Source organism: Pinus tabuliformis, chromosome 4_1 (assembly GCF_031772625.1).
Source record: "Pinus tabuliformis cultivar Carrire ecotype Pingquan chromosome 4_1, CPIR1, whole genome shotgun sequence".
Classification (NCBI taxonomy): domain Eukaryota; kingdom Viridiplantae; phylum Streptophyta; class Pinopsida; order Pinales; family Pinaceae; genus Pinus; species Pinus tabuliformis.
In genome coordinates, this window is record NC_142303.1 from 510,459,661 (window position 1) to 510,531,749 (window position 72,089).

The window sequence follows — 72,089 nt, forward strand, 5'->3', positions numbered from 1 at the left end:
AATGAATCAGGTAGATAGTAGGTTATATAGGAAAGTAGATTTAGCGAGGAAAGTTCCTTTTACTGTGTCAACCTCGTTAAAAAATGAATCAGTCTGTTCGAGGACAGTTCCTTTTCCTGTGCCAACCTCGTTAAAAAATGAAACAGGCTAGTATGAGGATAGTTCTTTTACTGAGTCAACCTCATTAAAAAATGAATCAGCTAGATTTTAGGATACGTAGATAGATGTAGAAAGTAGGGTTCCGAGGAAAGTTCCTTTTACTGTGTCAACCTCGTTAAAAAATGAATCAGTTCCGAGGAAAGTTCCTTTTACTGTGTCAACCTCGTTAAAAAATGAATCAGTTGATGAGGATAGTTCTTTTACTGAGTCAACCTCATTAAAAAATGAATCAGGTATGAGGATAGTTCTTTTCTTGTGTCAACCTCCTTAAAAATGAAACAACCCCCTTTTCAAGTTAAATATTGAAAGTAAACCTTCATTTCATCCAGCCGGTTGAATGCAATGAAGCTTGGGGGGCATGTACCTCTCTTTGCGTCATTATGCTGGGGGCATGCGAACTTTTTGAGCATAGTTCCTTGTCTTGTGTCAAGCTCGTTAAAAATGAAACAAGGGTAGGTTAAGTAGGTAGATTGTAGAGAGTAGTCATGAGCATAGTTCTTTGTCTTGTGTCAAGCTCGTTAAAAAATGAAACAAGGATTTTAGAGCATAGTTCCTTGTCTTGTGTCAAGCTCATTAAAAAATGAATCAAGGTTTTTAGAGCACAGTTCCTTGTCTTGTGTCAAGCTCGTTAAAAAATGAATCAAGGTTTTTAGAGCACAGTTCCTTGTCTTGTGTCAAGCTCGTTAAAAAATGAATCAAGGTTTTTAGAGTTAAGTTTTTGTTAGGTAGATTGTAGAGAGTAGTTATGAGCATAGTTCCTTGTCTTGTGTCAAGCTCACTAAAAAATGAAACAACTCCCACAAGTCTTTCCAAGATTTTGAAAGTAAAGCTTCATTCCATCCACCTCATTGAATGCAATGAAGCTTGGGGGGCATGTACCTTTATTTGCGTCATTATGCTGGGGGCATGTGGACTTATAACAAGCATAGTTTTTCGTTTCAAGCTTGCATAAACATGAAACCGAATCCGAGCATAGTTCTTTTCCTGTGTCAAGCTCGTTAAAAAATGAAACAAATCCTCCTCTACTTGAGTCGAGAGATTGACTAGATCTCATAAATGTTAAGTATTTAGGTTAGTTATTTCAGTGTTTTGCATAATTTTCTTATAGTTTTAGGTTGAGTCTTTCAAACGATCTCGTTCATGAAACTTCATTCCATCCAGGTTGTACTTAGTTGAATGAAATGAAGTTGGGGGGGCATGCGCTCTAGCAGTTACGCTTAGGGGGCATCAAGCACAGTTTTCTCTCTGTTTCGAGCTTGTGTAAAAATGAAACTACTTTGAAGCATAGTTTTTATCTGTTTCAAGCTTTTGTAAAAATGAAACCTATCTCAAGTCAATTTTGGTTATTTTCAAGACTTGTTAAACTCATGAAAATACCGAGATTATTTTGTTATCTTTCATTCTCGTAAAACAAATGAAAATACCGAGTTCTTTCCGTCTTTTCCTGCTCGTAAATTAAATTGAAAGTCGGCCACATGAGTACATTTTTATCATTTTTTCGAACTCGTTAAAACTTACGAAAAAGTGAAAACCATGAGTACATTTTTATCCCTTTTTCGAACTCGTTAAAACTTACGAAAAAGTGAAACCTTGGAGTTCTCTTTTAAGCCCTTTTCAGACTCTTAAAACATGAAAAGATTGCCGAGCGTTTCTTTTACACTCGTTAAAACGGAATTAAAAGACGGTCCCCTTTTAGCTCTTTTCTGACCGCAAAATCAGGAAAAGATTGCCGGGTTTTTGTCGTTTCAAACTCGATAAGGAAATAAAACGACGTGTCCTTGATCGCTTTTTACTTTTCAGGTCAACGACACTATTATGAAAGTACTCCTTGGTCGCAAGATCAAGCGGTTCCCCCAGGTATTATTTTATACTTTTTCGGGCTTGAGGGACACAAATATACGAAAAAGTTCAACGTGGAGTCTCCTTTAGTTTTTCAGACTCTCTAAAATTGAAAAACGCCGAGTTTCTCCTATACTGGGCTCGTTAAACTTTTACAGTAGAGGACCTGTTCAATTACAAACAGGAACGAACCACTCCTTCCTAGGGTTCGAATTTAAACTAGGTTGGACTCGTCCGAAGGATGAGCTTATAATCAAGCATATGTTATCCTCCTCAAGCTTGTTAAAAATAAAGAGGTACTTGCCAGAAATGGTGGGGGAAAAGAGAGAAGAATGAACCTGTTTGTCACCTTTAGTCTCGGAAGAAACTTTATTACCACTCTTGAACACGACACTTTTCATTCACCTGGGTTGGGAAATCTTTTACCTCACAGTTGACCAAATCACTTTGAAAGTCTTTAACCGGGTTCCAGGGGTTAACTTTGAGTTATACGTCACCAAGCCATCTGTTGTGTCGTTATGTGTTCAAGAGGTCTGCAAGCAAAAACTTTCATCTGCAAAATACTTGTCATCCATTTGACCATCCCTGAGTCAGTCCTTACAGCAACATTTCTTCAACTTGAACAATGATTTCGTGTTGCGGGCTTGCCTGCAACGGGTCGCTTTCTATCGACATCGACACATTATCTAGAAAGATGACTTAGGAATCGACAGTACCTTGAAGTCTGCATGCATCAATGGCAGGTTTCTCGCCTTTGACGTCAGTTTACATCATTGACTTTCGATCAGAGGATTCCGTGAAGTGTTCGACACCAAAACATCTATTCACATTTCACGGGTTGTGCTTGGTACTTTGAGAACCATTGACATTACTGGTGGTTTCTCTCATGCTTGTTAACAGTTTACATCATTGACTGGTAATCAAGTGGTTTCTACCATGTTCGACATTGAATCATTTAATCACATGGCTAGAATCGTGCCAATTCGGGAAGTAGAAGTGAAGACCCTGGATCTAGTTTCTACCATCCAGGCTGCGAGGAGTTTTGTATTCATTATCTATGTAGACTAATCATAAACAGATGGCTGCGTCCATACTGTGTCTACAAAAGTCTATAAAAATGATGTACTGCAAGATCATTCCTGTATCAGAATAGTTAGTCCATTAGTTAAAGTTTTGAATCTGAGTATGGGAATGCCTACCTCAGTGATGATATAATCTTATCCATGTATTTTGTGTTGAAAATTGCAGGTTCCAACCAGGCCATCCACAAGGCAATCCTTGAAATGATAAAGCGCTTCACCCTTCCTAGAATTACAAAACCCTATTCTATTCCAGGCTTCGCACTTTAGGGGGCAATCTGTTACACTAAAAAATGTCACCTTGACTACTTACAGTTAGTATGGCTCAAATCAACAGTCATGCTACCCTCTTAGGCAAGTCTCATGCCTCTGTTATCCATCTCAAACTCAAAGAAGAGAGAAAGTCTTGTAAAAACTATGTTTATCTCTGGGGTCGCAGGTTCTCTCTAGCCTTACCTGCGGGGACGCTGACCATGTTCACAAAATCTGCGTCCATGGACGCTCTGTATGTTAAGGGACAGGTGCGTCCCTCTGTAAAAGGCAAAATGCGCGAGTTTTATCTTGAAAAAGTTACTTGTGGTTACTTCTAGAACATTCTAGAGGTCGGTTTGATGAAATGGATGCGCCTCCAGTTGGTTCATGTATCTCTATTAAGGGGGAACTTATCCCATCAATAAGGGAGCTATCCCACCCATAGAGGGGGATGATCCCATTGATAGTGGACCTGAATAACCTCTTTACAGCACTATAAATAAAGGCATTGAGCCAGAAGGAGAGGAGGTTGGAGCTATACATTTTCTTTGGGTAAATGCTGCAGGATTTAGGTCTTCCATTAGAGCCTTTGTGAGGAGAGATTGTCTTCACTTGATTCTACTTGGGAGAGGGTGAGCTTTGTCAAAGTAGAGGAAAACCCTTGATGGACCCTGGGAGGAACTTGCACAACACCAAGGCCAGGTTGTAAGAGTTTCTTTGTTTCGTTATTAATACAAACTGGTTTATTTTTCTCAATAGCTTGTGTTAATGAGTTATTTCATGTGTTCCTTGGTCTGCATGTTGAATATATGCTTTATTATATGAAATGCAAGTGCTTGGTAATTGTTTGATTGTTTGTGGTTGCAGGAATTGACTTGAAGGAGGAGCTCATCCGGATCGTCAAGAACAGACTTCAACAACAGCGTTTTGGAATAAGGTAAGCCTAAACACTTGTAGTTTTCATGTTGTAAAAGGTGTATTTAGAGAAAGATCACTCCATTTTGTCTTCTTTGTCATTAGAACGTCTTAGACTTCTAGGAAGGTCAGTCGTGTCCGCACCCTTGACCAATTCCGTGTGACAACAATCAGATCCAAATTAGACTTGAAGACAAGGAAAAGACCAATTTCACATGTCCATTGGGGACGTTTTCTATATGGTCCTTCCTTCTGGCTTGTGTAATGAACCTGCTACCTTCCAAAGGGCACTATTGAGTGCTTTTGTTGATCTTGTTCATGACTCAGTTGAAATTTATATGGATGACTTCACTGTTTATGGGGATGCTTTGTAGGAAGATCTATCTAACTTGTGTAAATTATTCAAAAGATTCATTGAAATTAATCTCTCTTTAAGTCTAGAAAAATATGATTTTTTTATGAATGCATGGATTGTTCTAGGCCACCTCCTCTCTAAGGAAGGGATTCAAGTTGACCCTAACAAGATTTCAATTATCAGAAGGGTCTATGTTCTACATAAACAAAAGGACGTTAGAAGATTCCTAGGACTAGTTAGATATTATAGAAGGTTTATATGCGATTTTATTAAAATGGTCTCACCATGTTTGGTTTGCTAACAAAAGATTAATATTTTTTTTGTATAGACCGATGTCAAGAAGAATTTGAAGAGCTCAAGGATAAGTTCAGAACTACACTAGTTCTCAGGGGTCGAAATTGGGTCTTGCCTTTTCATATTCACACAGATGCATCCAACAAAGTTGTAGGGACAGCCTTAGGATAGTTGGAAGGTAGGTTTCCTTATTTTATCTATTTCATCAAGTAGAATTTTTCCAAGGCTAAACTCATTTGTATAGTCACTGAAAAAGATCTCTTATTTTTTGTACATTCCTTGAATAAATTTCAACATTTACAGTACAAGGTACCAAGTTTTTCTCCACATTGATCATGTAGCCATCAAGTATTAGATGAAAAAACATCGTTTAAATTCTAGGATTATTAGATGGTTATTTCTATTGCAATAGTTTAAGCTAACCATTGTTGACAAGCCAAGGAAGGAGATTGTGGTTGTAGATTTCTTATCTAGACTAACCCTACCTACAGAGAATGAATAGATTATATATGATCAGCTCCTAAATGAGCACCTCTTTGGCATATCATTGTTTTCACCTTGGTTTTCTTACATAGCAAAATTCTTGGTTGTTGTATAATTTCCTCGCAATCTCTCCTCCAAGGAAAAGGGAAAAATTGTCAGGAAGAACGCCCCTTACACATGGATTGGGGGACACCTTTATAGATTAGGACTAAATTATATTTTTAGGAGATGTGTAAATGAAGGTGAATTCTTTAATATCCTCTTAACATTCCATGATGAATCTTGGGGGGTAAATTTTTCTTCCAAGAGGACAATCTTCAAGATTATCCAACCAAGATATTATTGGTTTACCTTACATCAAGATGTCATGGGGTACGCTACTCGATGTGATGAGTTCTAGAGAATGGGTAAGCCCAAACAAAAAGATGGAATGCCACTACAACCATAAGTGGCTCTTGAGCCATTTGAGAAGTGGGGCATGAATTTTATTTGTTCTATTGACCATCCATATGGATAGAAGAGGTATCTTATTGTATAAATAAATTATCTATTAAAGTGGGTTCAAGGGAAGGTAGTCAAAGCAACAAAGAAACAAAAGGTGGTATAATTATTAAGAGAGAGCATCTTTTACATATTTGGTTTCCCAAGCGAACTAGTCACTAGCCAAGGAGCTCAATTCACATCTAATTTGGCAAAGGTGATAATGAGTCAACATCCAATTAGGCATAGGATTTCCACTGCAGATCAGCCTCAAGAAAATGGGAAAATGGAGGTGACCAAAAAAACATTAGAAGTCATCTTGACAAAGGTTGTTGGAAAAAACAGGAAGGATTAGGCAACGAGGATTGTGTAGGCCACTTGGGCCTAGAATACTAAATGGAATAACACCACTGGATTCAACCCGTTCATGCTAGTTTATGCTAAGAAGGCATTGTTATCCATTTAATTTGAATATAACACCTTGAGAATGGAAGCAAAAATTAATATAGGCATCACAAGATCTTAGGAAGAGAGTCTGTAGTAATTGAATTCCCTTGATGAAATCAGTTCATAGGAACTTTTGCATACTGAAGTGGTTCAATTGCAGAGAAAGGTTTGGAATTACAAGCACATTAGAGAGAAGACATTCCAAAAAGGTGATTGGGTCCTATTATATGAATCCATATTCAAGGAATTGAAAGGGAAACTTATAACAAGATGGTTGGGTCCAACCTGGTTGAAAAGTTCCAAGACAATGGCTTTGTTCAGATTTGAAGAATTGATGAGGAGAAGGTACCACTTCTCGTCAATTTTAATAGTTTGAAACTCTACAAGAATCCCCTATCAAAAGAGGAATTTACTAGTTCAATACGTAGAGAACTGAATGTGATTGTGAGCCTCAAAGTTCCCAATCCACTCATCTCTTGATGAAAAGAAAAAAAGGAAAAATAAAAAGGAAACAAAAAAGGAAGAAGAGAAATCCCTAGGTCAAAACCTCCATGAGTCATTTGAGGCAAGCTCTTGGGCTAAAAACCTCCATGAGGCAGCCAAAGAGTCTTAAAGAAAAAAGAGGAAAAGGGGATAAAAATATTCCCAAGCAAAAACATCCTTAGAGGCACGTGGGGCAATCCTAGTAGGTTGAAAACCTCCTTTGGGGCAGCCTATAAGTCAAAAAAAGAAAGAGAGAAAAAGAAAAAGAAGAAAAAGAAAATTGAAACAAAACATCTACCTTATCCATTCTAACATTTCTACTGGTACAATAGAGTTCCAATGATAGTCAAAGGAGGTCGACAGAGTTAGAGAATAAGTATCAAAATTTACCTTCGCACACTGCCACCCATCTCTTTGTGTCCACTCCATTAATCCCTTGACCATTCCCAAGCTTTCTATTTAATTCCCCAGCCCCTCTCACTCATTTCTATCAATTTCCTGAAATGTACACAGAAGTCCCTGTATTGTTGCAGGAAACTGATCAACATAGAAAGAAGAATCATGTTGGAAGTTTTTCACTTAGGAATAAGGGAGGACACCCATGAGAGCCCTATCATCCATCCACTCATTTAGCTACCACCTTTTCTTCCATTATTCAACTCAACATCCATCAAAAATCTAATCCTTCGTCTCTTTTCAACCCACTTTCATCACAAAAAATCTCCCTATTCACAATCAACAACCTTGTAATGAATTATCAATATTTTTTACAAGAATAATTTATAGAAAATTGTGATCCTAAGGGGTATATGTGACAATTATAGGATGACACACAATCTTGTAGTAGTCTGGATAAACCCTAAAGGATCACATTTGAAGCACCAAACTCATAATTTTGAATATTATGAAGCTTCAAGAGGTCCCAACACTAGTTCTCAATAGTTACAGGATCCCCTGTAGACTACCACAAGATCCTAGATCATTATCAACAATAAGAGTTGATCAATGGAGGCACTTGTTCTCTGATCGCAAAAATCATGGAACTTCAATTAGAAATGATTCTTTTCAATCAAATGGAAGGATAAATGAAGGCAATAGATTTCACTTCAGAGGGAACTCAAATGACCTCATCAATGCTCCAATATCCTCACGCAAGCATCAATTGGTCAAAATGTCAACTACAACACCTCCAACATGAGCATCATTAGGTAAGGCTTGGTTATGAAATGTCCTTACTCTTCCTTACTAGTGCATATTAGTTTAAAAATTGTTATCAGTGCACAAAAGAAGAGGTTTTATAAGCTAAGGTCCGTTTAGTAGTCTTGCCACCTTCAACAGTGAATTGCAACCATCTTCTTCACCTGTCACACGTGTAGAGAGAGAAAAAAAGGGTGACAGCTCCAAAAAGTGGATCAACATTCCTACTCATCATATGGTTGGTATGCGAAGATGGTAGCTGGGGGCTAGTTCACACAACACACTAAGTCCAACCACTCAACCACCGATAGCATAAGTTGATTGCCCAAGCCTCATTTGGAATAAAAATTGTGTTTTAAAGAAAAGGGAGGCCGACCACTATTGTTGAAGGACAAGAAACCTATTTCATCACTTTTATAGACCGTTATAGAAGAAGCTAGAGGACCTATAGGTTGTTGTTACATCATAGACAAATAGTGTTATAGGATAGACACATAGTGCTATAGGATAGTTTTCGGGTTCTGCAAGAAAGTACATAAAGCTAAATGGGGCTCAATTCTAAGAAATTTTGTCACTCAAACCCTATAATTCAAGGAGAAGAGGTAGATGGAGGGTAAGTATGAAATTTACTTAGCACCTTTTGATGAAAAATCCTACAAAACCCTTCAATTTTGCAGAAGTAAATCCTATAGGAATTTCAAATATAAATTTGGGCATGAAAAAGAAATGAAGTATAGGTGTTTTTGAATTGAGAATAATAAGAAAATAAAATTCAATTGCTTTGAGTTGTATTATGAGATCTTCCCTCTTCTAAGTAGTGTAAGCAAACTCTCTCTTTTATCACTACCTCAATAACCCTAAATGCACTTAAATCCCTAAAACCTATAATAGAGGAAGGGAATTGCTTATCCAAATTTGAAAAATTGTATTGAAGACTATGGGGGTGGATTCAATAGTAGGGAGCCCATATATCCATCTATAATTCACCAACATTTTGATGTCAAGGATATCTTTTCCAATCATCAATGGCCAGGCTTTGAAAAAATCAGGGGTTTTAATGATGTGATGACTCAAGAATTCGCTCTAGGCATCTAGCCACAAGGATAAAATGATTCCATCATGATAGTAAGGGGACTCATTATCCACTTACATGAATAATTAATCAACAAAGTAAACACACTTCCCCTAGGAGTGTGATGGATCAAAGAGGAAAAGACAAAGGTTATCACAACAAAGAACTTTTTCCTTATAGAAGAACATCCCATTAAGGAAAAAAATGGAGTTTGAAGATAAATTTTACCCTGTCCCTAGGATGAGGTAGCATACCATATCTTGAAGTACATATATTGTGAAGCAAGGGTTAGTATGTCTATATATACCAGTTTAGTATGCTCCATGAGGTGATGTTTCAAGTGAATTTTCCTACCTAAGAAATTGAGCATTCCTCACTTTATCCTCCAGTCAATCAAGGAGATGACCCAAAAAGTTAAAGGAGGAAAAAATCAATACATAACACACCATGGGCCCATACTATTTTTAATTATGGATACTCTAGAGGATCCTCAAAACCTTATAGCTTGGTTTGATGTTGTGGACTTGGATAGGGATACCTTCATAGAAACCCAAGCACAAGCCCAATTGGAACTTGGAGGGGCTGCAAAGGAGGAAGGATTTGTTAAACAAGTAGAAGAATAAGAGCCAAAAGAATAACTAGAAAGTGAAGTGGAGAAATAAGAAGAAGCAAAGGCATAAATTGAATTAGAAAAACAAATACGAGAGTTCCTAAGGAAGACTCGATCAAGCTTGTTGTGACACAAATAGAAAAACAGATGACCTCAGAGGGAATTGGGACATCATCTGGGCCATAAAAGGGAAGGAGAAGGGAGTAGATAGAAAGCACTTCATAAGGAAACATGGAAGAGGAAGTTGTTACCACCTTGGCAGCATTATGTACCCCATATAAACCAAAAGGAAGGAGTCCAAGGCAACCCCCTATGTACTTAAAGAGAAAAAATGGCAAGAGAATAAGGAAAGGTAATCCTTAACCCCATTCTCCAACCCTATCTCTTTTGAAGAGTCAGCCAACCAACAAGGGGAGAAGTGGAAAGAAGTAAGAAGAAGTTAGAGGAGCTAATATCCATCAAAACTAAGGTGAAACAACCACAAACCCCACAAAAGAGGCGAAGCACCAAGGGAACCAAAATACCTAAGCAAACCATCATGCTACAAGATAAATTTACAGTGTTATAGGAAGGCACAATAGTGCTACATGAAAGCACATAAAGGCTACACAAAGGCACTGCACAATTACAGGAATAGGCAGCACAACTACAGGAAGGGGTTGTGGGATACAAGAGAAAATATAGACCTACAAAAGCCAAATCCCCAACCAAACCTTGGATCCTACTATAAATAGTTTGAAGAAGGAAAGATACTCCCTACCTATTTTTCAATTCTGCTATTCTTTGAGGTAGAGAAGGAAAGCGGTAGGACCCACAAGTGGATTCAAATTGAAAAATCTAAGCGAGTTGAACATGTAGGAATAATGGAGGAGAAGATGAAAAGGATGGGTAAGGAAATTGTTGATCTGATACTCAAGAAAGAAAATGTAAGGAACCAACCACAAACAAAAAATAGATGGCTAAAATCCTAGCTACAGGAGGAGTAGTTTTCTACCATGGAAATTTTGGCCATAGAAGCCATCCAGTGCAAGAATCCATTGAAGACCTATTCATTTCCCATAAAGGAACAATGGAACCAATTCAAGATTAAAACCTTGGCCAAACAAGGTTCTCTCCCCTTCGAAGACTACAAAAATTTCACTGAGTTTTCTCATAAGAGCAATGTTAAAGATACAGCTCAAATGTCTGAAATTTATATGCACAATTTAAGACTGACTGGCATGAGAATTTGGGACCCCAAATCAAGAATGGGAGATCTACAATTGATGACCTTGGGCTCCTAGCTTACCCATGACGAGGCCAGATATGAAGAAATCAAAAGATTCATGCATAATGAGGTAAATGAATCCTTATGAATTATAGTAGAATTAAGAGGCCCTTGCCTTGTCACCAATAACCATTGGATCATTGTTCGAGATCATAGGTTGGCACAAACTTACATAGCGAAATGGGAGCAGGAAATAATACACTTTGAAGATACCTTCATATTATTTGCAAATGAAAGATTGCAAGATTTTCAGAGAAGGTGGCACACCCTAACACACAACTTGAGAATGAAGGAGTATCACTCACCAGAAAGGCTAAGGAATGCTTTTGATAAAACCCCTTTGTACAAAAGGATACTCTAGATATTTGGGATCAATTGGATTAGAATCAAGTTTAGTCATCCTCTACTATTGGGCTCACAAGAAAATAACGAATAGGTAGAGGAACAAAGAGAATTGGTAGAGATTGAAAAGAATGTAGGTTTCCATCCCGAAGAAGGAATTCCTTCTGAGGTAGCTTGGGATGTTAAGGAGGCCACTAGAGCCATGAATGAGGCACAAGTAAGTGACTAAGTTTCTTAGAGATTGAGAAACACTTTTAGTAGGAGGGTATGAAGGGCCTTCCAAATAGGTAAGGTCCATTTGACCATCCTTAAGATCATTTTAACCTCTCTTTTTGCATTTGATAAAATATCATTTGAGCAATAATGTGTTCACTAGGAAGGTTAGGGAATATTTGTTATATCTTGTAGCCTAATTCATTTAATGTGCAAGACAAAGAGGATTTAGTGGTAGATGATCCAAATTTAAATAGGAATGCAACAAATTATAGATATAACAATAAATACAAAGATGCAGTAGAAATAAAACATCATTTCATTAATATCAAATACTAAAATATGCTTAAAAACATGATGGAAATAAGACTAGTTCGGGCGATGATAGCTTATCTCTGAGAAGAGATGTGGCTACTACATGTTGCTGAACTATGTTACAATGAGGCTCAAAGGAATATTTATTGTTGAGGAAAAATGGAAAGCACTAAACATCCAAAAACCTAACCCTAGGAGATGAAGCACCAAACTATGCGCCTTGTCTAGGTAAATTGGTACATCAGCTTCCCAGGGTCGTAACTTTTGCAGACGATCTCTCTTTGATGCAAACAATACCTCATTAGAAAGATCTATTCGAGGAATACAACTTTCGAGTGACCAACATGTCTCAAAAAATCATGTTGGCTCTGGTTTTCCCAAAAAATGTCATTTAGGGCCTCAAAATAGCTCTCGAAGTTCAAGACACGAAAAATTTCCAAAAAAAAGTAAATTGTGCTACAAATAATTAAACTGAAAAACTGAATGAGATAGTGGTGGGGGCCCAAGTGGAATAGGCAGTTGGCCATCAACATCCACCTGGATCATTCCTCCACCCTTAAGAAGCAATGGTCCCCATTGCGTTGAGCGCCTCCATGAGATGGGGAAACTTCTGGTAAACTTGGTCCTTGGTGAGCCACTTGCCTTGGTACAAGAGTTGGCCCGCATTAAAAACATGATATAGTTGGATCTTCTGCCGGTGAGTGCTCTTGATAGTGTGTCCATAATCCAATCAGTTGTGGTCTGTTCCGTGCAGTCTGGGTTTAACTTTGCTGGTGTGAATTGTTCTGCATTGTTTGATGTGTTGAGTAATGGTGGGAAGTATGGTCGAAGGTGAACCACATTGAACATTGGGTGCAGGCCAAGGAATGGGGGAATTCTTAGCTCAAAATAATTGTCTCTCATAGCCTTGGTAATGGTGTAAGGACCATATCAAAGTGGTATGAGCTTCCGATGGGGTCTAGTAAGGCGTTCCTTCTACAAATGCAACCTAACTTTTTCGCCACTTGAAATTTGTGTGGCACCCAATGTTGATCATGTCAATGCTTGTACTTGGCATTTGATTTCTCCACGATGTCTTGAACCTACTAGCGGATGTGTTGGATGCATTCAACTAATTTGGTCACTTTATCAGCCTCGGACAATACATGTGTGGATTTTTTCTGTGTAGTTGAGTGAGGCATGGCAACATTAATCAGACACAATGGTTGAAATCCTAGACCCAATCAAAAGGGTTTCTGGCCAGTCAAGCTATGGAGAACTCTATTATAATTGTGTTGCACATATGGAGGACTCTCATCCTATGTTCAACAATGATTAGAGTTGTACATGTGGAGTATGTGCACTATCATCCTATTGACGACCTCTGTCTGGCCATTAGCTTGGGGATGGAAGGCAATCAACTTGGTGAGCTTGGTGTCCAATAGTGTGTAGATTCTTGATGAGAATGTTCTCAGGAACCTACTATCCCCATCTAATATAATGGTCTGCAAGATCCCAAAATGTACCGATACTTATTAAACAAAGAGTTTGGCAATGTCCTCTGCGATGATACTCTTCTTGCAGGCCGCCAATATAGCCATCTTAGAAAATATTTCCATGACCATAAATATAAAGTCATTAGCATGTTTGGTAGAAGGGAGGCCAGACATATAGTCCATGGAGATGGATTCCCACAACTGACTGGGAGTAGGCAGAGAAGTGTACACGCCTTGCTTCTTAATGGATGGCTTGGCAATGGCATAGGCAGTGCAGGATCTAATATATTTACAAACATCCAGTCGGAGTTTGGGCCAATAGAAGTACTTTTGTAGTTCAACCATAGTTTTCTCCAACCCAAAGTGTCCTGCGATCTGACTATAGTGCGCCTCCCAAATCTGTTTGATGCGCTCACTTGAAGGAACACAAATGTGGACCAGGTAGCATAATAATGTATCTTGGAGGTGGAAATCAAGAACTTGCTTCACATCTTCTAGCATCCGGTATGTGGAGGCGAACTCTGGATCATTTTTGTATAGTTACGACCATCTAGAGATCTCATAACCACGAGAGTTTAGAACAAAATTCAGTGCTACAACCGGGGGCCGAATGAGGTAGTCTGCAACGTCATTGGTGCTTACCTTTCTGTATTTAATGTTCAAATGGAATTTTTGTATATATGTATACAACTTATGTTGGCAACCATTTTACAACTTCCCCTATGTCTGTATAAACTGAAGAGGTTGGTGATCTGTGTGGATGACCGTCTCCTTCTCAAGATGTAGTGCTTCCATTGTTGGTAAGCCTGCATGATGGGATACATTTATTCATCATAGGTGGGTTACTTTTGAATTGTATCGGAAATTGTCTCACTATGATAGGCCACTGGATTTCCGTACTGGGTGAGGACTGTATCAATAACATAGTCTGAGGCATCTGTCTCGATTTAAAATGGATGATGTAGGTCTGGCAGTATGAGTATCGGTGCAGAGCAAAGGCGACACTTCAACTCAATGAACACCTTTTGTTGGGACTAATACCAGGAAAATTTTTCTTTCACCCCGCCCTTAGTAATCTGACTCAAAGGCCAAGTGATATGGGAGAATCCTAACATGAACCTCCAATAAAAATTTTCAAGGCCCAAAAAGCTGCGAACCTCCATTACAGTGGTCGAGGTTGGCTAATCCCGAATGAATTGGATCTTGGTCGGGTCCACATCCGTGCCACACTCATCTATGATACACCCCAAGTATTGGACCTGGCTCATGCCAAAGGTGCATTTCTCCAAGTTGGCACATACTTTGTGCTATCGAAGTGTTTGAAAGACCTATCGAATGTGTTGCAAGTGTTATCCCCAACTCTTGCTGAAGAAGAGGATGTCGTCCAAATAAACCACCATCAACGTGTTGGTGAAGCGCTGCAAGATGTCATCCATTAGCCTCATAAAAGTAGTGTGGGAATTTGTCAAACTGAAGTGCATAACCAACCATTCAAAAAGGCCTTCCTTGAATTTAAAGGGAATCTTCCATACCTCTGTGGGCTTTATTAGAACTTGGTGATAACCAAAATTTAGATTGATCTTGCTGAAATACCTGGCCCCCTTGAGTTGCTCCAACAAGTCATAAATCCATGGGATTGGATACCTATTCCTAATAGTGATTTTGTTTAATGCCTAATAATAAATGTAGGGCCTCTAGGTTCCATTCTTCTTCTATACCAGTACAATGGGGATCCCACAAGGTGAGGAACTTAGTTAGATGTGCCCTTTTTGCAGCAATTCTTGCATTTTCTGCTTGATATCTTCATTCTCTAGAATGGAGTAGTGATATATCAACATGTTGGCAAGAGGTGCTCTAGGAGTCAAATCGATTAAATGCTTGACCTGACAATGCAAGGGTACCCCTATGGGTGAGGAGAAGATGTCCCTGTATTCTTCCATGACTGCATCCACCTGCTTCTTCTGCTTGGAGGAACCCTTCTCGAGGGCCATAAACATGGCTATGACCTTCCCCTTAACTTGAGTGCGAATAAAAAAGAAAAATATTTTCCATTCTGGGAGATGACCTTACTGCATTGCTTAACAGAGATCAAGGAGATGTCGGTAGGTGTGGCCACCTCTGGTATCTTGTATAACTTAGCACCCAAAGAAATAATAATAGAGCAAGGTCTAGACTCATATATAGTATGTTGCTTCAATAAGTATGGTTGTCCTAATAATACATGACAAACTTCAAGAGGAGAAAAATCACACGTTACCTCATCTGTTAAGGGCTTGATGTTGTAGGGAAGGCGACACTACTAGCTGACGCAAAGATCTCATCCCTGGTGAAGCTACCTAATGGTGTACAAATGTGGATGTGTTGTAGTCGGTAGGCCTAGCTGATTCACAACCTCTACTGAAATGAGGTTATTTTGGCTCCCTTTATCGAAAATGAATTGCATTGGAGAACCCTTCACCCACATTTGTGAGTGGAATCGGTGCTCCCCCTCTTTTGGATCTTAAGGCTCAATATTTTGGATCTTAGTTATGGCCACCGTCGCATTGGGTTCTGCACCAATGATCTGCTTCCCTTTTTCATTCCCCTTGTCGGGTTCTGACTCAGAGTTGAGCATGTGTCAGACTCAGAAGCCTCCAACTCAGCCACTAATAACTGCTTGGCCCAACACTCACTTGTGTTGTGAGTGGAGATCTTATGGAACTCACACCAGTTTCTCGTGTCCTTCTTTCTCTTTGTGGTGTCATTCTTTTCTTGTGTCTTTGGGAAGTTATCCTGGGTCACCTGCCTTGGCTTTGCCCTTCTTGTTGTGGTTTGGGGCGCCTTTCCCTTGCTTCGGATTCGCAGATCCAAAGTCTCTCTTTTTTTGTTTAATATTCTACTCAATCTTGGCAGTGTATCAGTATGTCATACTGAGGGAGGAGATCCCTAGGAACTCGCTCTCATCCTGGATGTACTTATGTAGGTAGTGGGTAGTACTTGACTACAAATGTTTCTCAAAATCCTTCATACCCAACTTCATGTAAAGGGTATGAAAATAATTGGTAAACTCAATAAGTCTTGGTCCATTCCCTGTCATAATGTGGTCCACTTTATGTATTTATCCTCATAGCTCTTGACAGGGTAATACTTCTCCTTGATGGTGTCCCAGAACGAATCCCAAGTGGTTGCGGCCAAAAATAGTGAGGGCATACTTTCATCCTTCTACTCGCAGTAGGTTTCCCACTAGTCCTTGAAGTGCAGGGTAGCTTCAAGAAGAGAAAAACTATTCTTTTCCTGGCTAGAAAGATCATGAACAAAAAAATATCCTTCTAGCAGATTTAACCATTTGTCTATGACGTCGACATCTATCTGACCCTCAAATATGGGAATGTCAAAGTTAACTTATACCTTAAAAGGTGTGGCGCTTCCAGAGTAGCTTCTAGAAGTAGATGGATTGCCCCTAGGTAGTTGTTGAAGGATTTGGGCGAAGTTGTCCATCGTCACGTTCCTTTGTCGCTCGATGGCTTCTTCGAGCAATATTTTGAAAGGATCTCCTACCCCATTGTCTACCTTTCCTTCTGCCATGGGAAGTCATCGAGATTTGCGACACTGGTCTTGCAAAGGTTCGACCAGTTCAAGCCCTGACTTCTTATCTCCTGACCTCATTGGGGACATGTAAAGAAAAATAGAGAAAGGGAAGAACGCTCTGATACCATTGATCAAAATTTAAACAAGAACACAAAAAATTACAGATATAACCATAAATGCAAAGAAAAAACAAAAATAACACTTCATTTCATTAATATCAAATACTAAAATATTCTTACAAACATAATGGAAATAAGACTAGCTCGAGCGATGGTAGCTTATCTCTGAGAAGAGATGTGGCCACTACATGCCTCTCAATTGTGTTACAATGAGGCTCAAAGATCTATTTATTGTTAAGAAACAATGGAAAACCCTAAACAACTAAAAACCTAACCCTAGGAGATGAAGCGCCAAAGTTTGGGCCCCATTTGGGTAAATTGGTACATCAAATTCTCGAGGTCGTAACTTTGGCATATGATCTCTATTTGATGTGCACAATACCTCATTATAAATATATATCTGAGGACTACAACTTTTGAGTCACAAAATATTCAATGTTGGCCTTGGTTTTCCCAAAAACGTCATTTAGGGCCTCAAAACAGCTCTAGAAGTTCACAACTCAAAAAACTACCAAAAATAATAAATTGTGCTACAAATAAGGAAACTGAAAAATTGAAAGAGACAATGGTGGGGGTCCAAGTGGAATAGGAAGGTGGCCGCCAACATCCACCTGGATCAGTAGAACACGTTGGAGACCAGCAAGAGAATATTTAGGAGGCTCATTCCTTAGATCAACCCATCAACACGTCAACTAGCTTATGGGTAGTTACTAACCCTCAGAGATTATGAGAACCACGAGAGATCATATCCATTTTTGTAGGAATTTTGGAGGGAAGCAATGCTCCCTTCAATGAGGATGCCGCTCAATCGTTTTTGTACAAATAAAGGAGCTTAATAGCTTAGTGGGATTTGACTTTGAGAGGAAGATAGTCACTATGAGAGAAAAAGACTACTACCTATTATATTCGTTGTCATGTTACGTATTTGAACGATTTATGAGGTTAATGAAAAACATCATTTTACCTCTAGTACAAGTTTGCTTTAAGGGAGTTGGGTTTCCTTGGGTGAGGGCCCAACCCAAAGCACTCAATTCCCTCTTTTGTATGTTTCTGTTATGTATTTATTTTTCTGCACTTGTTCTAGTTGTGTTTCTTTCTACAAATTTTTTTATGAGAAAAATAGACTATCTATATAGGTTGATAAGTAATATCTCTTGAGAAGCTTGGGTGTGTAACTTGTGTGGAAAAGCACCAAAAAAGCAAAAACATCCTTTATGTAGAAATCAAATGCTATTTTAAATTCAACTCATCCTTTCACCTGCATTTTGTTTTTTGTAATTAGTATTTTAACATTCCTTTAATAACTTTTTCTTTGTTAGTTGAATGGTCATTTTGCGTGTATGTGAGATCTATTGGTTCATAGGGTAGAGTAGCATCATTTTCCATGTACCAACACCATTTCCTTCAACACTCCTTTTATTTTCATTCATTCCATCAAACTATCTATGCACAAAAAATTACGCTACTAATCTACATGAGACTGTTAGTCTTGCTTTTCCTTTGAGAAAGTTGAGAAATTGAGTAGATCTAAGTTTGGAAAGGTCCCTTGTACTCTTTCACAATTTCCTACCACCTTCTCCCACCTTTAGACCACTCCTATAACCCTTAGATCAGTCTTGGATGCAATCTTGTAGCAATACAAGTCATCTTGCAAAAATCTTGTAGCAATCCTATAACATGTCACATAACTCATTAAAACATGCCCAAATTTTACTCTAAAGCTTATTTTGTGCTCATCACGAAACCCCTATTTCCTCTAAGCCTTGGAATCAAACTTGAGAAAACCAAAGACCCCTTTGTACATCTTCCCTCTGTTGCTATAGTTTTAATTTTGCAACAAGGATTTATTATTTTCGTTATGAGTTAAGTAGCATACGATAGTTTGCATTGATCCCTTGTGAGCATTTGATGGTTTCTGCAAATAAAGTAGAGTTTACCTTGATTGCAATAGTATAGATTTGATTTCTTACAACAATGATTAGAGTCACTACTTTCATGCAACTAACTTAGCTTTAATTTCTTGTTATTTATCTTCTATAAAATAGATTAGGATTTATTTTCCAACATTTATTTCCATGAAAATAGATTAGTGTCTAATTTATGCAATACCACAAGTATTGCTTTAATTGTCTCTTTTCTTGAAAAGTTAAGTTCAATAGTTTTCCTTCTTTAGAATTTTGCAAAATGGTCTCTATACATTTTAATTCAATTTGTGAGCAACTTAGGTAGAATCTTGCTTACTGTGCATATAACACAGTCACCTCTTAAGTTTGTATGGACTCTAGATTGATAAATTAAGATTACTAGCCCTCGAAGATGCAGCATTCTTGTTGTAATACCAAGACTCATCACCACTCTTTATATTTTTAAAATTTTGAAGATTTAGGACATTATTTCATTTTTACATTTTTTATGAAGGATTTATTTTATATACAATTTTAAATAAAAGTACATTTCTTTTAGTAGTTTTTCATCTTTAAAAAATTAATGAACATGTGCCTTTCCAAATGAAATTAAGACTCATCCTTCAAATTTGATCACTAATTGGGTTATCAAAATAGTATAAAATATCATTATTAAAATTTTGATACAAAATATTATACCAATGATATGTTAAACTATTTTTTTAGAAACTATAATTATATAAAATATATATAATTATGTAAATAAAAATGTAGCACAAAGTTCATGAATTTATATAATTTTGATAAATGTTGCTACTAAATCTTAATGTTGTATTTTAAAAATATAATCATTTTATTTAAAATAAAAATATTATTATTGATATTAACTATGATATGAAATTGTTTATTATTCATACATAACTAAATATATGATATTATTAATTTTTATATTTAACATAAAATATCAAAAAAGAATATTTAAATATAATATTAAATTTTTTTATGGGCTTAGAATAGATGGTGATGGGGTGTACTCTTAAGGCATTTCATAATGTGAAGGTCAATTGTTCGAAACTACATGGGCAAAAATTCAGTGATGTTAAGGGCTAGTGTGGCCCAAGTCAGGCTGCGATCTCCATGTGATTTTGTTGTCTTAGATGCTCATATGTCATGGTTTCTCAAGCCAAATGTTAAGCCTGCAATCATCTTAGGACTCAAACAACTTAACAAATAAACAAACAAAAAAATTATAATATTATGTTTTCAGTAGTCTATGAAATAGCTTAATTTGTGATGATAGTCTTACGAAGTGTTATGTAAACCATAAAATTCAAGGTTCAACACCTTGTGATTCAAACACTAGAACCAGTGAATCAAGCGTTGCTTCCCAAGGCCACCACTATAACCCCTACATTACTAAAAACACCCCGTATGCTCCATCCAGCTGATTTGGACCTCAAATCTCTTGGTACATAACACTTCATAACCCTTGACAATTAATCATATAACACTTTATTTTAATGAGACTTCCAATTACACTCCCCATAAACTTATAAACATTTAATTAAATAAATGAATTTATCTCTATTTATAAATATCTAAATCTTAATTAAAAAAATAAATAAAATTATATTGTACTTTCTCAGTAAGAAATGTATAAATTCTTATTTTCTATTTATATATGATGTAATTAACATAAATTTATTATATTTTTAAATTTTAATATATTGGAAAAAAACGTTTAGAATTAAAAACATAGACACACGAGTGATATTGGAAAGCTTTAATTCCTATATATATATATATATATAAATAAAAATTAAACCTATACTAATAAAATAGTTTATATTTTTTTATTTTTAAATATTAATAATTAAATAAGGATATTTTTTCACAATATATTAAATTTAACCGAGTTGTTTTTAATTAGACTTTTTAGAATTTTTTTTGGTAATTTCTCTAAAATCCATATATATAATAAAAAAACCAATTTAAATAACACAAATCAAAATTTCATTTCAAATATTTCCACTTCACATGGGAAAGCCAAAAAATCACTCTAAAAACAAATACAAACTTAACTTATAATAAAAATATTTTCATATTTGAAAAAAAATATTCACATGTTTTTTTTTCATGAATCTATATATATAATTAAAAACAAATTTAAATAACACAAATCAAAATTTTAGCTACTCATTAAAAAATCTAAAAAATCACTCTAAAAACTATTCCAAACCTAAATTGAAAAAAAATATTCACATGTTTTTCTATTATTATCATAAAAGATATAATACAGAAGTACCTTGCCCCACCCCAAGTCTTAGCTTCTAAGAAATAATGAATTTAAAATTTAATGTCGAAATTCATCATTAAATTTGAACCATATGTTCAATTTATTCAAAATGTTATCTACAGATTAAGATAAGTGGTGCCCAGTGGAAAGCTTCACAGGATGACGAAGATTGCACTGCCGTACATCCCTTCGCTTTGTCCAGATACATTTATGGTTGCATGGTGTAGTCCTGATTTTAAGCAAAATCATATTTATCCTCTACCTTGTCCTATCATCTTAAAAATACAATTGTTAATGTTTAACATGTGCTTTGACAAAAAGCGGAGCATAGTTTATCTGGAAAGCAATGTTCTTTTCCTTTTCCTCAAGATAAAAGTTCAAGATTTACTCAAAGCTTAAATTCTCTCTGATCGAGATTCACTCAAAGATTCAATTCTCTGAGATTATATAGTTATTAATGTTATTATTCATAATATTAATGTTAATATTATTAGTGTGATTATTATTATTAATATTAATATTAATGTTGACGTTATATGTTAGTATTTATGTTAATTTGAAATATAATATTATAGAATAATATTAATATAATAACCATAAATACATAAATATACAACTAATATATAATAAATAATTGTGATTATAATTATTTATATAATTATTAATTATGGGAAATATTTAGTCTTTAATAAAATATATTTAATTTAATAAGATATATTTAATAATTATTAGTGTAGTAAATATTTGTTTATCTAGATCTATTAACCACATTTATTAATGTGGTTGTAGATGTACTTCAACTCTATCAGCTTATATAAACCAATTTGATTTTGCTAATTTTAAATATTTTAAAAAATAAATTACCTTGCTACCGTTCTCAACGTTACATGATCTTGTTTGGCTAGGATTGCATAGTTACATTTTAACGGTCAAACTCGGACAAAAAAAACATGTCGGATATATAGCACTTGATTAGTCCGCCGGGGCGGCATGTTGGGAATTTCTGATAATTCCAAAAAAAAAGAACAGAAAAAAAATGCTATGTTTTTAACAAAGGAAACAGAGTATTACACACAAAAGGAAGCTTGTATTCATTCATAAGATTGCTGTTATAAAATTCTTCCTTTCACAGAGAGATTTCACCAAGAACTCTTCAGATCCAGTTCCAAATTTTTTTTACTCTGTCTCTGCTTAAAAATTAACACTGCTGAAACACTACTGTGTCTCCACTGCTATGCATTACAAAATAATACTCTGTCTCATCTTCAAAATTAACCCACTACTGTGTGTAAAAAAAAATCTTTACATACGGGTTGTTGCGTGTCTCTCATTTGCATTACATATTTTTAACAAAAAACAACATTACATTCACGCTCCTGCGTTTTTACGTTTCATTACATGTTTTTTAACAACAAAACAAAAACATGATATTTACCTTTTAGTTGTCCCATACTCCCGTGAATTAAAAAAAATAAAATTAAAAATTTTACCTACATTTACCAACCATAATTACTTCACATTAATTAATTTAGCATGGCGATATGTTTTTTTTATTAACCGTGGATTTTACTCCACGTTAATCCTACGGCTGTCAGCAATATTGCACGACCCTTTCTGACTAAATTTTACCTGCTGGGGAGAGTCGCTTTTACAAAACCACTCAGGCACGTGGCAACTATTGAATGTGCTCGCTGCCCCCTCGAGAAATACCACCGTTCTGTAAAAGGTGGTGCAGGGAAGGAACTGGCGGTTTTCCAAAAGTAAACACTGCAGTTGAAATTAGTATTTCAACACTCCCCTTTAATTTCAACTACTCGGTTATGAGTCATACCCAGAAATTTCCTCAAAAACTCAACTTTTCTATCCCAATGGTTTGGTCAAAATATCTACAAGCTGCTCCTAAGTTCTGCAGTGTTGTAAAACAATTTCTCCATTGTTTACCAATTCCCTGATGTAATGAAACTTTGTGTCAATGTGTTTCATTCTCTTATGAAACACAACATTCTTGGATAATGCAATAGCTGAGCTATTGTCACAAAAAATCACAGTTCCTTTTGCTTGTTCTTGGCATAAGCTCCTTAACATCCTTCTCATCCAAATTGCTTGACACGTTGCTACTGTAGCTACCACATATTCTGCCTCTGCTGTAGACAATGCTACAATAGGCTGTCTTTTAGAAGCCCATGAAATGGCTCATGAACCCATGTGAAAAACATAACCGGATGTGCTTTTTCGATCATCTACACTTCCAGCCCAATCACTATCAGTATATCCAATTAAATTTGAACATTCTAAAGCAGTATATAAAATGCCAAACTTTTTAGTACCTTTAACATACCTCATAATTCTTTTTGCTGCCTGTCAATGTGCTTCTTTTGGCCTCTCCATGAATTGGAAATTAAACTAATAGCATACATTATATCCGGCCTAGTTGCAGTCAAATACATGAGGCTGCCAACTATGCTCTTGTACAAACTAGGATCAAAATCCTTGTTGTTGTCCTCTTTGCTGAGTTTTAATCCCATCACTGTGGGAGTGATTGCTGCTTTGCTCTCCTGCATATTAAATCTTCCCAACACTTCATTAACATATTTCGTTTGTGAGATAAAAATCCCATTTCCATTTTGTTCTACTTCTATTCCTAAGAAGTATCTCAGCAAATCCATGTCAGTCATTTCAAATTCTTCTTTCATGACTATTTTGAAATTTTCAATAAGATAATCATCATTACATGTGAAAATAATATCATCAACATATAACACAACAATTAGTATTTTACCATCCTTTTCTTTGATGTAGAGGGTGGGTTCTCCCTCACACTTTTCAAGTCCATTTTCCAGTAGATAGGAATCTATCCTACTGTACCACGCTCTTGGTGCTTGCTTCAGTGCATAAAGAGCTTTCTTCAATCTGCACACTTTGTGCTCTTGGCCTTTCTTTTCATAGCCTATAGGTTGTTCAATGTAAACCTTTTCCATTAACACTCCATTTAGGAATGTTGATTTCACGTCCATTTGGTAAACTTTCCACTTGTTTTGTGCTACTATGGACAACACTGTTCTCACGGTTTCCATTCTAGCAACCGGTGCGAAAGTTTCCTCATAGTCTCTCCCATACCGCTGCTTGTATCTTTTGACAACCAGTCTTGCCTTGTGTCTTTCTATTTTGCATTCAGCATTACTCTTGGTCTTGTAGACCCATTTAACTCCAATGACTTCTTTTCCTTTTGGTAGTTCAACTAAATCCCATGTCTTGTTTCTTTCTATGGCATTGATATCCTCATCCATAGCTTCTATCCATTTCCTATCCTTAATTGCTTCTTTGAAATGAACAGGGTCATCAACATGACAATATAAAGCAAACAAAGAGTTCATACCTTCATTTGTTGCCTCTTGTTCATAAATGTTAATTAAATTTTTGAACTTCTTACCTCTTTCATTTGGTGTATAAGTGCTTGAAGAAGCACTTGAATTTCCTCCTTGTGGTGTGCTTGGAGAAGCACTTTCATTTCTCCTCAAGGGTGTCTCTTGCAGCCCTTGTGTTGGTGCCGTTGTTTGGGGATGTATTTCAACCATCTCCTCATCATCTTCATTATGAGACAAATAGTTTTTAACATTCACTGTTTTCTCTATCCTTCCATTCCAAGCTTCCTCCTCAATGAAATGAACATCTCTACTCACAATAAGCTTCTTGGTGAATGGGTTATACAACCTGTAAGCTTTGGATTCCTCACTGTATCCAATGAAAATACATTTCTCCCCTTTGTTGTCCAACTTCTTCCTTAGTTGATCTGGAATGTCTGCATAAGCCACACATCCAAAAACTTTCATATGGGTGACTCCTTGCTTTGTCCCACTCCATGCTTCTTCCGGCACTCTGTTCATGACTGCTTTTGTATGGCATCTATTCAAACTGTACGCTTCACAGTGTACAGTTTCAGCCCAATAATCATTTGACAAATGCTTTGCCTTTAACATACTCCTCGCCATATCCATGATTGTCTTATTTTTCCTTTCAGCAACTCCATTTTGTTGTAGAGTGTACCTAGTGGTAAATTGCTTATGAATTCCATTTTCTCTACAAAAACGTAGAAATTCTTTGGAGATATACTCACCTACTTTATCAGTTCTTAGCACTTTGATATTTAGCTTGCTTTGGTTCTCTACAAGTGCTTTGAAATTGCAAAATCTTTCAAACACTTCACTTTTGTTCTTCAGGAAATAAACCCAAGTTTTTCTAGTAAAATCATTAATAAATGTTAGTATATAATGGCTGCCTACAAATGATGGAGTTTGCATCGGTCCACATAAATCTGAGTGGACAATCTCTAAGGGTGCTTTTTCCCTTATGCTTTTCCCAAATGGAAAACTTTTTCTGTGTTGTTTCCCCAAGATACATCTTTCACAAAGGCTGTCTAGTTTCTCTATCAATGGTAATCATCTTACCATTCCTTTTCTATTCAACAAGTTAAGACCTCCAAAGTTGAGATGTCCAAATCTCAAGTGCCACAACTAATTTTCATCTTTTAGTTCACTTTGGAAAGCCTCTTGTGTCACTGTTGCTATTTCTTCTCCATTTTTTAAATCTGCTTTCGTTCTGAGATGGAACATCGTGTTTCCTGTCATCTTCACTTCAGCAATACATTGTTTGCTGGGTATTTTATCCATGATGTTGCATACATCATCCACAAATAAAACATTGTACCCCTTTTGAACAAGCTATCCAATACTTAAGAGGTTATATTTCATTCCAAGAACATAATAAACATTTGCTATGGTTTTCTTTTCACCTTTCTTTGTTAAAACATTTACTTCTCCTTTTCCCATAACAAAAACTTTATTATCAGTCCCCAGTGTGACTTGTGACTTCACACTTTGATCTAACATAAAAAAAGGGCTATGTTTCTTGTCATATGGTTATTGCAACCAGAGTCTAGAAACCATACATCTTCACTCTTTTCTTCATTCATATTATAGGCTAAAAACAAATTATCTTGGCTAATATTTTCTCTAGTGAAATTTGCACTAGCTCTATTACTCATATCATGTTGTTTCTTCCTACATTCATTTGCATAATGCCCATATTTTTTACAATAGTGACATTGGACATTGGATTTATCATACCTTTGTCCTCGAGCATGATGTTGTCCACTTTGTTGGCTGCTGCCTTGGCCTTGGTTCTTATTTGGATTACTGCCTCTTCCTTGAGCATTTGCTGTACTGTTTCCTCCACCTCTGTTTTGGCTTCTGTCTCTTCCTCTCTTGTTTCCTCTGCCTTGATCTCTTCCTTTTCCAAAGAACATCTGGGTCTTAAAGGCATGTTCTAGAGATGAGTTTTCATTTCTACTCAATCTCTGCTCGTGATATCAGTGATGCATGTAGTTCATTAACTGAGAATTTTGTGCGATCCTTTGTCTTTTCTATGGTGGTGACAATCAAATCGAACCTTGAGGGTAGGATCCTCAATAGTTTCTCCACAATTCTCCTTTCTTCAAGAATCTTTCCATGAGACCTTATCTGTGTGACCAGACCAATCACATGTGTGAATAATGAGTCAATATTATCTAACTTCTTCATGCAGAGAGTCTCAAAATCTCTCCTCAGCAACTGTAGTTTTGCTGTCTTCACTTTCTCCATGCCTTGATAGGCTATCTTGAGAGTTGCTTATTTGGATCTCTTAATTGTTGCTATCCTTGGAAACACACTCTCATGCACTACTCGATACAAAAAGTAGAGGGCTTTAAAATCATTCTTCTTATTGCTCTTCAACAGATCTTTCTCTGCCTAAGTTAAATTATTAAACTCATTTTCATCTGCTAGTTCTTCAAAACCATTCTCAACAAATTTTCATAAGCCTTGGGAAGCAAGCAAAGCTCTCATAGTTATGGGTATGGGCAATAAGAGTATGGGTATGGCCATTAAATTGTGGGAGCTGAGTATTACAGATACCCATGCTAGTGCTGGCTCCAGCCATTCTCACACTCTTAACTATGTTTCAAAATATTTCACTGTGTATTTAAAATAACTGACCATCCTCAACAGTAACACAAAAACTAACTTGAGAAATACCTTGAATTCTTCCCTGACTGAGTCTTCACTCTGCTGCAGAAGCTGCTGCAGCAAGAAATCATTCCTTCAGCTTCTTTGACACCTTCAAAGAGCCTGGACAAGCCTTGATACCATGTTCGAAATTTCTGATAATTCCAAACAAAAAGAATAGAGAAAAAAATGCTCTGTTTTTAACACAGGGAACATAGTTTTACACACAAAAGGAAACTTGTATTCATTAATAAGATTGCTGTTACAAAATTCTTCCTCTCACAGAGGGATTTCACCAAGAACTTTTCAGATCCAGTTCCAAATTTTTTTTACTCTGTCTCTGCTTAAAAATTAACACTGTTGAAACACTGCTGTGTCTGCTGTGCATTACAAAATAATACTATGTCTCATCTTGAAAATTAACTCACTACTATGTGTAAAAAAAATTCATTACAAAATAATACTCTATCTCATCTTGAAAATTAACTCACTGCTATGTGTAAAAAAAATTCTTTACATACACGCTGTTGCGTCTCTCATTTGCTTTACATATTTTTAACAAAAAACAACATTACATTCACGCTGCTGCGTTTTTGTGTTTTATTACATGTTTTTTAAAAACAAAACAAAAACATGATATTTACCTTTTACTTGTCCCATACTCTCTTGAATTAAAAAAATAAAATTAAAAACTTTACCTACATTTACCAACCATAATTACTTCACATTAATTAATTTAGCATGGCTATATGTTTTTTTTTATTAACCGTGGATTTTACCGACCGAGGAGAGTTGCTTTTACAAAACCACTCAGGCACGTGGAAACTGTTGAATGTGCTCGCTAGCCTCTCGAGAAATACCACCGTTTGGTAAAAGGCCATGCGGGCAAGGAACTGGCGGTTTTCCAAAAGTAAACGCTGCAGTTGAAATTAGTATGTCAACACGGCAGACTGAGAAGAAGCAAAGCGCCTACGGCTCTAAGGAAATTGCGTGCCCATCGCCATTTGTATTATTCATCACATGTTCAAATAATAAAGATCTGCGCCATAGCTGCAAACATTACACGAGTTTTCTTCGCCTTTCCGAAAAGCTTCGTGTGAACTAAGGGGAACAACGAGGTCTTTATTTTCATTTGTCATTGGGAGTGTAGATTTCATAGCAACCACTTAAAAACTTGGATTAAATTGATGGTAGAAGGCGTTGTTACAGTAGTGATGCGTGAGTTAATGAGAAATGGATCCATCTCGTAAGGAATGTAGTTGTTACTGCAACTGCCGCAGAAGAAAAGTATAACAACAATGGTTTATTAAATAGGATCGTGTGAGCTTTGGTGGTTCATTGAGAAACTAGTTTTGTGAGGAGGGGAGCTTAACATCCAAATTGATAATGGCGTTGGAGTTTAAAGAGCAATGCAATGAGGAAAAGGGTTTACCATCTTGGCTTCGAACTGTAAATGAAGTTGCTAAGCGGCTAGTTGTAGAGTTTATACCGCATCTGGATGTCTCCTCTGTTGGGAAAAGCTTTAATTGCATTAATTTATTCCCCAGTCAGTCTGGTTTTGGATCCCCAATCACAGTGATGCAGGCAACCGAAGACAGTATGACTTCGTCAGATGATGATCAGGATGGTTTTTCCGGCTTTGTGACGAGTTTCAGGTGTGGAATTGTATTTGGTAGAATTACTAGCTGCATTGTTTTTTAAGTTATTTTTGTGATCAGGTAGGTCTGTGAGGTTTATTAAGGGTGAGGCTCGTTTTACAGTACCTTATGAAATTACCACGAAGATTTGTAATTCCGTCTATAGTTAAGGTAGAGTTTACCTTTACACGTTTATATATGATACAATATAATTTTACATAAAGTAATTAGAAATAGTTTTAATAGTATTATTATTGTACATTTCAAAATTTGATCCCTTCCAAATTTATGGTTTAAATCTATACTTAAAATAAATCTAAAAATTTAATTTCTGAAACTTATGACTAATGTCAAATCCTACTTAAAATAGATATATACTAATGTTCATATCAATTATTTTGAAATCCAGCTCCGCGGCATACACGATTCCGAGTAAAAAATCCGAGGCACAATTGACAATTTTCTACGGCGGAGCGGTGAACGTGTATGACGATATTCCTGCAGATAAGGTATGGGTATGATGATTCACACGTTTCTGGCCTGGAAAAGGACTCTAGATATTGGCTGGACATAGATTTTATTATGATGACATTTGTTTGGTTATATAGGCAGAAGCCATAATACTAATTGCCAGCAGTGGAAGCTATTCCAGTTATCCTGACACTGGAGTCTAGAACGGCCCATGTGGATTGCAGGCTGAGCAGAAAATGGCCCTTCTTGTTGTAAAGTTATCGGACAAAACAGCGATCCACCACCAACCTGGTAATTGCAAGGTGCACATAGGTATGCCGAAGGCCACCAATTATGGATGAGGTCACAAAATTATATAATCTACCTTTAAATTTAAGGGATTTTTTCCATGTTCGTATACAATATTAATGTTAAATTTGTGCACATAAATTAGTATTAAATATGTACTCATAAATTAGTGTGTTTAACTAAAACAATCGAATTCAATCTGATATGTCCACATAGAACTAATTAGTAATAACATCTATTAATCTAACCTAAGTTGCATACAAATTCCTTGGTACGAATATTACTACTTCCCTATAGAAATATAATTGATTTGATTTCTGATCATGTCCATTTGGCAATGGCGTCTTGATCAGATCTTCCAATAACGATGAAGCATTCTCTGCAACGTTTTCTGGAAAAGCGAAAGGAGAGGTACCATAACAGCTTCATATTCACCATTCTGTTATGTACGCCACTGGAACTCACAACTCAAAACTAAAAATGAAATGGTTATGTTCTATTGTGTTGTGCAGGCTTGATGCAATTGCGTAATCTCCATATACGGCAGCCGGAAAGGACAATACTAACCCTCAACAACGTCCATCGTTATCACCGTCTTTTTAAGGGCCGCACTCGACTGCTCCTTCATAATTGTTGGAATATTAATTCCAACTGCAGGTTGTGGACGCAACATGGACAGCGATGGCAGCCGACTCAGCAAGCACGTACAGCGCACGAAACCGCCTCTCCAAAACCGCTTAAACATTTCGGACCGCCTTCCAGCAGAAGGCAGTTTCCGTATGATCGAGCCCGATGCAATCAACCTTGGACGCGTGGTCCTCCCTATACGTCATCATTTCTGACATTTCGGGACGTAATGATCAGTCAAGTAATGGCTCCCGAAATCCTCCACCGCCGTCCGATCTGCTCCATCGTCCTCCGCCGTCCATCAACCAAAGTTGCATTTGAGCCAGCAATTAAATGCTTTGCGTGGAGTGAAAAATTAAATCTGGTTGACCGCCTGTTCTGTCTGAAAAGAGTTAAATCAAATTTAATGCTGGTCGTAGATGTTAGGCGCAAGTTTTAATTTTAATGTTTTAAAAAAAACGGGAGTAAGTTTAGTTTTCATTCAAAAGTCAAACAAGACATGTAGTTCCGTGTTGTTGATATAAGTGTATTGTATTGGATGTAAAAAATATATATATATGGTGTGCACATCAGTGCGTAGAGTTAGGGGCATGCAATTTCTTTTTGGTTTGACTATATATGTGTAATGAAAAGAGTATGAAATGTACAGTTCATGCGAACTGTAATTACCAAAGACCCTCGTTATTGAAATGCACAACAGTGCATAAAAAAAACCAGTTGCTCATTGTAATGAGAAGCGCGTAGTGTGAGAGAGGATAATGCACAGCAGTGCTATCCACGAAGAACAAGGAAGCAGCATGTCTTTTGTTGACTGGTGGTGAAGCTCGCGGCAGCGAAAGAACAAGGGAGATGCACAACAGTGCATAGATCAGTGTTGACTTGAAAGACATAATCCTTTCACTACTCAATAGGAAAATTATTTTTATATTTTTATTTTTTCTAATATGAACAAAATATATACTCTCTTCGTATTCAATATTTACCTTGAATAATATATTTGAATATTCCTATTAATTATATATACTAAAAAAACTTTAATTTATCAGTCAATATTTTCTAATTTTGTGTATCCATATTAAGTATATATATTTAAAAAAACATTAATTTATTATTCGATATTCTCTAATTTTTTATGGAAAAAAAACATTAATTTATTCCTCAATATTTTATAATATATTTGAATATTCATATTAATTATATATTAAAAAGAACTTTAATTTATTGCTCAATATTTTCTAATTTTTAATGGAAAAAAATATTTATTTGGAAATGTATTAATGATATTTTTTTAATGTGATGCAATTGAATATCCTAATAAAACCTCTTTTATGCCTTTGGATTTGACAACCTCAAGAAAAGAAAAAGAAAATGGAAGAGATTTCGCATAGCCAATGGGAGCTCGAGGATTAGAAGCGTTCAGGGCAAATAGTACTTCCTGTGCACCATCAACTCGATCCCGTGAATGCGTCTTTGTGAAATTAACATTTATATATTGTTTGGTGTGCTGTATACATTATATACTAAAGATCTAAATACCAGAACTGCATTCGAGCAATGAAACGAACGTTCAGTAGGTCGATTCCCGGAATCGACCCACCGCTGGTCGGGCGGGGCGGCCTGGGGGTGGCACTGCAGGTTGCACCAGAGCTCGTAAGCGGTGGACCACCTCCCATAGGCGGACAGAAGGCTAACCTCGATCCATTCCTCTTTGAGGTCATCAAGGAATTTTCCGACCAGGAAGTTGGTCACCTCAGGTGGGCATTTCTGGGATTACCTGAGGTGACCAACTTCCTGGTCGGCAAATTCCTTGATGACCTCAGCGCCACCCCCGGGCCGCCCAGCCCCGCCCGATCGGCGGCTGGTCGATTCCCAGAATCGACCCGCCGCTGGTCGAGCGGGGCGGGGCGGCCCGGGGGTGGCGCTGCAGGTTGCACCAGAGCTCGTAAGCGGTGGACCACCTCCCATAGGCGGACAGAAGGCTAACCTCGATCCATTCCTCTTTGAGGTCATCAAGGAATTTGCCGACCAGGAAGTTGGTCACCTCAGGTAATCCCAGAAATGCCCAGAATTCCCCCAATCCCCTTAGCACTGCAGACAGTGAATTTTCGATGCAGGTGAAAATAGGATCCCCGAATCGAGTAACGCTGCATTTAATATTAGACACGGGTAGCGATTTGATCTGGACCAAGTGCCAGCCTTCTTCACTATATAAACCCAGGCAGTCCTCGTCCTACAATAAAGCTACCTGCGCTACCAATGTCTGTTTAGCCATGGCCGACCATAGTTGTGATGCCCAAAAAAACTGTGTATACCGCTATGGGTATACAGAATCTTCTTACACCTCTGGAACCTTGTCTTTTGAAACATTTATGGTTGCATCCCAGGCGAACACTCCGTCATTTGAGCGCATTGTATTTGGATGTGGGCATGACCAGGGGAAATCCTTTGCCCAATCGGATGGTATAGTCGGCATGGGGGGAGGACCTCTATCACTAGTTTCCCAGATTGGATCTTCCATTAACAATGTATTCTCCTATTGTTTGGGATCAATGAATAATCCTTCAGCAACAAGCCCTTTATTCTTGGGCGGCACTAATTTCATTGAAGTCCATAAGTTCAGTGTCACCCCTATAATTCGAAACAATAATTTCCCAACCTTCCACTATCTGGGCCTTGAAGGAATCAGTGTGGCTCGCAAAGCAATCCCTTATCCCAAGGGCACTTTTGACCTTCAACCCGACGGACGAGGCATTTTCATCGATTCCGGCTCCACTATAACCTACTTGGCGGACGCAGCGTATCGGCTATTAGTGGCTGTTGTTCGCTCCAGCATTAAAACTCCACCGGTTCAAGTATCTCATACTTCATTTGATCTATGCTACGCCGGTAGGTTGGAAAATCTGGGAATTCCAACGATTACTTTTCATTTCCGGGGAGGCGCCAATTACGTTCTGTCGCCGCAGAATTCATTCCTTTCGTATCAACAATATACGCGCGGATTGCATTGCTTTGCGTTCGTATTTGCGGGGCCGGCTGGTTCCACATTGATTTTTGGAAATGTTCAGCAGCAGAATTTCCATATAGTGTACGATCTGAAGCGGAACAACCTCCATTTTGCTCCAGCGAATTGTGCTTCTCTCTAGATACCTACCATTCAGGCTTCACCATGATTCACATTGCTGCCATATGTACTGCAAATTTTGTTTTGATTTAGATTCTCCGTATGTTATAGCATTTGAAGTATTTGTATTCAATTTGTTATGCTCTTAACCTGCAAATCAATACCCAAGTGAAGAAAAGATACCGAGAACACAAAATATGCGAAGAAAATATACCCAGAACACAGAATAGCAATGATTTTATTATTCAGAGAGAAATGTTCACAGGCCTCTTCGAGGGGGCAACCTCCAATAGAGCAGAGCTCGATTACAAAACAAGACACAATGCTCCTCGCAGGGAGTCTCTATCCTTTATATATGACTCATACATGCAATACCACGAGCCAATATCGTGGGTTTTATTAATACCATCTATCTAATACTACCGCCTATTTACCATCTATCTAATACTTCCGCCCATTTGCAACTAACTGTGGTCCCGTTATTAATTGCGGGTTAACCACTTACAAATATTAATATGGGCTTTATTGACTCTTGACTATGACGTGATCCCAAGACATAAATAAGGGGGTTAGGGTGGGACCCTAACATGCCCTCCCCCTTAAGACTAGCCTTGTCCTCAAGGCTGAAGCTGCGGAAACTACTGAAGAATAGTGGCTGGTTCCCAAGTTGCATCTTCCGAAGAGGTGTCTTTCCATTTGACGAGGACCTCCTTAATCATGCGGCCGCGTAGGTGCTTGTTTCTTGTGTCTAGAACCTGTTCAGGTTGAAGCCAGATTGACCCTTCTTCGTCCAATTTAGGTAGACTGGTTTGAACTCGGCAATTGTTCCCAATCACTTTCTTGAGGCACGATACATGGAAAACTGGGTGGATTTTTGCTGTAGGTGGCAAAGCCAACTTGTAAGCCACTTCTCCAATGCGCTGAAGTACTTGGTATAGTCCATAGAATTTTGGGGGAGCTTTTGACAACCCTTGTCTTTGAGTGATGTTTGCTTATATGGTTGCAGCCTCAAAAAGACTTGATCCCCTTCTTGAAATTGGCGCTCTGAGTGATGTTGGTCAGCCTGTTGCTTCATACGGTTCTAAGCTTGATGAAAATTCTCGCGCAGATGAGCAAGCATGGTTGCGCGGTGTTGTAGGAGTTGATCCACGGCTTGTACTTTGGAGCACCCCGTGAGATAAGAAGTAGGGGAAGGCGGAAGTTGTCCTTAGACTGCTTCATAGGGAGTCATTTTAGTGGTGGCATGATAGTTGGTGTTATACCACCACTCCGCCAGAAGTAACCACTGTACCCAAAGGTGTTGCTTTTCTGAAGTGAAACACCTAAGGTAGGTTTCTAGACATTTGTTGACGGCTTCGGTTTGACCATCTGTTTGCGGATGATATGAAGTACTGAGTTTGAGTTGAGTGCCTTGTATTCTGAAGGGCTCCTGCCAAAAATTACTGGTGAAGATTGGGTCACGGTCAGATACAATAGAAGTGGGCATGCCATGCAATTTGAAGATCTGATCCATGAAAGTTTGAGCAACCAAGGTTGGTGTAAATGGGTGGGGTAGGGCACAGAAATGAGCATACTTCGATAGTCGGTCCATAACCACCATGATGACTGACTTGTTCCCAGACTTTGGAAGACTTGTAATGAAATCCATGGAAACCTCTGTCCAAATTGACGCCGGAATGGGCAATGGTTGTAATGTGCCTGGTGTGTTGATGGTTTCCCCTTTGTGGCGTTGACAGACGTCACATTCTGCTATGAAAGTAAGGATGTCCTGTTTCATGCCGGTCCAAAAAAATGATCTTCTGGTGCGAGCATACGTCTTCTGAAAGCCCAAATGTCCTACAATGGGAGATGAGTGCAATTCTGGCAAAATGCGAGTTTTGAGGGTGGATGTTGGTGATATTACGACTCTGTCCTTGTAGCAAAGAATATCATTCTGCCACGAGTAGCCCTTGCTGGAATTAGGATTTGCCTGCAATTGAGAAATGAGTTGGGAGAGCCCTGGATGTGAAAACCATTCCCTGCGAGCCTCTTCAATCCAGTCTGGAATGGGGAGGGAAATTGCGAGCAGAGTACTTTCCTCCTCAAATTGGCGCGACAATGCATCTGCTACCCTGTTGTCTTTCCCTTTCTTATAAATGATCTCATAATCATATCCCAGCATTTTGGCTAACCATTTATTTTGTTGAGGGGAAGAGAGGCGTTGCTCCAAAAAATATTTAAGATTGTGATGATCTGTGCGGATTTGGAAACGTCGCCCCAACAAGTAAGGTCTCCAGGTCGCGACTGCATGTAAGATGGCCATCATTTCCTTCTCGTAGGTATATTGGCCCAGATTCTTCCCACTTAGTTGTTGGCTGGTGAAGGCCAATGGTCGCCCTTCCTGCATTAAGACCGCTCCAATACCTGTTCCCGAAGCATCACATTCAATGACAAATGATTTGGTGAAGTCCAGTAGTGCTAAGACAGGAGTGGAACACATGGCGGTTTTTAGAGCGGTAAATGCCTGTTGTGCTTCCTCATTCCAGAAGAAGGAATTTTTCTTTAGGAGTTGTGTTAGGGGCTTCGCTATGCGGCCATAGTTGCGGACAAATTTACGATAATAGCCTATGAGACCCAAAAATCCTCTCAAGCTTTTCAAGGTCTTGGGTTGAGGCCATTCTTGCATGGCCTGGATCTTTTTGGGGTCCACCTTGACACCTTTGCGCCCCACAATGTGGCCCAAATACTCAACTTCTTCCATGCCAAACGAACACTTAGACATCTTGACAAATAATTTATGTGTTTAGAGCAGTTGCAAGAGTAGATCTACATGCTGAAGATGTGCCGCCCAAGTGCCACTATAGAACAGGATGTCATCGAAGAAGACAAGGACAAATTTTCTGAGATATGGTTTGAGGAGGTGATTCATAAGGCTCTAAAAAGTAGAGGGGGCATTACAGAGACCAAATGGCATGACGAGGAACTCGTAATGGCCTTCATGAGTTCTGAAAGCTGTCTTGGGAATGTCGACTTCCTTCATGCGAATTTGGTGATAGCCTGAGCGAAGATCCAACTTAGTGAAGAATTGAGCCCCATTGAGTTCGTCCAGCAAATCGTCAACCACTGGGATGGGAAATTTATCTTTCACTGTTAACTTATTGAGGGCCCTGAAGTTGGGACACATCCGCCACTCCCCATCTTTCTTGAGGACCATGACCACTGGGGATGAATAAGGACTAATGTTGGGACGAATGACACCTGCTTCCAACAATTCCTTGATGATTTTTTCTATTTCATTCTTTTGGGTGAACGGATATCTGTATGGCCGCACATTTGGGGGTTGGGCCCCTGGAACCAATGTGATGCTATGATCATGTTCCCCTCGCGAGGGTGGAAGCTCATGAGGCTTGTCAAAGACCGTCCGATGTTTATTTAAAATCTGTTGCATCTCAGGATGAACTGGCGGAGATATGGTGTCTACTACCTGGATGGCATTAAATTGAGCTACCACTCCATGATGGCCCTTTTTTAACAATTTTTCCATTCTATGCGAGCTGATGATAGAGGGGGCTCCTGCCTGAAGTCCACGGAGGGTATGTGTGGAGTTGTTCTGCTTAAAACTCATATATAACTCCTGGAAATCCATTGTGATTGGCCCATGGGTGCGGAGCCATTCAGCACCTAGGACAATGTCGCATCCCCCCATGTGTATGGCAAACATGTGGGTTTTCAACTGATAATCCCCCATTTGAAGTTTGACATTTTCACAGCGGCCTTCACATTTCATTGTGCCCCCATCTACAATTTGGACCTGGAAGTTAGAGACTGCCCGTACATAACAATGCGCTGCTTCGGTGATTTTTTGATGGATGAAATTATGGGTACTTCCACTATCAATCAAGACTATTACTGGGCGATGTTTAAGAAAACCCCTGATTTTGAGAGTTTGAGGGGAAGAGATTCCTGCCAACGCATTGAGCGAAATAACTGGGTCATCAGATACAATCTCCTTTTGGTTGTCTTCTTCGATCACCTCCGGTTCCTCAAGAGGTGGATCTTCCTCGGTGGAGCTGTAGTCAGTGGCATCTATTTGAAAAAACTTGGGCTCCTTGCATTTATGCCCAGGGGAATATTTTTCATCACAGTAGTAACATAGTCCTTGCTTTCTTCTCTCGGCCATTTCCTGAGGGGACACCTTTTGGACCTTAAGTGTCTGAGTCGTGGTATGAGCTTGTGGGGGACGACCTTTAGTGGGGAAATTGGGGCGGCCGTATTGGGTTGTTATGGCACGCTCCACCTTACGGGCTACCTGGCAAGCCTCCGTCAATGTGGGAGGGTGGTGGAGTAGAACTTGAGCTTTGATGGCTTCTTTAAGACCACTGATAAAACATTCTGTGTAGAACTCATCTGAGAGATGGTCAGTGCGGAAGGCCAAGGCTTCAAAAGTGGTGATATATTCATCCATTGTACCTGTCTGTCGGAGCTTAGTGAGACGGCCCAAAAAGGAGTCTCCCTGTTCAAAGCGATCTCGAAGAGCTTTGGAAAATTGGGCCCAATTCGAAAAAGGTGCATTGCGACGTTGATGCCATTCTGCCCATTGCCATCGTTCATTGTCCAAGTACATGGTCCCCACTCCAATCTTTGTCCAATCATCTTGGAGATGATTCAATTTGAAATACTGTTCCATGTGTGCTAGCCATGCGGACGGATTAGAACCATCAAATTTCTATATATCCAACTTGGGAGGTCGCTGACTATCCAACTTAGGAGGTGGTGGATGGGTGTGCCAGACGTGAGGAGAGTGGTTAGACTCACCCTCAAGGTGTATATGGTCATTATATGGTACCTCAAGAGCTGGCTCCTTGCCCTTAGCGAGTGCTTGCCGTACCATGCTCGATAGGTCTTTAAGCGAATATTTGACCTCGTTCATATCTGTTTCAAGTTTGTCTAGTCTTTCATTGGCCATTGCTTGAGCTCTAGTTTCTACCATACACCAACTTGATGAAAATTTGAGACCGCCAATTTTTTTTTTTTAAAGAAATTGAATGGTACCACCGTGCTCAGCTCGTTGTCCTGATGCTGATGGGCTAGGTCACAAATAAGCACTTCGGAAGATCTCAGACGTTTTTTTTTTTTTTTTTTTTATTTGGAAAAATCCTAACGGAGTTTTACTCCTTCCTGATCAATACTGCAGTCGCCAAATCCTCAAACTGTCAATGCCGCCAAAAGTCCTGCGAAAATCATATCCAGGTACAGGAATCCTTCGCAACTACTCCGATCTGGTGGATCTGAGATATCTGAATGGTGGAACAACTGCTGCTGCTGATCTGGAATATCCGATCTGGTGGATCTGAGAGATCTGAATGGTGGAACAACTGCTGCTGCTGATCTGGAATATCCGATCTGGTGGATCTGAGAGATCTGAATGGTGGAACAATTGCTGTTGCTGATCTGGAATATCCGATCTGGTGGATCTGAGAGATCTGAATGGTGGAACAACTGTTGTTGCTGATCTGGAATAGATGATGTGTGATCCCCCGATAGAAAGGGAACTATGGTCTTGGGGAGTGTTAGGTGCTACAGATCGCAATATACATAAGGGTCTGACAGTAGTACTTGGCCCAATGTTTCAGGGCTCTAACTAAGGAGGATCGACCGTACCCTTAGCCGTACAACCCGACTACCCTATCGTACGGGTGAGTAATCTCTCCGAGTGCTGTTCTCGGTGTACTGTAGCAACAAGACAGCCGAAGGTTTATCTATGGCGAGGTTTCAAGGGAGCTAGGGGGCTTCCTATATACCCAGAGGGTACGTGGAAGACAGTCCGTGCGCGGTTCTGTCTAATGCGCTACTACTCGAAGGGGTACCCACAGGGGTTACATGGGAGTCCAACAGACGTGACCACCTCTTGTATTTCCTGCGTGCATGCCTCCCCAAATCCGCAGGTTTATGCGCTTAACGACAGATCCCGTGGTTTAAAGACGCCGGAACACGTCTCTAGCCTAAAAAATTTTTGCTAAAATTTGGAGATCCCACCGAGCCCTGGAAAGTGCTCTGATACCACTTGTTATGCTCTTAACCTGCAAATCAATACCCAAGCGAAGAAAAGATACCGAGAACACAAAATATACGAAGAAAATATACCGAGAACACAAAATAGCAATGATTTTATTATTCAGAGAGAAATGTTCACAGGCCTCTTCGAGGGGGCAACCTCCAATAGAGCAGAGCTCGATTACAAAACAAGACACAATGCTCCTCGCAGGGAGTCTCTATCCTTTATATATGACTCATACATGCAATACCACGAGCCAATATCGTGGGTTTTATTAATACCATCTATCTAATACTACCGCCTATTTACCATCTATCTAATACTTCCGCCCATTTGCAACTAACTGTGGTCCCGTTATTAATTGCGGGTTAACCACTTACAAATATTAATATGGGCTTTATTGACTCTTGACTATAACATGATCCCAAGACATAAATAAGGGGGTTAGGGTGGGACCCTAACACAATTGATGTTATATGTTGTATATTGTCGTTACGGTAATGGCATTTTGTTAATTATTGGATTGTTATTGCGAGTGAAATTTATCTCCTATACTTTTAAATGTTCTACCTTTTTAATTCTTTCACCAGTGAAGATTCGACAGTTTTGATTTCATGGTTTTTTTTTTTTTTATTTAAAATATATTTTTGTAAATTCAACCATTCAAAACAAATTACTATAATTTCAATATATTAAAAGTAATATTTTTTTTTAACTAAAAATAATATTTTTAATTTAATTAATTTAAAATTATTATATTTAAAATTGAAATAAATAAAAAATTTATTTATATTATTTAAGTTTGTGAAATTGCATTTGAATTTAAATTTATTTAGATTAAATTTAATAAAAGCTATAAATATAACTCGTAAGAAATGAACAAAGAAAATTAATAAAGAAAAGAATTAATGAATTATATTCAAGTATAATTTTTTTTTTGAGAAAATACAATCTAGTGAAATATGAAATATCTTTTATATAGTTGAACTAATAAAATAGTGGGTCTACAAGTGAATATAAAAATATGACCATGCAATAAAGAAAAGTGACACCTAGTTCTAGTTAACTAGCCATGAACTATCTCATATAAAGATGTAAACATGCAATAAAGAAAAGTGACACCTAATTCTAGTTCACTAACCGTGAATTATCTCATGCAAATAGGAATAATCCTAATTAATAATCATCAACTAACCATCTTATAGAAAAGCAAATAATCATAATTAACTAAAATATAATTAAATATATATTATTTTTAATAATATTAAACAATCAATTAAAATAATTTATTTTAACTACCCTTCTTACAAATTTTTAATTATAAATTATCACAATCTTAACCCTAAATTACTTAAACATATAAATATTCATAACATGAATAGATGTAAATTACTGTTTTCTATGCTAATGCAACCCTCTCTTTATATATACACGCTCACGCAACCCTCTCTTTATATATGCACACACGCAACTTTTTTTTTATATATATATACACACGCTACGACTTTGTAAAGAGTGTGATACACTAAATTAATTTTAAGGGGGGTAGGGTAAGGATAGGGGGGTGGCGGGGGGTAGGGGGTAAGGTAAGGGTGGGGGGTGGGGGAAGGTAGGGGGTAGGGGTAAGGGTAGGGTGGAGGGGGGTAGGGCGCGAGGCCCATGGGGTCGGCGTTAAGGAAGGGGGGAGGAGTTGAGATTGGAGGGGAATGGGAGTTAGGGGGTGGGCTTATGGGGAGGAGAGTTGTGGGGTAGGGAAGGAAGAGTTGGGGAAATGGTGCATGGGTGGGTGAGTTGGGGGTAGCAAGGGTTGGCGCATGGGTAGGGCAGAAGGGGGAAGAGGGCATGGGTGAATGGGAAAGATCAGTAATGGGTTGGGGGAAGGGGGCACGACGACGGCCTACCCACGGTTATTGGGTGATTGAGTTTGAATAATTGTTTAAGACAGTTTATATAACTGATGTATGCATCGTATCTTCAAATAAAATTAATGTTTTCCATATTTTGTTAAATGAGAAGTTATGAAGCATTTTTATGTTGTTGGATTATGTCTTAAGTACGATAAATTTTATTGTTTAAATATCTACAATGCAATATCAAATTAGAGATATAATGTATGTTTTATTCAGTATACAAATAAATACTTTTGAATTCATTCAGTGATATAATTTGTTCATAATGTCATGTTTTTTTAGTTTTATAGTTGAAAAAATTTCAATTTCTTTTGTATCTAGCATGTTGTGGTTGAAAACATGTTAAATTTATACTTAGGAAAGAAAAATGATATTCTACCAGAAACATTAATGTGTTTTTTCCTTAAAATTTAACTTTGTTTGAGACATAAAAAATTGGTTTTATTAGCATTTTTTTAAAAGTTTGAAAATTGACCCTAAAAAAAAAATCATTATTCCAGTATCAACACTTTCATTTTGAAGCTATATTTTGCACAAAAATTTCGTAGTAAATTTCGTAGTCACTGCCATTTTTAAAACACGTTCAAAATTGACACCTAAAAAAAAAAAACATCATTCCAGTATACACACTTTTCGTTTTTAGCACTGTTTTTGATGTTTTTTTGGGGTTTTTTGGCCAGAGTTCCCATTTTGAGTTTATAGTTCCCGTTTCAAAGTTTACATTGTTAACTCCTTTTGGATAATTTTCAAGGTGTTGCTTTCCTAAGATTCAAACTCACAAGTACTGGAGATTTCTTTGACAGGAGGTAATCCTATAACCATCAATTTCTACTGCAACAATTTCAAACCAGAGAAATGAAATTGTCCAAACTGAAATTCCCATAACCAACAATCATTGTAACATGCAATCATAATATAATTGATCTAATTTCTATAATTCATGATCAGGGGAAATAGTCTATTCCTCGTCATTTTCACCTTCACTATCAAATAATTTCTTCAGGGCTTATCATATATAATACAATCTTGTCCCTCAAAGATAAATTTATATCCTTTTTTTCAGTAATTGACCAACACTTATCATAATATGTTTTAAACCAAGAATATAATATACCTCTAAGATTGTATTTGGCTCCCCTGCTAGGTTAGAATGCTGCCCACTCTTTTTCCATGTACATCCACAGTCTTGTCAATCCCTAGTTTTACCTCTGTCATAACCAATTGATCCAATTTTGTAACTTTATTTTTGTTGCCAATCATGTGGTTACTGCAACCACTGTCTAATACCCAAACATTATTAGAAGGTTCATGCATGGTATGGAAAGCTAGGAACATGGAGTCACTATTTTCTATAGTTACATTACCTCTTTTCTTTCCTTGGTCACCTATCATCTTCCTGCAATCACATTCATAATGACTAAATTTATTGCAATAATAACATCTCTTCTTTGATTTATCAACTATTTTATTGTTGTTGAAGCTTGTTTTGTTGCTTCCACTTTTTGGTTCTTTCTCCTTTGCCCTCTCTCTAACCACCATTTATTTTTCCTCATCCTCTACCTTTTGATCTACCCCTTCCTCGACGTTTGTCTCTTTCCATAGAAACTTGACTTTTAAAAGTTTTTTCTAAGGCGGAATCCTTATTTTTGTCTATCCTTGCCTCATGGGATAGAGGTGATACCATCAATTCGTCAATAGTTAGCATCGTCAAATCCTTGACTTCTTCAATAACTACTACTACATCATCAAACTTAGTAAAAAAATATGTGAGGGGCTTCTAAGCCACTATTTGATCTTTAATGACATCACCACAAATCTTTAACTAGTTTCCAGTAGTCAAAACCTAATCCATGAATGAATCAATATTCTTTGTTTCTTTCATCTACAAACGTTCAAAATCTCTCATAGTATTTTTCAACTTAACAATATTAACTTTGTACATACCTTGATAGCTTGTCACCAAAATCTCCCATTCTCTCTTTACTAAAGACCAAGTCATAATTTTCTGGAAAAGTGTTTCATCCACTACTTGTTGGATAATTTACAATGCTTTATTACTCTTAATTTTTTTATCCTTAATTTATCCCTTTGTGCATTAGTGAGCGCTCGTTTTGTTTTTCCATCCTCAGGTTTAGGGAATTCATTCCTGATGTAGTCCCCATCATCATTATCCTTTAACATTGTGTCCATCTTAATGATGCACATATCATAGTTCTTCCCTATGAACGTTGGAAGTTGTGGCTGGAAACTCGTTGAAGCCATTGTTAAAATCTCCTCTTCAAATAATTAAAAAACCTTAAAATCCTTGTTTTTAATAAGACAATTTTTTTCAATATATAAAAAAATTGTTTTTCAAAAACTCATTTTACAAACTTTGTGAATCCATTTTATAAGTCTTTTAATATATAACCCTCCCAAAAAAATATATTCGAAGGCACGTTTTAATAAACCATAACAAACCTTTTTTTTTAATATCTTCACAAATAGCTATGCAGTCATGAATTCACCTTTGACTGTTCCTTTTAAATGAAAATGCATTTTGTCCAATAATATTTGTTAAAGCGTGTTCAAAGATAGAAAATATACGTTAGCATGATGCACAATAAGTTTGAGGTGGGTAACGTGCCTCTCCTTGGGTGTCTCCTATATTATACTATGTCTCGAGTATTTCTAGAGTGTGTTACTACTTCAACCAAGAGAGAAAAAACATTATCTTCTCACGTACTATTGTTAATATAATCTCTCCTAGCTTTGTCTCTTAACTCTATAAAACATCGCTTTGATACTAATTTGATCGAAAGGTAGAGGAGGAAAGGCACAAATTTGACACACACAAAATGCATGAGTTTTTTATCTTCTCTATTGATCACACAAACTTGATTGATTACAATGAACCTAATGTGGGGTATTTATCCTTTCTAACTCACAATTCAATTGAAGTTCACTCAGACTAACTTGAGAATTTAAGCCCACATTAAATTTAACTTTTCCAAATATAGACTCAACTTGAAGTAATAAACACTTAAAGCAAATCAACTTAGACTCTAAATCTAGACTACACTGCAAAATGGAGTAATTAGTTATTTTTAACATCTCTAGAGCTTGTGATTGTGGAGTTATGATTTTAGACTATATAAAATATCTAATATGCGAGTATGATTCCTAAGCCAACAAATCAAGGACTTGATTCTTTTCAGGCTAATGAATTGCATCGCAGTATTCTTCCTGACCTCCGATGTGAATTAACTTGAATGATATTCTGGAATTTGATGGATAAGAAGGATGTTATCCTATCCTATCTACTCATCGGATTCCCAAAATTTCATACAATCTAAATAAATATGGCTCTCATGGAATATTTTATCCTTTCCTCTATGTTCATCAAATTAACAAAAAATCCTACAATTGAAATTAAGATGAATCTCATGGAATCTTTCACCTCTGGGTGTAGTTAGAGATAATTATTTCCCACCTTGTAGAAATACCTTAGTGAACATCACCTCACCATGAACCACCTCAACTCAATCTAATCCAAAAGGGCAACACTGCTTGGATTGATCCAAACCTAAATTTGAAAGTTTAGTATTTTTATTGATGTAAAGGACTTAAAACCTTGTATAATTATAGATTCTCAGACAAAGTCGATCATCCCAGTCTTTTGGTTTTAGTATTTGTTTTTAATTTGACAACAATAGTTTCCTTTTGTTTTTTTTAGAAACATAAAAAATACTTTCCATTGATATTAAGAGAAAGTACATATACTAGAGAGAGGAAATCTCAGTGTCTCATATTAAAAAATTCAAAACTACTACCAAAATTGATCTTTATGAACAATTCAACTAATCTCTATGAAACTTTATCATAATCCATCCAAGAAAAATAGAAAGAAAAGCACTATTGAGGACCCTCTGTAGAGCATTGATCAAAACAGAGTAATATTTTTCACAATGAAGACAGAGTATTAACAAATATGACTAATGCCAATAGTTAGATCAAAATATACCTTGAACTATGAATAATTTTAGAGACAAAAAATTAGAAGTTTATATTTTTACTTCCCGACCTGTAACCTTCGTTGGAGAGGTGATCTGCTTCACCATTTTGGATCTGATAGATATGTGATATGGAAACAGTGTAACTCATTGATCAGGGACTTGGTTCTTAATTTTCATGTGTTGAGATTATGAGAGTTTAGGGAACCTCTGTCATTTTTCCAGTTAATGACAAATTTGGAGTCACCAAAAATTGGAAAATCCTTGAGGCTGAGCCAAATAGCACAATTCAGTACCCCCTAGAGAAATAGTAATATAGCGTGAGTATTAGATCCATTTCCACAGTTCTAATGAAAGTTGTAGAAGCTCACAGGTCCTAAATGAATGACCATCCCATAGGTGCATAGGAAAAAAGATGAAGCCCTATCAAAAAATCTAACTGGATAAGGAAACAAGATGTTTCGAGGAGGAGGTGGGATTTTAAAGTTCGAAGGAAAAATGGAAGAGTACTCAAGATAGAAAGAAATGATTCTACAACTGGTCTGCCATATATTGGGCATCACTTGCTCAAATATGAGAGAATTTAGAGACTGTAAAATACCCTAGATGATAAATAAATCCAATGCTCTATGTAATGGGTGATCTACTATCCATCTGACAAGGCAAGAGGTAATGTCTAAAAAGACCCAATCTGGAGGGGAGTTAATTAGTTGTAGAACACAATTCCAGATAGAAGAGGCAAAAGGGTGGTGGAGTAAGAGGTGATTGATGTCCTCTCTGACTGATAAGCAGACGCAACACCTTTCTATGCCTAGATAGCCTCTCTTGCTAAGTATTTCCCAGGTCAAAATATGGTTGTGTAGCACCAACGAGGAAAAACACTTGAGTTTGAGAGGAAAATTCCAATTCTAGCACCTAGCCAACCAAGAGAAAAGTGATATATGTCTGGTAGGATGGAATATTATTCGATATGCCTCATGAACAATTAGCTTTCCCTGTTATGATTAGAAATCCCAACGAGATTAAGATTAGAAATAGACGATGTCCATTCTGGGATTAGGGGCTCTGGAATTTCAAGATATGAAGCATATTTCCAATGGGTGAATGTTGGAGAGGAAAAGTAATCATTTATAATATCCTTAATCACAAAAAAACCATGATTATGAAAAAAATTGATAACAGGAGGGGATAATAGATGTGGACCTATCATGATTGAGAGGGAGTCCAAGCTAATCTCTGGAGAAGATCTTGTACCAATATCCCATTTGACATTCCAAAAAAACCAATGCTTGATGAGAAGGAGACAACGTCATGATAACGAGAAATTGGGAGGGTAAGAAGCACGAATAAGAAGCCATCCAATGAGCTCTATGTTCTGAATGTATTTTTCCTTAATGATTTGGTTCCATAGGCCATCACTACAAACTGTTCTCCAAATATTTTTTAAAATTAGTGCAAAGTTTGAAGAGGTAGTGTCCTTAAGGCCCCAACCACCATGTTTAACCAGAAGGTTAAGAATCGCCAAACTAGTAATATGAAATATACGTTCTGGTTGTGTTATAGCTCACAAGAAACTCGAGAAAATAACATTGAAATTATGGAAAAATCCTTTTGGAGGTTTGAATATGTGCATCTAGAAAATATGGATAATGTGAAGTACAAATTTGATTAGAATGAGATGCCCTTCCAAAGACATCCATGAATGTGACCATTGTTTTAGCCGCTTGCCAATTTTTAGTAGAAGCCAATATGATTCCTTGCTATAGCCATTCATATTTAAGAAGAAACATAGGTACGTGAATCAAGCATCTAAATGAGTAAAGTTTACCTTGAAAATATTAGCAATCTCCACAGGCTGCTTTGCACCAAGCTCACTTGGAATCAGATTGGACTTTGACTCGTTCATCAGGAGGCATGAAGAAATTCCAAAATCAAAAATGATATTGAAAAACACCTGCCATTCAGTAGGATCATATTTACCAATTTATAGCAAGTCATCCACAAACACTAAATGCGAGAGGGGAACCTTGTTAGAGATTATGCATCTAGATATGAGGTCACAATCATGTGAATCAAAGAATTTTCTAGACAGGCCATCAATAACAATGAGGAACATTAGTGGGGAAAAAGCACAATCTTATGAGAGCCTTTTGGAGACTGATAAAAAGTCTGTGGGTAAGCCACTTATCATTATTTCAAAGGAGACAATCTTGATGCAAGCTTTATCCAATTTATTATTGTGAAGCCTAGACCAATTTTCCGCAGGACCATCCATATTAGTTCCCAATCGACACAATCAAAGGAATTGATGAGATCAATCTCCATGAGGCATGTGTCCAAATGGAAAGTCTTGATGGAATGAATACACTCTTTTGTGACTGCGGCAACATCATGGATTTGTCGGTGCTCTAAAAATAAAATTGTTCAGTAGAAATGTGTTTTGACAATAATGGTTTGAGTCGGTTTGCAATGGTTTTCAAGATAAATTTGTAAATGATGTTGCACAATGATATGGGATGATAGTCAGAGAAGGAGGAACGATTAGGGAACTTTGGTATGAGGGTGATGAATGAGGAATTTGTAGCACAAGGGACCCAACCAAGGTAATGTGATTCTTCCACAATCTCTTCAAGCTAAACTATCATGATGTCCTAAAAATGTATGAACAATTCCATGGTCCAACCATCAGGACCTTAAATTTTTCCCTTGTCCATTTCTTTTAAGAGTGATAGGACTTCATCTTGTGTAATAGGGTGTTCCATTTGCAGATTGTCCTTTATGCTAGACTACAAAGAAAATAGATCACATAGTTCCAGTTGCTTGCTGAGAGGGACATGGTCCTCATAGCGGTATATGTTGCTAAAGTAGCTCATTACCTACCCTTTGATTTCCTTTTGAGAGGCAATTTGTTCACCCAATTCTAATTTAGTGCTCCAATAGAATTTCTTTGTTGCCTCATATTGATCTATTTATGAAAAAATCAGTTGTTCTTACCCCCTTCATCAACCAACATGATGTGACTCTTTTGCTTCATTTCTTCAATCTATCTAAGAAATATTTGTGATCTGCATATCTCCAGTTGGAGAATCTCATGATTTCTGGATTCAAAGAAGTAAGCCAAGTTAGTAGGGTCATCCAATTTTTTGACCTGTTGATCGAGCCAAATTAACTCTCCATTTAGATTCTTCTCCTTCTTCTAAACCCATCACCTAACCCTTTCTTTTAGAACTCTTAATTTGCAGTTGATCTTATCCATCTTCTGTGAACCAAGGTATCCAATTTGTGTCTACCAGAATGTTGGAAAATATTGATGAAATTTTGCTCCTTCAGACATAAGTGGTTGAATTTGAAAGGTGAAGCCTTTTGTTGTTGGGCCCTAGACCATTTCAACAGGATAAGAAAGTGATATGAAATCTTGTTTGGGAGGATCGTCGAATTCAAATCCTATAACTTGTTGATAGTTGATTATTGTACATAGAATCAATCAAGTCGTTTTGCAATTCCTTATGTGCCCCATTGTCCATTTTTCCATGTAGGCCCTATGGGATCTAGTTTAATGTCCCATAGGAAGTTTCGTTTAAATAATATCTTGAAAAGTATCCCTACTAGGTCAAGTCTACTATGGGAGCCCCATATTTCTGAACAATTAGTGGAGAAATTAAAATCCCCTGCCAGTATTAAGTAGTCGAACTCAAGGAGGCCATTGAGGTATTCCCTATTTGAGAATACCTTTTTGTTGAAGTAGGGAGCATATATTTTAATGATTCAAAGGAAAATTATGCAACCTATTTAACCCCCTATGATAAGTAATCCCACTGACATGTTGAAAGCCTTAAATTTATATGTTTATCGATTCCACATAACATCCATTCCCCGAGATAATCCAGTTGCACTGATTTCACATACATTCCAATTTGGATAGACCTAAAATAAATATCGCCACGACTTACCTTTGGTAGTTATTGTCTCTATAAGAAGAACAATATAAGGATTGTAGATTCCAATTATGATTTTCAGACATCATATTTTGTGGGTCGATCCCAAACCCCTGATGTTCAGAGACATTATGGACATTATGGGAGGCCTAATTCAGGGGGGATCTAATTGAAGGACCTGAGATTTGGGAGGGAAAACTTCCTGGTCGCCAGTCCAGGAGATAGAAAGGGGTCTCAATTTGGGTTAGGCTAACTCGAGACTATTGAAAATGTTCCAGAATATCGGATGGGGCAATGGTGCAGTTTAATATATATATATATATATATATATATATATATATTGTGTGAGTGCTTTCTTCCATAAAGTGTTGATGTTTTTATGGGAAATAGGGTAAGTATGGGAGTCATCATGAAAAAAAAAAAATGATCAGAGGCTCCAAAGAAATTTTTAACTCATGAGCTAGGACCTCTAACTCCACATCTCTCAAAATGGGGAGAAAGTTCTACTGGAAGTGTTACACATCATTTTGTCACTGTCCCTCTACTCCCAGTTCCTCGATCCTGGAGGACCTCTATAGTGAACCCTTCATGCTTTCCCATCATGAAGAAACTCCCATAGTGTCCCTCTTCATGAGCAGAACAATTCCCCTTTGCATCATTTTCCCAAAATCTTTCGTTTTTCCCAGTTTATGAGACCAGCACTAATGACTCATGTCCTCCTCACATTGATATGTAGGGTTTACAACCGTCCCTAGCACCGATTGGATAGATTGATCCCTTTCACAGTCACCCTGATCCTCTTTTGGAATTTTTTTAAATATGGAGCTGAAGCTTCTAGCACTAGAAGCTTTGTAACTAAAGTTTGCTAAATGGTTAGGCTAGATGGAGCCGAGGAGGTCAGATTAGGCTTCTTTCCCCTATTAGTATGGAACTACCTAAAGAGATAAGACCTTATCCCATGAGAAGAGGAACCATCTCCCAACCATTCAAGCTATATAAACCTCCACTTTTCCCAAGCACAAGCTAGTGTTAGTGTGTGTGTTCTAGTGCTAATTAATTTTTGTTTGGAGGAACCAGTGAGTTATCCATACTTCCGAAGCATAAAGGGAAAAGCCTTGAGAATGCTAGCAGAAATGTGTGGGAACCCAGATTTGTCAGATGAGAACAAAAATGTCAAGATGTCTGTTGTAATCTCTTCTTGATTTAATAAAGATGCAACTATCGATTGATTTCCTACATAATATGTCATCTCACATGTTTATGGCTTTATTTTTTTGGACTTGTTAAATAGGTTGAATAAAATTTGTATATTATCATGGTTTTTGTCTAATGTTGTCTACTTGTTTCAGGTGTTCGCAAGAAGAATCACAAGATAGCTGGAGCAAGGAAGCAAGGTCATCATCAAACAGATAGCGTACTAAGAGGTAGGCCCTCTTAATTGGTTCTAACCTAGGGAAATCTTCCATAGAATGTCTTGTTTGTGGCTAGACCCGCTCTCAGGCTATAGGAATTGTTTGTGTCCGCACTTAGAATTTTACTTCACCACAAATTGGCGACTCCACTGGGGAAACAATCCTTCTGTTTGCTTGCTTGAAATTTCATGGTTTTGTGTAAAATTTTCTAGTTTCACCATTTCCCTTTAGTTATATCTGCTTTTCCTTGTTTACTGGTCTGGGTCTGAAATTCACAGTAGCAAGTCTCGTCTCATCCTTTGAAAATTTTTATTTTTTTCTTTGCATCCTCGCTCAGCACACTTATTTCACTGACAATCGCACCAACCAATGCGATATGCTCAGAAACTGTTGCACCGATCCCCTTCTGGTGCTCGTTGTCAGGTAGGCAGTCGCACAGATGCATGTAGGTGAAGATTATGGTTCACCATAGATCTTGGTTAGTGTGTCTTGGTCTTTTGAGTTCTCCCTTGTAGCTCGTTTTGACTATGTTCTCCCTGACTAGAAAGCTAAATTTGACTTGGTTTATTTTCTTATTGAATTTCCTTCTTTTTACTTGATTTCTTGAGCCCTTAGATGGTGTTAGAGCCTAGATCGACCTCAGGCTGAAGGGAGGCAATCCTAGGATAACCACAAACCATGCTTAACCTGGTAGCTAGCCCTACTAGGTTGGGAGAGGGCTCTCTCCTTGTCAATCTCAGTTAGGATGACTGCAATTACAACTTGAGATGAATAAATTGAATATGGAATTTAGGCTAGGTATAGTAGCACTAGGGTTTTTGGTTGACTTTGAAGGTTTTGTTGCTGGATCAAATGGAGTAGGCAGGTTGGGTCCGGGAAATCAAATCAGGGATATAGACATGTTCTGTGGGGTGAGGTAGACAAATGATTTATGTACTAGAAATTGGTTAATATGGTAGATTTAGACTACTAAGGGGTTGAAGAGGGCATGATGAGCATGAATCCTCTTCAAACTGTTGAGAAATGCAGAAAACCAAATGCATTCCCAAGACAAAGCACTGTAAATTAGTGTATTTTGTCTATTCACCTTGATTCATTTAGTTTAGAAGAGAGAGAGATGTGGATACATATAAAACATCAGAAAAACTCATTACAAAGAAGAAAAAATACATAAACTCAATATCACAAGAATCCCACAAAAACAGTTGTGAAACCTGGTTTTATTCCTTGCCAATTGCTGTAGAGATATACAATAGAGCTTAGAGCTTCCACAAGAGTCCAACTTTTGCTAATCACTGACAAAACACATCATATAGACATCAAAACCACCTAAGCTATCCATCAAGGTTCCAATCCATGAGTCAACGAGCTATTTCAACAACATCTAAACAAGGAGAAAAAAAGTAGGCAGTGGAACAGCTTGCCTCTAAAACTAAGGAAACTGATACATTTAGTTCAAAACCACCTTTGTCTTGATGTATCTACCCTATCAAGTGTTTTGCATCCATAATTACATCATGTTACATCATTTACCATGCCAAATTCATCAAGAGAGCGAGAAAAAGTCAACTATAGAGAAAACTATGAAAATTTTTACATTTCTAGCAAAACTAGCAAAATTTCATTTAATGCGCAGCGCCATTGATTTAATGCGCAATGCCACTTCAAGGGTAGTTTTGGAAGTCTTCCACACATCCAAATTATGCGAAAGATGGCTTGTTGGAAAGCCCTACCTATCTAGCTTCTGGAACAAGTTGAATTTCCTAATTTGGAGGTCATTTGCCCCTCCAAAAGTTGATTCTCCCAAGACTACTTCCTGTGGGTCAAAAAAGTGGCAGAGAGGGCATTTTTTGGGTGTTTTTTGCCCTTTTGGTGGCCAATATCTTCTCCAAATTTTCTCAAACTTTTTGGGTTTTCTTATTTTTTGATGCTTAATCCAAATATGCAAGCCATTTTCCAAAATATTGTCCCCATTAAAAGCACAGCGCCATCGAATTTCTTATGTAAAAATTTCCAAAAATGCAAAATGACCAAAAATTCTCAAAATTTCTTCAAATTTGGCAAGAGGCAACCTCATTAAGTGCTTTGCTGAGCTAATGAAGCTTCAGCCAAGATTTTGAGTTTATCATGCTCTTTTTTGCTCCTTAAGGCCTTTTTCAACTTAGCCTTAAGCCTCTTCGTCCTTGAGTTACATATCTTGTTTCGGGTCAAATAGTGATAGGCCATGTGGCGAAGCATTTTCTTCTCTTTATTAGCCTTCTCAAGCAGCTTCTCTAGGTGAATGTTCACCCTCTCTAACCAAGCTTCTCGGTCATTCTCAATTTCTTTCTCAATGGAGGTCATCTTTCCCTTTGCTTTCTTTTCCCTTTTCCAGTTTTCTTTGATCATTTGTAACTCCATGAGGTCTAGCTTGTCTGTCAACTATTTGTTTTCCTGCTCAAGATAGTTAATGATCCATTTGGCCCTTTCTAGATTTACTGACAAGGCTTGTACCTCAGCCTCTTTCTCTTTGATGATCATGTCTTTGATCCTTGAGTCTTGAGCACCCAAGTCAATGACATTCACTCCTTGTACCTCCTCATGATCAATCAAGACAAAATCTCTCTCTTGCCCTTCACTAGGATCCTCCTCATGCATCTTTTTCTTTCCTTTATCTTTGTCCTTGTGCTGCTGGTCAACCTATACCTATCCTGTTGAAGAAGAAGGCAAAGCCCCTTCCACTCCCAGTGGAGATAACATTTGCCTGTGGTCTGGAGAAGAAGGCGAGACCCCTTCCACCCCTGGTGGAGATAATACTCGCCTGGTAGCAACAAAAAGCTTCCTAGTGCCTCTCTCATAAGTGACAAACACTGGCACTCCTGTGGTCTCAGTCTCTTGGACCCCTTGTTGTCCTGAAGGTCCTCCTTCCTCCTGAGGCACTGATGGAGATATCTGAGGGCCCTTGAAGACTTCATGAGAAATGAAGGTCTCCCATGGCATGTTGATCAAGTTCAGCTGATGTAAGACAATGATATTTATCAATGAGAAGTGATAGATATTGTTCAGTTGTTGAGGGTATGGTTTTCTCTGAACAAAATGTGCCATCTTTTCTATGTTTCTGCATATAAAATAGGGGAGGTTCATCATTTTCACCCTAGTGAAGTGCATCAACAACCTGATGTGATATGCATATAACCGGGAAAACCTTCCTTCACAAGTAAAATACTTGATGATAATTTTCATGAGTGGGGAAAACTTGTCCTCCAAATATTTGAAGGGAAACACTCTGCTGATTTTGCTATGATATTTAGCCTTAATGTAAGGCTCATAGTATTCCCTGTCAACATACTGTCCTTTGTTCCACTGTTCACCTACATTTGGAATACCTGTTGCTTCTGAAATAATAGTAGGTGATAATGTGAATGAAACACCAGCAAGGTTTACCTGACCATTGTTCAGATGAGCCACAAATAACCTGGCCAGCTCATGGTGAAACTTGACCCTCTCCACCATTTCACAGAAATCAAAGCAAGAGTGATGTCTGAAACATGATATGGCAAGTGGGAAAGCAAGCAATTCTCTCAAACTGATTGGTTCCTCCCTGATTATTTTTCCCCCTTTGTGAGGTTTCCTCTGCACATGTTTTTCCCTAGAACTGTCACTAAGGGTTTCTTCCTCCCTTTCATAATCAGTGTCACTCTCCATGGGTTTTGGTGACTGTAGCTGCTAGTGAGAAATGAAGGAATGGGGTGGGGACAAGATGAGTATGAAGAGATTTTAAAAAGATAGAAATGAGTGAGGTGAATGGGGATGTGATTCAATTTGAGGGAGTGGAGGTTTTGGGGTTTTAGGGTTTTGGATTTTGGGGAATAAGTCTAGTGAATTAGGAATAGGGGAAGGGATTTAGGAATTTAGGGGATGGGATTTGGGGATTTAGGAAAACAATGAAAATGGAAAGAGGGAGAGCACCAATGAGTCTTTAATAGCATGTGAGAGATTACTTAGTGACTAATTAGGGTTTGAGAGGAAATTCAAAGACACCTAGGGTTTGCTTTAAATGAGACCACACAACCCAAGAAACCAAGCACTAAATTCTCATTAGCAAGAAGGATGACTGTACTTACTTGGAAAAAGGCATTTAAGAGCTTTTGATGAATTTGAATGCAATTTAGAGGTGTTTTAACTCTCTCCAATAGGTGTGTAGCGCCAGTGAATAGGCGCACAACGCCCTTTTAATGCGCAGCACCAGTGTAAAAATACACTGCAGAAACTCAACAGGTGCACAACGCCCTTTTAATGCATGGCACCAACGTAAAAATACACTGCAGAAACTCAACAGGTGCACAACGCACTTTTAATGCATAACACCAAGTAATAGGTGTGCAGCACTAGCCAATAGGTGCGCAGTGCTACGCAATAGGTGTGTAGCACCAGGAAAACTCCTCGATTTTTGCTGTTCTTCCTTCTCTTTGCTCAATGATGGCTAAAATCACGTTTTTGGGCTCTCCTTAGCAAGTTTCCTTTAGCAATGAAGAAATAAAACACATGGATGGGATTTTTATACTTTCCCTCTTTTTGATTTTTCATTAACCAAAACCCACTTTCTAATGTTTTGATAGCTTTTTGAAATACTCTGTTTTGCTGATATTTGATTCTTTGGCTTTTGTAGATGGGCTGATACTAATCTCATTGATCTTTTGCAGTGGCAGGAACTGGCGTTGTCACCAGGTGACTAGGAGAAGCTTGTAGATACTTATTACATATAGGAACAAATAAAATTACATAAATTTACATGAATGAAACCCTTTAGGTACAAATGCTTTGTTTTTCCTCAAAATAGAGTTTTGAGATTAAAGAGCTTTATTGAGTTCACAAAAAGACAAATGATGACTTTATGAACTTTTTATCCTCCTCATGTGTCTGATGACCATTTTATTCATTCTGAATGGCCATGATGAAAAACCCTAAGACCTAATGAAACTAAACCCTAGGACTGGTGAAAAATGAAATTGAAAAGATTATGACAACCATTCAACATGTCAGCAGGTATATGACATGAGGGAAAATGAAATAAAACCTCTATCATCAGTTGATCCATGACCTAATGGAATGAAACTGATGGAATGAGACACCTCACATGAGTGCAAAAAAATTTAATTTTGATCACAGATGGCAGTGTGAAACCACTTACACTAATAGATGGTTTGTGGCCTTAGGGCATCCAGGCTGTCATCCATTCAGCTGATTGTGAACTCAATGAGACAAGTTGTTGGTAAATTTACTCGCATTTTGTTTGCGATCCTTTTTATTGCTTTGGTCTCTGTTACGAAAGTTTGAGAAGCTTCGTTTGCTTGTCTAAACTTATGTTTTCTGGCATAGATCACATTGCTTGTCTTGTTTTTGGTAGAGTCATTACATCATTAGTTTGAAAGAGATTCCCTCTTTGTGTTTTTCATTTGCTTGAGAATCGATTGTCTCAAAAACATTTTCATTGAAGTGTTTTATGAGAAATTTGTTTTGTCATTTCATGAAAAGTACATAACTCTGGTTGCTGCATCGATATGTTATGTTAGTTAGTACCATCGAAGACTAAGAGTTGCATTTGCATTTGAAAAAAAAAAATATTTCTTTACTTTTGAAAAGACTGTTTGAAGTGCGCTTAATGGGAAAATAGGAATTGGAATGAGTTTTTCATTAGTTTATTTTTTCAAAAAGTGAAGTAGTGAAAAATTATTTTTGCTTTTGGTTGCTTGGTTGTTTGCATTTCATTGTGTTTTCTACCCTCTCTAGTGTAGAAAATTCATCGAATTGATAGAGTCTTGTCTCATTTAGCTGCATTTAGGACTTTTCGAGTCACATCGCTAAGGCCTGAAAACTAAGACATAATTCAAGATAAACTTTAAAACGAACCCAATTAACCTAAGGCGCATTCGAAACCTAATGATCACATTTAGAAGGTCTAGGCTAGGGACATGTTCCGACGTATTTAACCGTAGCAGATGTCGTTAGCTTCAGCACTAGACAATGATAGGATAGACTTTTTCTCCCTGTATCATCGAGTATATAAAGGGAGACCCCTCTAGGCTGAAATCCTTTATCCATAGGAAGCTGAGTCTGCCGCCTTGCAAACGTGATACAATGAACACAAAATTCGAGGAGATTTCTTGCCCATACTTCTTGGTTCACTAGGGGGTATTCTACAGTTCACGGTTTCCTGGTAATCCTTTTTATCTAGATCATCTAGGGTAGTCATTTGATCTGTTTGACTCATTAAACTTAAAATATCATTTGAGCACTTGTCCTTTCGAGCTCGTTTCCAATCAAATGTGATAGAGTCATATTTGCTTCTTTCTCAACTCTTAAAACATGGACAAGCACCAGTTGCCCATGATCTTATAACATCCTATTAGTCTTTTCTAGACCAAATCTTGAGTATTCCTTAAAGTACATTTAAAGCCTTGAAATTTATCTCTCTTTTCTTATTAACTAAGATGAAGTCATTATGGTTGAACCATCTGTTTCACCTAGTTCCTCTTCCTCTCCTCTGTCTAAAAGATTGTTTGAGGAACCTTTTCTTGAATTACCAAAGTCACTCAAGGACCAAGGTGTTGAACTTGGAATCGTCCTGAGCATTCAAACTTTGTCATCTCGTCCACTACCTACCTCAGATATTGGGTCACCTTCTGATATTGGCCCAGAATCTCTGGACAATCCCATCCACACTCCTTAGAGTTCACCGACTACTAAAGGTTAGCTTGGACTAGTTATACATCCTCTGAATTCTTTGTTCGACCCTGTTGTGATATCACCGCAGCGTCCGTACAATGCGTATGATCAACCAGGTGTTCCTTTGCAATTATCCCCTTATACATCTTCAGTCATTCGTTTTCGCTTGTTTCCACCTATGGAACCCAAAGGTGAAGCTCCAGTTACCTCTCCAGATCAATCAGAATTTTCTACTCCACACACTGTTGAAGCAGAAGAGCATCAATTTCCTCCTAAATTTTTCCCCAACACAGGGAGAATTCCCATCAGTGTGTATCCGAATTTTCCACCTAATTATGTGAATTTAGCATAATTGGTCTTGAAGGTAAACCTAGTGCCTCATCACTTTATCACAACCCTTTTTGGGCATCTAGCACTATGCCCACCACATGTCCGTTCATTCAAAACTCGACCTCCCAACAACCAGTAATTTCGATATTTACTTGAGTCCCGATGCAACCCACTGTTCCGAACCCTCTTGTCTCGTCTGTCCAAGTCACTTGTCCAGTTCAATCAATGGTTTCGAGTCATGTTTCTGTTAGTTATTTAGTCCCTCTGATTAGTGCACGGGTTGTGCCACCACCTGGGGGGCAGAATCTAAATGTGTCTATGGTGTCAAGTACAACTAATGTGAGTAGCTCACAGGCTCACATGGTTGGGATGAACCAACCTTCTTCTGGTGCTATCCAAAACCCTGCTGGTCCTGCTGGATCGAGCAATGTCCAGTACCAACAGGTCCAAAATCCCGTTGGTCCATTTGGGTCAAGCAATTTCTAGTATCATCAGCCCTATGAGACTCAGGTTTAGTACCAATCTCCTTATGTTCCATATGGTTCCAAAGGAATGATCAATCCACCTTACGCCCTTCAGCCTGGACAGTATGTTCAGCCTGGTCTGTCCACTTTTTCCGGTGGATATGGCCATATACAGTTCATAAATTTTCAAGGTCTTAATCCAGGAACTATTCAAGTACCCTTGCAGTAGCAAGGACAACCTCTACAGCAACAAGGGAAACCTTTGTTGTAGCAAGGGTCATCTGTGCAGTAGCAGGGGCAGATGATGCCTCAACAAGGACAACTGCAACAACTAGAGGGGAAACCCTCACAACAGTTGCATCAAACCATGTAGCCATAGATGCAGTATGCTCAGAAAACCTCCCAACCTATGTCTTCACAATGCCAGCCTCTACAGCTGCAAGGACAACCTTTGCAGCAGCAAGGTCAACCCTTGTTGCAGAAGAGCCAACCTTAGCAACAACACCCTTATATACATATCAACAGGGTCAACCCTTACAAGGACAAGGTTAGGGTCAAGTCCTATAGCAGTAGGCCCAAAATCATAATGTCTAAGGACAATAGTTTAAGAATCCTTTTGTCCAAGGGCAACAGGTCCAAAATCCCTATGTCCAAGGGCAACAAGTGCAAAATCCCTATGTCCAGGGGCAGCAGGGCCAAAATCCTCTTGTTTAGGGACAACATGTTCAAAATCCATACATCCAAGAACAATAGGTGCAATATCCATATGTCCAAGGCCAACAAGCTCAACAACCTTTTAAGCCATATGGTGCTTATAAACAACCTATGGCCGGACAGTTTGAAGGCTTTCAAGGTCAAAATCCTCCCTACGGGCAAGGTAACCTACACTGGTGCAAAATCAAATGCCATATGGACAAAACCCTCCACTATGGGGATAGAATCCTTACCAGTAGGGATGGGCTCCTCCGGTTGGACTCGCTTATCGACCTCTAATGGCTTTAAATAGTCAATTTCCATTCTTGGCTACACTAGAGTTTTCATATATGTCTTGACTCATGAATGATCCAATTCTTCATTTGCCATACTAGCCTCCGATCCTATCCAAGATCTTGAGCGATTGTCTGAAGTTCGATGGGAAAGAAAAAGAAGATCCTCAAGCCCATATAATGACATATCACCTCTGGTGCTCTTTCAATTCATACGTTGATGATTCTATTAATCTCTGTCTTTTCCAACGAACCCTTACAGGTGTTGCAGCCAAGTGGTACATGGAGATCCCTCAAGGTACTTATCATGACTTCAACTCTTTAGCCATGGCTTTCCTCACACATTTCCAAATGTCGGTTCGCTATGAAACTGGCACCTATTTTCTTACATGGCTCATGCAAGATACTCTGACATGCATCTCCGATCACATCCATGAATCGAGACGTAGATGTCGCCTGATCAAATTCAAGATTGTTGATCAGTTACTAACCGAACGGTTTACAAAGTCATTCATTGCTACACGTTCTCACGATATAGCTATGGATGGATGCGCTTCTGAAGAACAAGCCATTGCTCATGCCCAGTACTTAGATCTCATTTATTCCCAATCTGGTACTTTGTATGAGTTGTTACCCGATGCTTCGAGGCCATCATCTAATCCAACGACGTCGAAGTTACAGGCTACACCTCCTGTTGATGGAGTAATTGGTTTAGTGTCCTCGACCCCTTTTCAATCTTCTTCTAAACAGAAGTTAGTATCAAACACTGATTCCAATAGTCCCTCCCAGAATTCACCTGGCCATGGTAAAATCTCGTAGGTCCATGCTGTTCAGTCTACCACAGCAGACAAATCCTTGAAAGGTAAGAAGAAAGGCAAAGGAAAGGGTAAAGTCGATGCCCCAAAACAGGGTCCTCCCAAGTCATCTGCTAGTGATGCTTCACAACGGAAGCCTAAGTGTCTGTCCCTCACTTGCGAGGAGGATCGCTATAGTAAGGATTTTCCCCAATGATCTGAAGTTAGTTGCTTACTCAAAGGGATCCCAGCTGTTCTGAAAGAGCTGTTTCCATCTCAGCATACTCAAATGGTAGACAACCTCAATCGTCTGCTTCCTTAAGTTCACAAGTGTTCATGATGAGTACGCCAATTAATGTGGCCACTAGATCAAAATATTATCAAACACCTTCTTCGACATTTGGGAAAGAGAAAGAGGCCACCCCTTCTTCTTCTACCCTGTCGAGTTTTGGTGCTCTTGATATCGAGCGACCTAACCCTGATTCCGCTATTTTTCCACCTTCTCGATGTGTGCTAAGGAAGTCCTCATATAATCCCAACGCTTGAGCCGCTCAACATTATAATATTGTCGAGGATTTGGCTTAGGCACCATCATCTATGTCTACCCTCAAGATACTTCCAAGCTGTCTATCCCAGCGGAAGTCATTATTGTCGGCTATTTGGGGTATTGATCCTTTTGATTCTAATCTGATATGTTTTGATCTAGATAACCACATTCCACATTTGCCTCATCAAATTTCCTTTCTGATTCAAGTAATCATTAATGAAAAAATTATTCATAGGACCATCATCGATGAAGGTATCTCTACCTGCATCATGTCAGTCGCTTGTTGGAACGAAATTGGTTCTTGTACTTTGAACCAATCCCCTGACACTTTGGAAGCTTTCGACGGGTGGGATTCACAACCATTCGGTGTCTTACCCAACCTGACCATTACTTTTTAGGGCAAGGTAGTACATGTTGAGGTGGAGATTGTTGATGCTAATGTCAATTATAATCTTCTACTCGAATAGAGCTAGACCCATGCCATGCATGCTATAGCCTCCTCCCTGTTCCACGTGATTCATTTTCCCCATCAAGGGAGGATTGTCACAGTCGACCAAATATCCTTCTTTGCCTCTTCCTCCTTAGATGGCGATGTTCTGTATGTTAAGAACATCGGTGCTCCTTATGACACAATTGGTTTTACACCGTTCCGTCTTGTCTATGGTCTAAAAGCAACGTTACCGATTGAGTGTGAAATCCCTTCACTCAAGCTAGCTTTCAAACTTCTCCTCGAAACCTCACCTCAAGGAGAACACCTCTTATATTTAGAATGGCTAGATGAGATTCGTCATCTAGTTTATTTGGTCATAGAAGCACGAAAGAAGCAAGTCAAGTGCCATTTTGATCAGTTGGTTTCCCCTCTTGCATTTTCTAAGGGTGACTTGGTTTTACTATATGATCAAGCTAACGATAAGCTGGGGACAGGCAAGTTTGAACCCATGTGGCATGGGCCCTACGTTGTTAAACATGTGTTGCAAAAAGGGGCCTATGAGCTAATTGTTTATGAAGGCAATCCTTTAGACAATCCTGGAAATAGGCTTTATCTCAAAAACTACTATGTTTAGGTCATCTTGCATGGTTACTTGTGTACATTAGTGTGCCATTCATTTTTGTGTAGCATGGTTTGGTGTGTTAGTTTTCAAACAACTTTCCTGTTTATTATGTTTTTTTCCCTACTTTACAGATGTTTGTGACTCCTCACATCGGTTGCTGATGGTGCTTGTCATAGTAATCGAAACCTATCATCCACGGAATGGGCCATTTATGACCCTCATGGTGAGTTGATTGGTGTTCAAGGTATTTGTTTGGGCTGTACAACTAATAACATTGTTGAATACAACACAATTATCAAATTGTTGTAAGAAGCCACTGTTCTTGACATTTGGGAATTAGTTGTCAACTTGGATTCACAACTTGTTGTCCTTCAACTCAACGAGAAATATTTCATCAAAAACCCTCTCATATTGAGAATGTATCTATGTATTCATCTACCGGAGAGAAATTTTGATTACATTACATATCATCATATTCCCAGACACATGAATACATTGACATATGCACTAGTTAATTATGTGTTGGATAGACATTTACAAAACATGTGAAAAACTAAAACAAACCATTTGTACCATAGTAAGCAAGAAATATATATATATATATATATATATATATATATAGAGATATATATATATATATATATATATATATATATATATATATATATATATATATATATATATATATATATATATATATATATATATATATATATATATATATATATATATATATATATATCTATATATATATATATATATATATATATATATATATATATATATATATATATCTATATATATATATATATATATATATATATATATATATATATATATATATATATATATATATATATATATATATATATATATATATATATATATATATATATATATATATATGGTGATAATTTTTGATACATCAAAACCCCAAAAAAATAATATGTGTGTTCAAATAACATCCGCGACTCGCAGGCCTCATATATCTGTGGCACGTAGGCCTCAAAAAGTAAATGCTAGACCTAGGAACTAATCAGCATGGTGATCATAGTAACATGTAACTGCTCATGCTACACAAGTCAACAATCGGTGGATCTGATCAGATACCCCCACTGTATGCCTCCATTACTGGTGTGGGATGTCTCCCTCCCGGGCATACTTCCTCGGGATCTCCTCCTCATTGTTGCCTCCTTCCTGATAAGGAGCACCATCAAACTGGCGAACGATGTGCCTCACTATAGGGGACATCCCAGGAGGATGCTCTGGTCGAACATCTGCATTGATAAAACAAAATTTTAGAAACACATATATAAAAAATAATTAAAAATCAAAAAATTAAAAATTGATTTTTTGCCTTCATCATCGAAATGCACCCCATGTGGAACTGGCATATCCAAATCTCTAAGGAAGTTGGTGCTGTTGTAAGGCCAATCCTCCACTATGACCAGTTTTGATCATAACCATGAGAAAAAGGCACGCTTGTAGGACATATGCTAGCACTCGGTGATTGTAGGCATGAACCAACTCCAACGGACCATCCGTGGATCTCGTGGCATCGACAGATCCACCTTCATCAGCTGGTATTGGAACAGTAGAACCTGCTCCAAGAATAAGGTCACTAGCACAGATTCAAAGCATAATTGCTAAAAAATCAAAAATTGATTTTTTTTCCTTCATTGTCGAAATGCGCCCCATGTGGAAGTGGCATATCTAGATCTCTGCAGAAGTCGGTACTGCTGTAAGGCCAATCCTCCACTACGACAAGTTTTGGTCGTAACCATGAGAAAAAGGTGGGCTTGTAGGACATATGCTAGCCCCCCATGATTCTAGGCATCAACCGACTCCAACAGACCATCCGTGGGTCTCATGGCATCGGAAAATCTACCTTCGTCAGCTGGTATTAGAACAGCAGAACCTTCTCCAGGAATAAGGTCACTAGCATAGATCCGAAGCATAATTGCTTCAGATTCCCACCCCTAGATTTTGACAGTTGGCATTTCATGTTGATATTCATGGCTTCCACACAATTAAAGATCGTCGGTGTTGTATAGTCGATAGCATACAAAAACTTCGACTTGTTGGTCCCATGCTCTGCTTGGGACCCATCCACTCTATTGGTGGTCAATAGTAGCACTCTCAGTGCAAGATATCTCACAATCGCAGTCTCAATCTTGTCTCTTTCTGATTTGAAGGCTTCTGGGCAATGTTTGACAGGTAGCATGGATATGCTTGCCCTAGTCAGCGTTGACCCATATAGGTTGACTGGTTCCCCTCTCTGTGATAGTCCTGTGATGAAATAAATATCTGAAGTCTCCAACTCTAGCTCTTGGTCACCAATGATAAAAATTTCCCGATTTATGTCCCAGAGACTAATCAGGTATCGAAGCAGCTCAAGTTGAGCCCGCATCCTTGGTGTGAGAAAGAACTTGAGGAGCCCATAGTTCCTCAATGCATCCAAGCAATTTGGATCAACCATTTCTTGGGTGTCCACATATTTGTGCTCATGTTCCTTCCAATCCACCATTTTTGACGATTCTTTCCTGCAAAAACCATGTATTCAAGTCAATAATAATTTTTGGCAATTGAAATTTGGATTCAAATGGTGGATTTAAGAGAAAAATTGTTTTTTCTTTGTTTATGGCACTGGTGCACCTGTTTTAAAATAGTTGCACCGACAACGTGGTTGGTAGTTTTAGCAGCCCCCGACCGGTGCGATTCCGTGCCCAGAAATCGCGTCGATGAAGGGCGAATTTTTTTTGCCAAAACCTCCCTCAAAAATCCGAAAAATGGATAAAAACAGGAACAAACAGTATGGAGATGGATCTTAAGGGCTTGGCTCTTACCTGCAACTGACGGCTTGGCGAATGACCTCTCGAATCTCCCACAATCTGCTCAGGAAAAATTAGGGAACAAGTGGGTAAAAAGTTTTTCATAGAAAGGTAAAATGACAAATGGTAAAAAATAATTACTTTTCCCTCTTATTGAGTTTTTCATGAAATATTAGGGTTTTAAAGTACTTTTGAACTATTTTTCCTCAACAATTGGATAATGCATTTTACTTTTTGTGCAGCGACAGGCGATGGATGTTTAATGACGGTACTAGAGTCATGTTTCAACTATTTTCTTGACTCATAAAACTCATATGAAAATATTTCCAAGCATTTTTCCCTTTTGACTCGTTAAAGAGAATAAAACGAGGAATCCGTTTTCAAGCTTTTTTCCAACCCTTTAAACACGAAAAGATTGTCGAGCTCTTATCATTTTGAACTCATTAACGAATGTGAAACATCATTTACCCAGTATACATTTACCCCTTTTTTAGGCTGGGATAAACTACTTACGAAAAAGGTACTCCTTGACTAAAATGGTCAAGTGGTTTCCTCAAGTATCATTTTCTACCTTTTCGGGCTCGAGAGACACAAATGTACAAAAAGGTACCATGTGAAGTTTTCTTTTCTGTATCTTTTTCAAAATCTCTAAACATGAAAAAAATAGCATGTTACACCTTTGTCGGACTTGTTAAAACATACAACCACATCAGATTTGTCACGATGACAAACATGAGCTTCTCCTTCCTAGGGCTCATTAAAATTACTAGGTCGGGTTCATCTGAAGGATGGACTTACAGTGCAAGCATATGCTATCCCCTTCAAGCTTGCGATTAAAAAATAATTGGGGTACCTATAAAAAATGGTGGGGGGAAATTTGGAAATTCGATCAGTCGTGTCGGCAACTCACTGCTAGCTTTTGAACCCTAGTTATTATTGTTGATTGTGTCGTAATTTGCAACCAGACAACAATTCGATGGTACTTTGATAGCTGATTATTTTAAATAATGAAAAAAAATATGTTATGTATTTTAATTAGCCCAATCCATGAAGCAGACAAGGCATACTTTGCCTTTTGATGGCACACAACTTCCAAGAAGATCCACACTACAAACAGGTTACATTTGACTAAATTCTACCATAGAGGAGTATCCATTGTGTTAAAGTAACCCAGGTCTTGAACCTAGCTTGTGTTTCTACTGGTATTTGAACCTAGGCCATCATTGTAGCTAGTGTTCAAATTTGCTGCTATACCATGGTTGGCTGGACCTTTTTTAGGTGACTAAGTCATATCTCACATGTGTGGGGGGAGTTTGGGATCTGCTCTGGCGGTTTTTTAGGTGGTTATGGATTGAACCAGAAGTTGTTTCCCTCCCAAGAAACCCCCCATGGCTATAAAACCAACCCTCCCCCTCCTAAACCTTAAATCTAAACAAAAAACCTAACTCAACCTTAGCAATTCTGGCAATCAATGGTAATGTTAAATTCTTAAAGTATTTTTACTTAAATTTTTAATAGTACCATTAATTGTCATAGGATGTTTGATTATAGATAAATTATAGATAAATTATTTATATGTATTTTTTTAATTAACGACTGCAATGATGAAGATTTCTCTTTTCTTCATTTAATTTGATTTAGTGAGATTCAAGCATCATCCATGACTTCACACTCTAATAGTCCCATATTTTCCTTAGCTTAAAAGACTTGCACCATCCATGATTGTAACATGGCACTATTCTGGGAACCCATGACATGCTCCAGATCACCTCTCGAAGCAGGAAAATGGTAAAATCCCAGAATCACCTCTGTGTGCCCTGAAGAGAGAGCAAGACTTGTTGTATGAAAGTAAGATGATAGAACTTAGAATGTTGGAAATTCTTATGTAATGTATTTTAAACTAAGAACTACTAATAACCCAATAAAATAATTAAATCCATTTTTCTTTACATTTTGCAAGAGCACAAAATTCTAAAGATTGATGGATAGTAGACACTCTATGCCCAATATAAGAACTACGTCCAGTAGGTTTCTTTTGTAGCATAGTACAGAAAAAACTTTGGCACCTTAAATTAGTATGTACACAGCAGAATTTTCAAAACAAATAATTCAATCTCCTAAATATATTTACTGAAAATTTTGAGCACATCAAAAGGCATGACTATGAGCCATTCAAAAATTTGTTTACATCAGTATGGATATAAGAACATTGAATGATGAATCCCAATCCAAATTTGAACCTGAAAAAGAATTTGTAAAATTGTATTGCTATCCATGTGAATCATGAATGTGAAATCTGAACAGTGGAATCATAATTGAAAAGCTCATAATATTTCTATGTATCACAAGGGAACCTTGAGTTCTCAGTTCTAATTTCACATATCAGATATTTCAAATCAAAACTAGGAATTCTATGTACATCATGATTCAAGCAGCGAATTAATTCAATAATAGATGAAAATGCCAATGTCAAATTATAAATGGAAAAATTACAAAACTGAGCTTACTATTTGGAAAGTTCCAAAAGTCCAAAATGAAAGACAGGAAGCACAATAATCTGGAGAATCAAGAGTAACCAAACCGATAGTATTCAACATCCACATCCTGTAATAGAATAGATGCTAATTTCCCCGACTAGTGATAAGAAGCACAAGAAATGTGGTGAGGAGAAGATGAAAAACCGTCTAAAACCAATCGAGTCCTATGCATGGATGTGTCATCCCCAACATGAAAGGGGTCACTAGAAAAACAACCCAAGGAGAGGTTAGCCATCAAGCATTCAATGGACTCCAAGTCTGCATCTTCCGAATTCACATCCTACAACTTTGAAGGACCTCAATTACAATCTCCCTTCAATCAAGAGATGAGGCCAAGAAGTGAATATACACAAGATCTTCTGCCTTCGCTAATGAAGTCTATTTCTCTAGACTGAATGGATAAAGTGACAAACGCATAAGTGCTCCAATTTCTCTCTGTTGTTGAAATCTGAAAACTTCTGAAAGAACCCTATATGCAAGGGTTTGCAAATAGAGGTATGGGCACCATAACATGACCACCATGTAAAGAGGCTTAATACTTCATAGTGTCCCTATCAGTGAGTGAATTTCCATTACCAAATTGACCACCACATGTTATGAAGTAAACAAGTTCTTTAGCTCTAACAACACCATCAGACGAGGACATACCTTATAAAATTCTATTCTAAAATAATCAACCACCTCACTCTCTTCCTGTGGGGTCATCCTCTTACCCAGAAATTTAGCCAAATATGCTTCATCATTATACTTTGGTTCAAGGTGTAGGATATAGAATGTTGACAGTTGTTGCATTTGTTCATTCTGTTGATGATTATGTCCCTTTAGTCCCATTCAAAAGAGGGTCATGCTCTTCAAGAACTCGATGAATTCTTTCCAACATAACGGTGCTCTCATAAATGTTTCCCAACATAGGAAGATCAGTATCGCAAGCTTTAGCAAATCAATCAGTGCCTCCATTATGGAAAGAATAAACCCAAATTTTCCTCAGTAAACCCCATAAAAATGGTAGCACTAATCTGGACTGCCTTGTCATTGTTTACTACCTTCCCTATTTATCACTATGGCTTAACAACCATGGACAACCTAGTACAATTCATCTTGCATTTGCTACAATTCCACATGCAACTTTCACCAGAATTTTTCCCTTCCCTATCTTTGTCACATACTTCCATACAAGGGAATCAATAGGGAATTTATGTTGATTCTCATCACCATCCCTTCTCCCTCCACCACTTCTCCCACAATGAATACAAGCACCAGTTTACAAACATGAGGCCATTGCAAAAATGTGGAAGAAAAATAAAAATAATAGGTAATAGAATAAAGGAAAAAGGAAGGTTTTCGGCCTAAAATGGAAGATTTTAATAAATTTTGCACACAAAAACCACCAAATTTGTCAACAATAGCTTGCCTGGTTGATGAAATTGGGTAAGTTAACATGGCCCCTACCAGGTTTCAAGTCCTACCAAGTGACGTGCTCATGCTTGTGCTCACATTTGTAGATAGGTGCCAATGCATGCAACAGTGGTCGAGGTAGGTGCAAGCCCTAGGTGACTTTGTCAGAACATATACCCTCCACAGAAATAAATGCTGCTGAGTTAAATCCAGGTGTGTTAGCCTCATCATCATAAGAGGAATCTATTTTTTATAAAATATATACCAACAAATGGGAGTGCTTCTATGTCGAATCCATTGTTCATATGCTCATTGTTTTGTTGTAACTGTTCCACTACTCTTGAAAAGCTAATGTCAATGTGCTACTACTCTTCAAATCCCTATTGTTGTTAGTGCTCTCAACCCCTCACAATTAGCACAAAGAATCAATGAGAAAAGAAAATGTTGTCATGTGGCTTGCATTGGAGATTTTAATGCCTATTTTTTTTAGCACTCTCAACCGCTCACAGTTTTGCAAATGAATCAATGAAAAAAGAAGGTTGTGTCATGTGATTTGCATTGGAGATTTTAGCGTTTGTGTTTTTTTCAATGCGTATTGTTAGCGCTCTCAACCCCTCATAGTTTTGTAAATGAAGCAATGAAAAAAGAAAATGGTCCAAGGTTTAATTGAAGTGAGACCAATGCCATTGGAAAGAGAAATGGTCATGCTATTACAAATCCAAAAATCTACTCCATCAACACAAAATGGATGAAATTATCATCTGTAAAACTTTTCTCTCTAGATAAGGGTGAATATCATTGTATCCGCAAGTTGTGGCACAATCCAAGTTACCTGCTTTGTGTTTATGTTTGAATTTAGAAATAACAAAATTCAATATAAATATGTCATATTAAAAATCTCCAATAAAATTCATCATTAAATTTAAATATATATGTGTCAAATTTTTAATTATATAGTTCATAATTATTAAGTATATAATTCCCAATTTTTTAAATATAATATAGTGTCTATTTTTTTTTCAAATCCGGTACATTGAATCTGATTAGACCTGATTCTGGTTCAAAACTTGATTAGATAGTTGGGCTAGTTCAAAGCCTGGTTCTGGTTTTTAAAACTATGCACAGATATAGGGATGAATCTCTATGAATTTGAGACAAACCTTTGAATTTGGTTGAATTCACTGAATTTTAAACTTTATGGTTGAAGTTCAGTAAACCTTGTGACATAGCCTAGACTTTGTGCCATGTTCATAATCATTTCAAGCATTCTAACTTGCCACTTTGTTAGGAAAATCTGCTGAATAATTAGATGAAACTTACACTTATTTTAGTGAACCGAGATCTTTTGTTGATTGGCTTCCTGTTATCATGGTATGTCGGCTGCATCTTTCCCTACTTGGGAGAGACTACAAACAGTGACATTCAACTTGGATTTGTTTATCTAGTAGGTTGTGTGTGGAGGCTATCTTTTCCACAAGAGACGCCTAGTACATGCACTTGGCCCTTTGAATTTGGTTGAATTCACTTAATTTTAAAATTTTATGGTTGAAGTTTAGTGAACCTTGTGACATACCGTAGACTTTGTGCCATGTTCATATTCGTTGCAAGAATTCTAACTTGCCACTTTGTAAGGAAAATCTGTTGAATAATTAGATAAAAATTACACTTATTTTAGTGAACCCACAATTTTTGTTGATTGGTTTCCTATTATCATGATATGTTCACTGCACCTTGCCCTACTTGGTGGAGACTACAACTAATGACATTCAAGTTGGATTTGTTTGGCTAGTAGGCTATGTGTGGAGGGTATCGTTTCCGCAAAAGACACCTAGTACATGCAATTGTCCCTTTGAATTTGGTTGAATTCAATGAATTTTAAACTTTATAGTTGAGGTCCAGTGAACCTTGTGACATAGCCATGACTTTGTGCCATGTTCATAATCATTGCAAGCATTCTAACTTGCCACTCTATTAGGAAAATTTGTTGAATAATTAGATAAAACTTACACTTATTTTAGTCAACCCACATTTTTTGTTGATTGGCTTCTTGTTATCATGATATGTTGACTACAACTTGCCCTACTTCGGACAGACTACAACCAATGACATTCAAGTTTAATTTGTTTGGCTAGTAGGATGTGTGTGGAGGGTATCTCTTCTGCAAAAGACACCTAGTACATGCACTTGGCCATTTGAATTTGGTTGAATTCACTAGATTTTAAACTTTATGGTTGAAGTTCAGTGAACCTTGTGAATTTGTGCCATGTTCCTAATTGTTGCAAGCTTTCTAACTTTCCACTCTATTAAGGAAAATTCGTTGAATAATTAGATAAAACTTACACTTATTTTAGTGAACCCACATTTTTTGTTTATTGGCTTCCTGTTATCATGATATGTCCACTGGACCTTGCCCTGCTTGGGAGAGACTACAACCAATGACATTCATGTTGGATTTGTTTGGCTAGTAGGCTGTGTGTGGAGGGTATCTTTTCTGCAAAAGACACCTAGTTCATGCACTTGGCCCTGACTGCTAATATGTGTGGTGACACACCCACAAGTATGAGCAAAGACATAAGTGTGTGCCATTGTTGAGACTTGAACCATGGTGGGTATCATATGCAGTGCACTACTTAGACTGATCTAGAATACCACCATATTGACAAAACCCACTTAGGTACTTCAAATTGAGTGCAACTATGTATAAAGGTAAACTGTGTAGCAATATATAATGGTCCTTTGATTACAGAAAAATATCTAACTATGGTAAAGAAAAAAGAAACATTTCTCATAAAAGAATACAAATAAATGCCATTTATAAATTCAATTTGAAGTTACTCAGTAAAGGCCACCCTTCATTCATTGGTAAGTAAAAGTTAAAACAATACAGGTAAATTACTATTTGGTAGTCAAATTCAGTAAATTATTCTCAAATATGTCCCTTACAGTGGATTTGAGGCACTGTAAAAGCTTGATGATTGTGAAAAAGGGATTGTGGGCCAAGCAAAGCCCATAATCACTAAGGTACGCATGAGGCTTTTAAGTCTCCGTTGGGAGATGAATGCAGCACATGATGTCTTTCAAGGCTTGTTTAACTAATTAGATCCCTCTCTTTCTTTCATTAATGATAGCTTATATGTTTGTGGAATATTACAAAAATGCTTGAGAGATATTTTATTTGCTGTTTTTCTTGAAATCGGCAGGGATTACAATTCCCAACTAATGAGAGGGAGCACTTTGGGTTAGAGCCTTGTTTTCTGTCAACTAAAATCCACTTGTAATGTTAGCATGTTTGTGTTTGGAGTTAAAATTATGAGAATCATCCTCTGAGAAGGTATGGATTCCAACTTAAGTCAAATCAACAACAGTATGGATGCTGCCTACCTCAAATAGTCTCTCCCAAAATCCATGCAATAGCAAACTTCACAAACAACTTCGTCAAGGTATTGATGGCAACTGAGGACCATGGCAGTATGGATACTACCCTTGCCCCAAATGGTCTCTTTCAGTTTGCCTTCATAGAAAGCCTCTACTCCAATGTCTAATGGTAATTTTATGAGTGAAAGTTGTAACCAAATATGCATGGAGTTACAAAGGATTTTATGATGAGAGGGACATAATTTTTAGCTTTTTTGGTTACATTGAAAATGTTTACACGATGGTTCGGCTTGTGGATGCTTCGTGAGATGTGGGGTGCATGGTGTATGGTTGGACCATGCTCTTCCATGATGGACTTGGACATTGGAGGTGGTTTACTATTTGCTACTAGAACTTGTTTGGATGTTTGAAAGACATTCTTCCTCAAAGTGTTGGATAAGTATGG

At 37.7% G+C, this 72,089-nt stretch overlaps 1 protein-coding gene and 1 pseudogene across 1 annotated transcript; both read left to right on the forward strand.

Moving 5' to 3' along the window:
• The first annotated feature begins 28,572 nt into the window (after positions 1-28,572).
• LOC149176795 (protein TIFY 10b-like) lies at positions 28,573-30,951 on the forward strand (annotated as a pseudogene).
• A 1,543-nt stretch (positions 30,952-32,494) lies between these two features.
• Positions 32,495-33,367, forward strand: LOC149176796 (aspartic proteinase CDR1-like). Its single transcript, XM_089421574.1, has one exon. It carries the CDS (start codon positions 32,495-32,497, stop codon positions 33,365-33,367), a length of 873 nt encoding a protein of 290 aa, XP_089277700.1.
• Positions 33,368-72,089: the final 38,722 nt, after the last annotated feature.

Coding starts and splice junctions, on each gene's coding strand:
- LOC149176796 (XM_089421574.1), top strand. CDS start 32,495: ATGGCCGACCATAGTTGTGATGCCCAAAAAAACTGTGTATACCGCTAT.